A 72089-nucleotide genomic window follows, 5' to 3' on the forward strand; every position below is an offset into this window, starting at 1 on the left:
AGATTTTCAAAATATGTAGCAATATTAATTTTTTTTAAAGAAAGTTTTAGCCTCATGCTACAATTAATTTTATAGCCAAATTTTGTTATTTTTTTTTATTTGTTAAAAATATATGTTTATAATTATCTTAAACATAAGGATGATTACATATATTAAATCTCAATTTTAGTAATAGACATCAAAAAAATAAATTGACAACTAGTACAAAAAAGTAAATTATATCTTTACAAAAAAGTAAATTATATTAATATCTTTTTGGGAATTTATTTTATCTTCAACTTTTTTGTGTTTTGCCCAAAATCTTAACAGCGAGCTAAAGTAGTGTCGGCCTTGCCTTGCTTGAGAAAGTCCAGTCACTTTGGTGGGCCTATTGGGTGTTGACCCAGTGACACATATCCAGCCCACCTGCTATGATCTGAGGAAAATGTTAGAAACTTCAGAATTGATTTACATGGGTTTGACGTTTTGTGGTTATGTGTGACAGATCACGATGACTTGTCTCTCTATTCTGAATAAATGTAAAGAGTGCAATATGAAATTATGAATACAACTTTTATGTCTGTCAAAAAGCAATATAAACGCAACTTTATAGCTGGCCACCACTAAGATGTAATCTTTCTCTCTCTTTTCCTGATGAACGCAGAACGTGTAGAGTGTTATTTGATTTCCATCTAATTTCCATCAAAGTACTTCTCCTCAAAAAAAAAAAAAAAAAAAAAAAAGTTTTCTGAAAAGCAAAATAAAGTGTACACAAAAAAAAACTTTATACCTGTTACCAGGAACTTTATCCTTTCTCTTTTTCTTTTATGTTTTAGTAAATTACTTGGCTATTGCGCTAATTAAGTTAGATAATACTTTATACGTATATAAGTGCATAGAGTGTGAGGGTGAGAGTTAGGATTTAAGTCTTTAAAATGGAATTTTACACACATATACACAGATCAGACTAAAGTAGAATTTCTATTCTATAAAAAAAAAAATTACCTAACAAACTTATTTATATTCTAAAACTACAACTTTACACAATATATTTTTATTAGATGTAAATTTTGAAAAATTTACGGTTGGATTACATTTTTTTCTCAATCTTTTATGTTTGCAAAATTCCCGAAAAGATAAAATAAATAGGTATGCTATCAATTAAATGTTTAAATTTTAAATTTTTATAGTTTAAAATTATACAGAATAAAAATTTATATACCAAATAGTAAATAAAATCCAATTGACTGTTAAAAACATAAAGAACATCAATGATACAATAGTTAAATTTTCAAAAAATATAGTCATTAATTGTTTAAGTAAGAGTTGTAACCTAAATTATAATTAAGTTTCTAGTGAAATTTTGTCCAATTAAATTATCTCATGGGCCACGCTTTAAAGGACCTAAAAAAGCAAAGTCAAGACTCAAGAGTAATAAAGGCGTTCAAGAATAGTCAGGACTAGTAACCAAAAAAAAAAAAAACAGTTGGGGTAGTGAGGATAAAAGAAAAGGTTTGTAATCATTTTTTGAGAGCATTGCCTAAGAACAAAAACAAATACTAGTATAAAATAGAAAGTTGTTCTTTAAATTAGAACTGTATCCAGAAGCGTTATTTCAGGTTATAGAGCTTCAACAACAACAGAAGTTCTGCAATTCTCCAAATTTGTAAGTTATTACTTTTCTTGCACATATCTATGTCTTCTACTTCCCTCCTTGAAATTTTACATCCACAACAAAGTTTTTTTTGCTCCTCTAATTTATTTTACTTCAATTTGAAATTGTAATGGAACTTCTTAATGGTTCAAGATTTATCAAGATATGGTACGATTTATTCCTTTGAAACAGATGGTGGCCACTAGGGTCATTAGGATATTGAACTTGCCTGCATTCTTGTCCCAAGAGTAAGGGAGTAGCGACACTAATTTAGAGTCTATTTGCTGGACACACTTAAGTTGTTGACATTTTAAAGTTCAAAAAACAAAAAGGGGGTTTGGAGACTGATCCTCATGCTTGATCTAGTTCCTCTAGTTAAAGAGACATGGTAGTTAATTTGAATTGGTAAAAACATTGTATAAATGATGTTAAAGCTTCTTTCTATGAATGTTTTTTTCTCTCAGCTCTCATTTTCAAGGAAGCAAATGCTTTAGCTAAATTTGTTGCTCCTCTCAAATCCTGTGTTGTTTGTTGTAATAACAAGAATTCCTTGCATACCTTACTTTTGCCAAAAGACTTGAAAAGTTTTCAGTTTTTAAACAACATTACACGTATTTTTATACATTTTTTTACATACACGTATTTTCACACATATTTTTAAACAACAAAACATATAATTTTAAGTACATGTACCAAACACCCCCTATAAGTCTTTGTAGGTCTCTTTTATTTAGTATTATTATTATGGGCAAAACTTAGATACAGTACCTTAGGTACAGTATCTTAGTACTCCTTTTAAAATTAAAACACCTGTACGCTTACTTAACAGTAACACTGCCGTTTTCTTCCGTTTATTTTTCCCCTTTTATTATTATTATTATTTTAATCAATTTGATAACTTTCGGTCTTGCTTTTGACTTGGGAGATGCCTAGAAGGAGAGGGCAACGTGGATGAAAAATGATTTCTTTTTCTTTTTTTTCATAAATCAATAATTAGCGGAGGAAGGATTAAAATCTTTAAAATTTTAATCGAAAATATCAAGAAATGTTAATTAGTTGAGTTAAAAGGGTTAGCATGCAAAGGAGTTTTATTTGTTTGGAACTACTAAATGACTTCCTTGTTTTTTCATTGGCTACAAGTTATTTCTTTTACGTTTAGCGTTTTTGTGTATCTACCAGAGTTCTTCCATGATTAAGAACCAAATACATAAAAATCTAGAAACTTGGCTCTAAAGATTGGGAAATCAACAAACGATGACAGGTGATGATTCTTGAGAAGGCAAGGCTACAAGTCTACAACTAAGAAAAAGAAAAGAAGTATACCCTGTTTTGCCAAAAGAAAAGAAGTATTCATAGTTTTTTTAATTATTTTTTTAATTTTTTTTAATATCAATTTGAGAACTTTCAGTGGTCCTTTTCACTAGAAGATGCCGAGAAGAAAGAGAAGGCATCTTGACAAAAGAAAAAGAAAAAGAAAAATAAAGATTTGTTGACTAGACTTACAACAGTTAAAGCCTAGAGGGTGTGATTCTTGAATGCTCACCCCTTTAATCAACCAATTAGATGGGGAAGGCTTTATCTTTTCAGTTATAATAATTGTATATATTTATAAAAAAAATTATATATATTATAAAAAAAATCGTTACATTTAAACAAAATTGTTGTGGTGGTTTTGCTAGGACGATTCCTGGAAAAGAAGGGTCACTTGCACACCTACTTCTGTTTAAAGGAAAATAAAAAGAGGTTCTTTTGTCAGTAGGAAATAAATTCCTGTGTTCAAGAATGATCAACCAGTTTAGTAAGAGAGAAAAAAAAGTTGGAAGGCCGTATTGTTTCAAGCTGCTTTTGAGCATTACAAGTTGACAACCACTGCTACAATTCCTTGAATCTGTAAGTTTTCACTTTTCAAACACATCTATCTCTTTTATTTTCTTCTTCCCTAGTTATTTACTTTCCGCATACATCCTTCAAATTGTTTTTTTACTTATTTATTTTTATTTATTTTTTATCCTTATTGTGGTTCAAGATTTACCAACAAATTTCCATTGGCTTCAATGAGTACTCAAGAAGCCTCACGGTTGACATCATCTTCTTCTTCTTCTTCAAGATCGTGGATATATGATGTTTTCCTTAGTTTCAGAGGCATGGACACACGCAATACTTTCACGGACCATCTATATGCTACTTTGCAACGCTCAGGTATTTACACTTTTAGAGACAATGATAGGCTTGAGAGAGGAAAATCCATTTCACCAGAACTCTTGGAAGCAATAGAAAAATCTAGAATTTCTGTTGTAATTCTCTCAAGAAACTATGCATCTTCAACATGGTGTTTGGATGAACTTACAAAGATCATTCAGTGCATGAAAGTGATGGGAATGACAGTTCTACCTATATTTTATCATGTGAACCCATCTGATGTACGCAATCAAAGAGAAACTTTTGCGCAAGCCTTTGCTGAGCATGAAGAACGTTTGAAGGATAACATGGAAAAGGTGCAAACTTGGAGGGCTACTTTGAGTGAAGTGGCTAATCTCTCTGGATGGCATTCACAAGATAGGTAATGGAATTTGAAAATTTTGTAATGTTTCAAACAACTCTTCCTATATATACCATGAATTACGTCATCTACAATAAAATATTTTGACTATAATATATGTTGTGTTAAATCCACCCACACAATATATGATAGGTAATTTATATTACTATAAAGTATAAACAGAGTAAGAGTAAGATTCGATGGTTTCATCCTTTACTTTATCAAGAAATACCTCATTAAATAGTTTAAAATAAAACGATAGAATATGAAGTATAGAATATGATAAGGTGAAAATTGTTAAATAAGAAGATTCAGAATAAATCTCAAGTTTTGGAAAGTGGGAGAAAAAGTAAGAATAACATAGAGGGTTTTGTAAAAAAAAAATTAGAATATACCAAACGTAATTACTAAAAAAATATAATTTAGAACCCAATAGCGTAGACTATGGATTAACATGTTGACCGTAATCAAATTTCATAAAAGTCGAGAGTTAAAAATTTGATATATCGTACAACCACTACAAGTATCTCCAAATCTAAAAGCATGAAAACGTAAAGAGTACACAGAGATTTGGCTAAAAAGTTATAAAAAATAAAATTAAAAATTAAAAAAACAAACAAACAAACCAGCCAATTCACCTCCCACTATAGTTGCTGCAAAACTCTAGAATTCTTCTAAAAAACACTCCTCAAAAAGTGAACTTGTTTCAAATTATCAGAACTTTGATGCTCTAAAGTCTAAAAAACTTTGGGATGGAAAAACTAATTGCGCTTTTAATTATTAGAACTTTGATGCTCTTAATCTTAAAGAACTCTTTGGATGGAAAAACTAATGAACACACTAGTATGGTTAACAACTTTTGTGGTTTTGCAATAAATCAAATTAGGCTCAAGATTGAAAAGGTATAGGGAAGATTTTTTTTTTTTTTTTATTTATTTATTTTTATTTAGGCTCAATGAAAGAAGGCTCTCTTTAAATAGTTTGCCCAGTATCAAGTCAAGGAGTAACATTGAAAAATTAGGTTAAGTTCTTAGACTAGAAAAGAAAGTTAACTTTTTACTGAAATCACAATTGAGCGAACTTATTTAAGTTTGAGTCAATAAAATGTCAAGCGAGACTTCGTAAACTTTTTGTATGAAGTTCACTCTAATGAGTCTTCTCAGAATCTCAAACTTGATTTCTTCAATGTTGCTCCTTGACTTGATACTAAGAAAACTATTTAAATACAACCCACTATAACACTTATTAAACTCAACACAGGAATTAGCCAACACAAATGTAAAACCTAACAATTACAAATAAAGTAGCAATAGAATTAAAGACAGTTATTATAACTAGCTTGTAATCCCGTGCATATGTATGGATACACTTAAAAGTATACAATAAGATGCATATTATAATTCTTATATATATAATTTAAATACTATTGATAGTCATTTTTATATTTTGTTAATTCTTTTAAAAAATTTGTAAGGATATTATTAGGTATAAAATGTAAATTGTCCTTTTTTTTTTTAATTATTGTGAAGCACTTTTTTTTTTTAACGATTCATTTATTCTAGACTCATCGGTTTTTGTACTTAATAACTCATTTGGATAAATATTTATGATGTGGTCCCATTTTTTATTCTAAAATTCAGAAATAAAAATCTTTGATAATAAATAATTTAGGACACATGGCGCAACATTAGAACTCTAATTTGAAATTTTAATTTGAAATTCTAATTTGAGTTTCTCTTAGTTTTACCTATTATTATATATAGAGATTAGGAAAAATAAAATTCTATTAAAAAGAGCTTTAAAATTGAATTGTGTAAAATTATAAACATAGTGGTGACTAGTGAGGGCCTTAATTTAGCCAAATATTTTTTTTTTTTAAAGAAAAAGAAAATAGTCACTGAGATTTAATATTAAAAAAGAAAGTTGTTTTATACACGTTGTATGTGTATCTTTTTTCTTTTTAAAGAAACAAACACATACATAAGAGAGAGGGAAATGTATGTGTATCTTGTAGTTCACTACATAAGAGCTTTATATGTAACACAAAGTGCTTATGTTTATGACTTACTATTTCATAAAATTTGGTTTAAACTAAACTTTATTGTCAAATCTTCAAGACGTTTAAATACAATTTCAAAATTCAAACTATACAATTTCAATAAAGTCTACTATCGATTCCTCTCAAAAAGAAAAGACTATACAATTAAAAGTTAGTAAAAGATTTTCAAGTTACTTTATTCATCTATCATAGTTTTTATGTAGTTAACTTTTTTTCTTTGTCTTTTTTTTTTTTTTGAGAAATTTTATGTAGTTAACTTAGTCTTGAATAATCAAAATTTTCACAACGTAACTTAGGTTATTATTTTATTTTCATTACCTATTTTATTATTCAATTTAATGATAAAGGTGAGATATTTATGTTTTGAAAGTTCAAAAGTTACAATGGTGGAGGGAAGATTTGAACTCCAAACATCTCTATTAGAAATATAAAAAGATGTTAATTGAAATACAAAGCTCTTTAACATATAAGTGAAAAATTTTCCTTAATAACATTCAGGGACAGACCTAGGTGGGGGCCCAAGGGGCCCGGGCCCCCTCGGGTCCAAATATTTTTTTGTTTTTTATAGTTATTCTATATTTTATTTTTGTAGCTGGACCCCCTTTCTTTCAAATCAATCTAGCTAATCTAACTCAAATAGCAACTATCAAATCCAAAAACTTAACAAAAAAAAAAAAAAAAAATATTCACAATAGTGATTGTATTTTAGCAAAAAAACTATTTTACCACCAAAAAACAAAAAAAAATTATGTGTTATTAGAGAAGCTAAAGCTAAGCTTTTTTGCAATTGTAATAAACTGGAATAAATACTAGTTAACTGTAGCATGTTATTAAAAATAAAATATAATATTTTATTAAGATTATATCTCTTCCTTCAATTAAAAAACTAAAATTCTCTCTCTTCCTTATTATTTTAATGAGTTTTTTTTTTTATATTATTTTGAATGAAGTGATAAAAAAAAAAATAGAACATTTGATATTTGATGTATTGTAAAGTGAGGTGGTAAAATAGATAAAGTAGTTTTTTGAGATAATAAAAGCTAAAATTTTTAGCACCACCACTGTGAATGCTCTACTTCAAAAAAAAAAAAAATCATAGCCAGCCTAGTATTAAAAAAAAATTATTTTGTTTTTGTTTTTTATCTTTTTTGGTAGATGATTGCATCTTAATGTATTTAGAAGCAATAATTTTGTGTATTTATAATTTTTTAATACTATATGAATGTCTATTTGGAGTTTATTTATTTATTTTTTATTTATATATACTCCAGCCCCTACCAGCTTATAATCCTGGGTTCGTCTCTGATAACATATATTAACTTTTAATGAAATTCTGTTTGCACTGTGCACTAGTAGTATATAAAATAGAAAATTATTTTATGCATCAATAGTTTGAGATGCACTTGGACTTTGTTGAGCCCCGAAAAGATTAACCAGGAAAAGATGAACAAATATACTTGCTTCATGTACAATTTTTGATTGCATGATTTATTTGAAATGTACAGTAGCTCAAGCAATTATAAATTCTTGTGGCAACTCTATTTAAAGTGTATTTGGATACCGCTTATTTTACTAAAACTGAAAAATTATTACTGAAAGTACTGTAAATAAATGTAAAAGTTAGTTGAAATAGTACAGTGTGGCTCATAAATAGTGCCAAAAAGTGCAGTGGGACTCATAAATAGTTGCAAAAATAAGCTAAATAGTGAAATAATTTTAATTTTTAATCCTAACCCAAACACACACTTAATATCATATTCTCTTTTTTCTTCCGAAGAAAGGAATTTTATTAGTTGTTGACTAACTCATTTGCTTATGAAAAAGAAGAGAGAGAGAGATTGAAAGAATTGTCAAACTTATATGTGGAAACAGAACCGTCCAAAAAAAAAAAAAAGGAAATTTGGTAAACTCATTATAAATCACTTGTTGTAATAGTAGAAGTTCTAACACTAATTTGTTGTGAAAAACATGTTAACGTAATTTGACAAACTCTAGTTACTCTATGCCTACATTCAAGAGCAACATTAACAAAAAAAAAAAATGATACATTCACAACATATTCATAATAAATTTTATGTGACAAGTTGCTACTGATTGTCTTATTTTAATATGGGTTCAAATTAAAACTGGTAACAACCTGTCATCTAGAATTTGTTGTGAAAATTTTGTAAACGTAGTATAGCTCGCAAAAAATCTCACTAACAGTTATGAGAAAATATAACTGCACTCCCAACTCTCATAAAGATAAACTAAAGCAAGTTATCATATCACCCAAAGGTGTTCTTTCAAATTACAATAACAGACTAGACACATTAAAATTAGAAAAAAATTTGTCACTAAAGTCTCACATGCACCAAAATTATATGTTCAAACTCCTTCCGCTTATATATTAAACTTTTAATACCTATTCTTCGGTGAAAGAAAAACATAAAATTATTCTTGTTGACAAATAATAAACTTTTATTCTATCCCAATAAAATTCAAATAAGTAATCAAGTTAAACTAGGAACCTTTAAAATATGCCAAAGGTCTTATAGCTAAATTGGCACCTTCCCATGTACAAAGTGCTTGGGGGTCTAAGGGGGAAATGGTTCGAACTGCGGGGTTAACAGCATGTTATAATTATGTCTAAAAAAAAAGAACCTTTAAAATATTAGTGGGTTAGACTTAACCCCGAGTATTAAATGGTAAAAGTTATATTCAATTCAAGTAATTTGGCTGCACGTTAACACTTCACCTTTTCATTTTATAATTTTTTATTTCCATATGGGCAATATTTAACTCAATTAAACACAACAGAACACAAAGTGTCATTTTTTTATTTATTGTTTATTTACTTTTATATAGTTTTCACTTATAACCTATGATGTCGGCTCTTAATAATTGTTTTGCATCATCAGACTAAGACTCTAATTGGTTTTTTTGTGTAGATGTCGAATCCCAAATCATAGGTTATTTGACGATAAAAGATTTTACCAATTAAGTAAGTAGAACCCCAAGTGGCCTTTGTTTCAAGAGAACACATCTATATACATATATATATAGCCAAAACTGAGAGAAAATCAAATTAGATTTTGAATTGGAATTCAATTAGAGTCTAATTTTGAGTCATGTTTCTCATCTAATCTAATCTAAGCTTTTAAATTTTTGATCCAAGTAAGTTAATTTAGTGTAAAAATTGGATTTTAAATAAAGTTTAATTTTACGCCACGTGTTCCATCTAATCTAAATTGGGCAGATTAGAACTTATCCACTTGTGGTTTGGTTGAAATTTAAGTTGCCTACTTATGGTTTGAAATTTAACACTTTACCCACCTGAGATTAGCTCAGTTAGAGTTCTGTAACTCACTTCTGTTAAAAACATGGCTAAATATGTAATTTTGCTCAACTTTTATGTCTCTTTCCTTCAAAAACATAAAAAACATAAAAATACGAGATCAAATAAGATCAAAAAGAATCCAACGAAACACTTGCATCATGGATTTTAAACCAGAGGTAGACAACTTAAATTTCGGTAGAAACCATAGGTGGGTAAAATATAATTTACCTATATGAATTTTTTCTAATTTTTGTGTCAAATGAGTTAATTCAATGTAGAAAATGAGGAGTCCAATATAAATAAACCTAGTGTGTGTATACATACATATATATATATATATATATATATAAAATTAAAACCAAATCTTAGTGAAACTTTCATTAGAATCAAAATTAGATTTTGCCTTTGTCATCTTTTCATACAAATTAAATTGTTTAGATTTTTGCTGTTATTTCTTTTTTCTAAACTAATGAGTATATATATATATATATATATATATTTATATATATATATATATATTTTATTGTTTCTATTTAGATACTTTGTATGTAAAGATCTTGAATGTAACAAATTATAATTGAGCTGAACGAATTCATGCACCTATCCCAATTCAATTTAGGAGATACTATTGAATCATTTATTCTTTTATTTTGTGTTTTATTCAGTAGAATTTCACGAACAATGATAGTGAATTGATATTGTATATGTAGTGTTCAATAGTAATTTTCAAAATTATATACATAACAGTAGTGTAAGGAGAAACTTGATGCAACCAATATCATTATAATTGTAGGGAAAAATCATTTTAGTACTTCCAAATATTTTGGTTGAACTAATGTCCTATATATTTAATAACCTAAACTAGCATCAATAGCACCACTACAATTCATCATTTTTGTGCGTAAGCACGAATTACATACTAGTTTAGTTATAAAAGCAAATCTTACATTCAAAATATCTTTATTCTTTTGTGAACAAATGGGGAAAAAATCTTGATGTTGCTTATACCATCCTAGGTCGAAAACTTATCAGATTCGAAACCCACCTGAACATAGAAACATAGGTAGCAATGAAATTAGATTAAATCCAGCTAATGTGCAGATTTATAATATAGGGTATATATTGCATATGTCTCAAATTAAACCTGCGTTTCTTAAAGAATGAAACTAAACTAAATGCTACATTCAAATTTTATATTATAGTTTGTATGTAAATTTATTTGCTGGGATTCAGCTTTAATCAACCAAACTAAATGCAATATATCTACAAAATTTTCTACCTTGGGTCCTGTCATGGGAGGTTCAGACTCACTGCTTATTGTTTTCTCTTCATTGCAGGCCAGAGACAGAAGTTATTGAAGACATTGTGAAAGTGATATTAAATAAACTAATTAATACATGCTTAGTAGATACCAAGGGACTAGTAGGAATAGCTTCCAAAGTTGAGAAATTGATGTCACATTTAGCTATGGAGTCAAATAGTGATTGGATTATAGGAATTTGGGGGACTGGAGGAATGGGTAAAACAACTCTAGCAAGGGTTGTTTACAGTATGATTTCCAATCAATTTGAAGCATGTTGTTTTATTGCAAATGTCAGGGAAGTTTATGAAAAATATGGCATACTTCAGTTACAACAAAAACTTTTGGAAGATCTTTTGATTTTTAGAGATATTAATGTAAAAGATGTTGATAATAGAGTTCTCATGATCAAGAATAGGTTACGTCACAAAAAGATTCTTCTTGTTCTTGATGATGTAAATGAATTAGATCAATTAAACAAATTATTTGTGGAGCACAATTGTTTTGGTCCAGGTAGTAGAGTTATCATAACAACAAGAGATCTGCATTTGCTAAAAACATGTAAAGTAAATAAAATATATGAGATTGAAGGATTGAGTTATGATGAAGCTTTTCATCTTTTTAATTCAAAAGCTTTTGGCCAAGAGCATCCTCCTGAAGAATATCTAGGGTTGTCCCAAGCCTTTGTAGATTATGCTAATGGCCTTCCTTTAGCCATTGAGGTTTTGGGTTCCTTTCTGCATAATAGAAGTACATATGAATGGAAAAGTGAATTAAATAGGCTTAAAGAATTTCCTCAAAGAAAAATTATCAATGTACTTCAAATAAGTTTTGATGGACTAGAAGAAATAGAGAAGGAAATTTTCTTACATATAGCATGTTTCTTTAATCATAAAAATCAAGATACTATTAAAGCAATATTATATTGTCTTGAACTTTACCCTGAAATTGGATTAAGGGTTCTTACTGATAAATCACTCATTAAGTTTCAAGACAATCGATTGTGGATGCATGATTTAATCGAAGAAATGGGTCGAGATATAGTTCGTAGAGAGTGCCCGAGAGACCAACCTGGGAAGCGTAGTAGATTGTGGTTGTATAAAGATATTGACAATGTATTGACAAATAATACGGTAAGAGCTTATTGAAAGAACCCAAGGATATGCCTAATTAGTTCAACATAGTTTAGCATAAATTAGTTTTGATAATTATAAATTTTACAATTTACTAATCCATTTCGTTCATGATTATTAGGGAACAGAAGCAATTCAAGGCATCTTCTTACCATTTCTAGGAACAAAAGGGGCACATTGGAATCCTGAATCATTTTCAAAGATGAATCGTCTAAAACTCCTCATAATTGAAGATTCTTACCTCATGTATGATCCCAAAAATCTTCCTAATGGCTTAAGATATCTTAATTGGCGTGGATACCCTTCAAAATATTTGCCAACAAGTTTCCAACCAGTTGAGTTAATTGAACTTCACATGTGTTTTAGCAACATTGAACAACTTTGGATAGGATCAAAGGTAATAAATACCCTTCTACAACTTTTCTTTCAATAGTTTCATTAAACTATAAGGTTTTTGAAGCTAAAAATTATTTTGTCTTTTGGCTTTTTACAGGCTTGGGAGATGTTGAAAAAGCTTACTGTTCTTGATTTAAAAGGTTGTAAAAATCTCAAAAGTCTTCCAAGAAAATTTGAGATGGAGTCTCTAAAGATCCTTATTCTTTCCAACTGCTCAAAAATTAAAACAATTCCAGAATTTGGGGAGAATATGGGATGTGTAATAAAACTTTACTTGAAGGGCACTGCTATTACAAAACTACCCACATCAATTGGGAATTTGAGTGGCCTTGTTTCATTGGATGTAAGTGATTGTAAAAATCTTACGTCTCTTCCCAGCACCTTTTTTAGTTTGACGGGGGTTAAACATCTCAATCTTTCCGGCTGCTCAAAACTAATAGAGAACTTGGGGCGTGGTGAAAGTTTTGATGGGATCGGACAGATGCCTTTTTCTAATGCCATGTTCAAAACTTTAAAAAAAATAGCTTTCGGTGGATTTGAGCTTCTCCCTCTTTATCCATTGTCGAGAAGTTCCAAATCCATGGGCTTGCTATTGTCTTCTCTATTTGGTTTGTCTTCTTTGACCCTTTTGGATTTAAGTAATTGCAATCTCAAGGAAATCCCCTATGATATTGCTTGCTTATTCTCTTTAGAAGATTTAATTCTATGTGGAAATAATTTTAGTTGCCTTCCGGAAAGCATCGCTCAACTATCTAATCTGATTTGTTTGAGGGTGGATAATTGCACGAGTCTTCAATCCTTTCCAAAGCTTCCTTTAAATATGGGTTATGTTCAAGGATTTGGTTGTTCCTCATTGGAAACGGTACCGGATCTGTTGAGACCAAATTCTTCGTTTAAGCCAAAACTCGCTCTTTCAAATTGCAGCAAACTGACTGGCAATCAAGGATTCATTGACTTGTTTTTTGCAGTTATAAAAAAGTCTCCTCAGGTCTCTCTCTCTCTCTCTCTCTCTCTCTCTCTCTCTCTCTCATAGTTTTAAGCATCATCTTTGTATGTTTCAGGGACTCTCTCCTAACTGTGATGGGGAATGTTATGATGTTTTTTTCCCTGGAAGTGAAATGCCAGAGTGGTTTAGCCATCAATGTATGGGGAATGAAGTGAATATAATGGAACCTTTTTCTCATTTGTGTAATGACTGGATTGGGATTGCTGTTTGCGTTGCATTTTGTTCTCTTTCATGTCACCAAATTAATAACGGTCCAGTTCACATGTGGTTGAGAGTCAATGGAAAAGATATGTCTTTTGTAGATATAGATGGAAGACTTTCGGGTAATATGGTTGCTTTATCAGATCATATTTGGCTGTTGTATTTGCTTCCTGAAGCCATCTTGGAGGAGGACAGAAAATCATTGTGGGAATGTGATGCAAATGGATTCCGTGAGATTGGAATTAAAATTGATAACACAGATTCAGGCTTTGTGAAGAAATGCGGGTTGCGTGTGGTATACAAGAAAGACATTGAAGATCTCAATGGTAATGCGGTTCAGTGTAGCAACAACAGCATCATTCCTTATGAGGGCTTGAAAGAGTCCCTGAATTTATGGCCCATGGTAAATATTATGAGGAGTCAAGTCGGTACAAGGAATGTGGTGAAGAGCTAAGCAATTGGCAGGAATTACATGTAAGTCACTGTCATTGTCTTTCTTCTTAATTCAAGCTCTGTTGGTTGCTGCATTATCTTTTTATCTTCAGTATACATTTATAAATGGATTGCCCACCATATGTTTGATTACAGTTGTCAGTGAGTCTTCTAGCAGTTTGACTAGAATGAACAAAGAATGGCAAGAAATAGCTTTTTGTTGGAAAGTTTTAAATGCAGAAGAACTCATCAAACTTGGAAAGTTTTGGCTGCCAAGCGTACTAGTTTATTGTTCTATCTTATGTTGTTTTCTTCCAAACAACAAATACTGAATAATAGATAGTATTGAATAGTAATATTTCTAAATGGCCTTAGAAAAAACATCTTACCCCTAATCATCCCATGTGATGCTTCTGCAAAGGCATGGGTAAGACCTTAATATTATTTGAATCTCAATTAAAAGTGACAAATCTTTTTCCTCTGCATTTTGTTGGTTGCATACTTACATTTCATATTAAATTGATGACATGCCTTTATAACCATCCAAGTATATGCATATGGTTCTAGTTTTATCGAATTTCTCCAAAGGAATGTCCAATAAAATTGCTTAGGTTCTATGAAAGTTGTGGCAGATGTCCTAGTTAAAGATACATTCAGAGGGAATTCTGAATTAGTTTGGAAACTCAATAGCCAAAATGATGCTAAGAGAATTTTCTTAATTCCTGTTTGTATTGCTCACAAGCTCATAAAGCCTCATTCTAAATATGGGTCTTATTTTGGCTAAAAAGGAAAATGGTTGTTGCATACCAAGAATTGTAGAAACCAAGCTGGTAGGCCTTTTATTGGTCTTAATGGCATTGCAACCAGTTATGTAGGATACAATTACCTTCTAAAATGATTATCGTTTTCTGAATTTTTTTTCTTTTTTTAATTTTCTTCTTGTGAGGGTAGAATTGAGAAGACATCTGATGACTAATGTCCTTTGTGTCCAAGATACTGAAAACTTAGACCATATTTTCCCCCCTTGTCATGTAGAGAAATCTGGCTTGTTTGATCTGTTCATTAGAACGGATTTCATTCAGCCTTACTTGATTCAGGCATGGATGAAGATTTGGATGAAGGGTAACAAGGGCCATTGAGAAATCATAAAGTACTTTTTGCTGTCTTTTGTCTCTGATTTATGGTCTATTTGGATTTATGGGAACAAGGCAACAATGAATAAAGAATCTTTATCTGCCACTAATGTAGTGAAAGTATTGTCAAAGTTTGATTTCAATGTGCAGGGTAACTAACAGTTCAAAAACAAAGAAAAGCCTCAACAGCAGCAAGATAAGCAAGTCCACACCTTTAGAGAGTGTTCCAACTGGCAACCAACCACGTTGGATGAGAGCTGCAAGGGTAAGAGAAGGAAAGGGGATCCAGTTTCTTTCTGTAAAAATAGAGGTCCATGTCTGTGGCTGGTTTTTTCAGCTGGACTGTTAAAGATTCTATTGTGACAGCAACTTCATTGGCTTTTTTATGAAGCATTATTGAAGACTCTAGCTTTGGGATTTCTCTCTGTTAGTATTCTTAGAAGCAACAAAGATGGCAGAGTTACCTAATAGAGAGGCTGTGGTAAAGGACATTCAGCAGTTTACAAATGTTTGGGATTGACATGTGGATAGATGTTTTGGCAAAGCCTTGATCTCTAGCAACCATTGCCCCTAAGTCTTTATGAACAGTAGCTTGGATAATAGACAGAGAGCTCCTAATCTTCTAATCTTTTCTTCATGTGCTGTTTTGGTTCCTTTGTTTCAATGTACCCAAAAAAGAATGGCAAGAAAAGGTTTTTGTTGGTGTTTTAAAGGTAGTAGAAATCATGGGCTGGAAAGCTTTTACTGCCAAAGGTATTATTAATTTATTGTTTTACCCATGTTTCCATTCAAAATTATGCTTATGGGTTGTCCTCAGTTTAGAATTCCATTAGCACAAGCTGATTGGTTAGAAAAGGTATGACAAATTGACAGGTAATTCAAAATGAATAAACTAGAATTCTAATTCTTATATTTTTCCTTGTTGTCCTTTGCATATAATTTGGTTTTCTTTAATTTAAAGTATGAAAAAGGGGTTTTATTTGTTTGGAACTATTAAAATGCTTTCTTATTTCTTCTTGTCATCTAGAAATCTAGTTTGGTTAGATCTGTCCATTACTAATTTGGTCATGTATAGTAATAGTTTGATTTCTGTTAATGTCACATATAAATGCTTGTTGATTTTGATGGTCCTCTTCCTTCATTGGTGGAGCTCCTCTGTCAACGAGTGGTCTCATATTCCATTGCCTTGTGGAGCAGCGTTGTTGCCTTTATTTATCAAAAAAAAAAAAAAAAAAGTAATAGTTTGATTTCTATGTGCAGGTTAGCTAACAGTTCAGATTAAAGGAAATCCATGACAGTGGAAAAATAAGTCCAGACGTTTATAGTCTTCCAAATGGCAACCAATCTTGAAATGGGGAGGGGATTCAATTTTTTTTTTGTAAACATAGAGATAGGTGTATGGTCATGGCTGTTGTTTCAGCTAGGCCATTAAGGATTCTATATTTCTATGAAAGCAGCTGTTTTGTCTTTGTGTGAAGGAGCAAGGATTGTTGAAGCTGCAAGACAAGCCTGCAAGCCTTGGGATTTCTCTCTGTTAGTATTCTTAGAAGTAATGTCTTCTCATAAACTATATTACACTACAAAAATTAGTTGTCATGTTCAAATTGATATAAAAAGAAAAAAAAAAGCGAAGTTTTTTGGAGAGAATTAGTTCCATGTATCTTTTAGAACTTTGCTTGCAAATGTCATATTAGTCAATCAAGATTATCTACCTTTCTAAAAAAAAAATTTAAAAATTCTTATCTAGTTGAATAAATTTCGGTCAAAATTTGAACACTTGAACCCCTACTTTATTTATATAATAATTGAGTTGTTAACTTTACTGAAAACACTTTGTTATAATGAACAACTGAATGCTTGTCTCTAACATGATCATGATTATAGAAAACAATGGAAGAATACATGAAAATCATGTAGAAATACTGGATTGTCTTGGCCCTTACCATTAGGGGTTCTTATTGATAAATCTCCTGTAATGGTTAATGACAATGGTTAGTGGATGCATGATTTACAGCATGAAATGGGCAACAACATAGTTTATCAAGAGTTCCCTAAAGAGTTTGGAAAGCGTAGTAGAGTGTGGTTATATTTGTAGACATTAATAATGTTCTTACAAAAAATATAGTTAGAGGTTATCTTCAAAACTTGAGCAACGTACTATTTTATTTAGTTCAATAAACTTGGAGCGGTTTTGGTAATCTTAAATTTTGCAATTCATTAATCCTTTTATTCACTATAATGAACAAAAGCAATTAAAGACATAGCCTTAAAGTTGCTTGAACTAAAATAGGCATATTAGAATCCTGAGAGTCCTTTTAAAAAAGTACCATCTTAAATTGCTCGTAATGGATAATGTTCACCTGTTGTATAATCTTAAAACATCTTCCTAATGGCTTAAGCTTTCTCAATTAGTGTGGATACCCTTCAAAAAAAAATTTAAACAAGTTTCCATCCGATTAAGCAATTTTAAAAAACTTACTGAAATTCCAAACTTCATTGGAATCCTAGTCCTAAGAAATTGGTCCCTGAAGATTGTATTAATATTAATTTACCTAGGTGCACACATTAATTGAAGCTCATAAAAAAAATATTAAAAAAACTTAAATTTCTTAGTTGTAAACTCTCGATATTATCACCATAAAATTTCTAAACTCTGCACAAAAAAAAAAAAATTCTAATAACAAAAATTATTGAGTAGTCTCTCACGCCTCCCAGTCACGTGCCATTTTGGCGCCCAAATTTCCCCACAAATTCCAATCACTTGCCTCCTTGCTCTCATTCACTCTTTCATAAACACCCAGTACAACCAAAAATCATCAATTCCTCAAAGAAAATCCCCAAACCCATCTATATATATAATGTTAGGGTTTTTTTTTTTTTTTTCATTTTCGTATCTGAAACACAATGAAGCGACAAATTTCCAAAACTACTCGTAAAGATCCATCACCGATCATCGGAGCAACTTTACCACAACAATCACGTCGTCTCCGTGTAGTTCGGAGCTCCGATTTCCGCATTCCAAATCCAACTTCCCAATCAAACAAAGGTTCTCCTAGATCATTCATTTTTCTTTTCTTTTTTTCTTTGTGTAATTGGTTCAAATTTGATTAATTAACAAGTTTTAAGTTTCAATTAGGAAAGTTTTTTAGCACGGAAAATGGATTTATATATAAATAGGGTTTAGAAATTTCATAGAGAAAAATTAGGAAAGTAGAGTAGAATGTAGGTGCACTAAGAAACAAAGACAAAAGTGCGCATCACTAACTGGCCCATTTCATGTTCTTGCTTGCATTGATATTGATGCATGGCTTAAATGACTCACCAAAATGAAGATTGTTTTTGTTCAGGTCCTAGAATACTAATTTAAATAACTAAATAAATAAGGGTGTATCCCGAGGTAGATTCCTAAACTTGAAACTGTCACCTGTCGATTTTGGTGGAAAGCATGTATGCACCAAGGCTTGACTTTTATGCCTGAAAAAATCTAGTACCACATCCTTTTGCGCTAGAACTTTGCCATAATTCTAATGTGATAGATTGTGAGTAGTGAAAAAGTGGTGGGTCAATATAAAAGTAATAAGCAATTAATCATAGTTTACCACATAAGATAGTTGTGAAAAATTGTGCAGTCCTAGAATTACTCTTTATGCCTTGAATACTTATGCATAGTATTATTTTCATATTAGTTATTGAAACGCATTCTCTTGCGCTAAACAACAGATTTGACATGGGCTCTTTGGCATTTATATCGTGATTCTTTTTTTGGATTTTATTGCTTATATGAATTTTTATGGATGTGTTATTGTCATCCCTTGTATAATTTATTTGTTTGAATGTTACCAGGCAAATGCTTGGGCCTATATCTCTAATTTTTTTTCCACTGCACTTACCATTACGCACTATGGCATACTGCTTCACGACAAAATCATTTAAATTGAATTGTTGTTTCCTACTAATTTGTTTCATTTTTCATTTCCATGTAGATATCAGCTGCAGGAAAAGAGTAAAGCTTACAAATCTTGATGTTAATATTCCCTTAAGTTGCAGAAGAAATGCCTCTCCCACAGCTTTAGAAGGAAGACAGAGTCCGAGATGTAAGTTTCTACTGCTGACCATACATTGCTTTTCTTTTCTGGTGCTGCATATTCCTTGGGTTCTTGGTATTACTTGTTGTTTTCCTTTTCTTGAAGTAAAAATGTTTTTTCTCTTTGTGCTAAATGTTTAAATATATACAGGCTCTATTGTCATAATTATGTTGTATTTCTAGTGGTACCAATCAAAAGTAATTGGAACTCATGTTTGATAATATTAATCATTCCATTTGAATGTAACATGCAGCCGATGACCCCAAAACTTCCGAATTTGCATTTTTTAAGAAATTGAAGGAAAATGCAGGCCGCAAATACAAATCCCATACATTGCATAAAGAAGAAAACCAGTCAAAGAAGTTCAGAATTAGTGACTGTTCTGGAGGTAAATGTTCAGAAATGCATCTCAACCGCAATTTGGGTTTTTTTTTTTTTTTTTTTTTTTTTTCTCTGCCAGTCATAAAGGCTGGTATGAATTTATGTCTTCTTCTAGAAAATTTTATGTATATGAATCAGCCATACTTAAAATATTTAAAGGCAATGCACTTGTCTGAACATGATTATTTACTTGCTTTCTCTGTACTATGCAGGAAACCCAAACAGTGTCAAATTTAGCTGTAAGGACTTCAGTTCCTCATTACTTGCTGAAAATGTCACACCTAGTAACTTTAGCTCACACCTGTCACCTCTTGGTGGGGCATCAAAGAAATCAGGTATGTGTTGTAAAGTGGCTATTCTTTTTTTTCTTCTTTTAATGGTATGCTTCTGATTAGTATTTCTTTCTTGTTTATTCTATCAATAAAAAGGGAAGAAAATGATGACAACAAATTATTACTCCTAATTTTGGAATAATTTTACAGTAATCTTCCTTGTAAATAAATAGAGATTGTTCTCTGTAATTTGAACGTGAAATCTAATTTTTACTCCCTTTTTGTGATTTTATTATAACCTTTTAATATTGTGTGAAATAGCTCCTCTTCTAATGTCAAGAATGCACTGGCTTATCATTTCTAACATCTTTAAAAATGGCAGATATAAATGCAGTTACACTGACTTATAAACTGAAAAGAAAAAGGAAAAAAAAAAGGTTATATTGTACTGTCCTGAGACGACTTTTAGGGATATCACTTGGTACTCTGAATCCCTAGAAAAAATAATGCTAATTCTTTGTAGGAGGTGAATGCTGCTTCCTTCATTGTTGACCACTTGCTTCTCGGCAGTTGATTCCTGGTGATTCATATCTGTTGGTGCCCGTGCACTATGATACTTATGGGGGGCTATTTGACATGGATAGAATTAGAAAGCCATCTAGGAATGCTATTTTAGTAGGCTTGGGTGAGACGAATTTGTGATTTTAGTATTCCAAAAGGTGAGAGAGCACTATTAGGCTTCAACATTCTTAAGTAAAATATTCACCACCACTTTATTTAACCTCATCATCAGTATGGTGTTCTGCTTCATAATCTAATGTTACATGATTCATAGTATCTTTAATCATGATTTTTTGTACATTGTCATAATATCCTCGTTAATGTTCTCATTTTGTAAATGACGATGCCAAATTAGAACCACTAATGAACTTGCTCAGTTTGCAATATATCCCGTGGATTTGGAATCCAGAACTTTGAAATGATATTTTGACTTTTTTAATGGTTGGCAGAGGGAAATTCACCAGAAGCTTATTCAACCTCAGCAGGTATATGCTGCCTGCATACATGAAAATATTGAGAAATATAGCAATATGTTGAATCCTGGGGTTATGTATGCTTTGTTTGTTAGCTAATATCATGGAAGGAAAGGATGAGAAAAATATAGATTTTTTCAACTTATTAAGCATTTTGTTTCTAAATTCCAAAATTTATTTTATTCTTGGCAATCCCATGGAGTTCTATTGCTTGTTTAAGGTAGATTATAACAATCTGTCTCCACTTCCAAATCTCACAACTAGAGATGCTCGTGGAATGCTTTGCTGAATAGTCTTAAATGCTTGCAAGTCTTTATTTTTAGGGGGCCAGCACGGGCATGGAGAAATCTTTTCTAAAAAGAGGCATAAATTACGCAAATGGGTTGTAGAGACATCATATCCTCATATTGAAGAACTCTGTTCAAAGGGGTTAGACACATGACCATTTAATAAGTTTTCTCATTTTATTTTAGCCTCATTTCATGGACTTGTAGAAATTTTCTCAGGTATGATTTTGTGTCTTTGCTTCTCAGTCGCTTGTTCCCCGAGAGCAACAAAAACAGCGTATGTTCTTATTGCTTTCCATATGGATGTCACTTATTCTGTTGGTGTTGGTGATTAAGCTGAATAATTATTTCTCTGGCAGGGTTTTAAGAAATCAAAATCAAGGGAAGTTGAGATTGATACCAAATCTCAATTTCTCACTTCTTTGGAATTGCATAGTCAGCTCAAAAAATTAAGTCATATGCCTGCAAGGAACTATATGGAACTTGACCATGTTTCACACTTGGATGATGGTCCTTCATCTTGTTGGTTGAATAGATCACCAGAGGGGGTTCTCTCAAATGCAAGGAACTATATGGAACTTGACCATGTTTCACACTTGGATGATGGTCCTTCATCTTGTTGGTTGAATAGATCACCAGAGGGGGTTCTCTCAAATTTTTACACTCCCCCAATCGATGCCAGTATAGCATGTCTCGAGTATGAAATGAGAGAAACCGATTATGAAGTAGGAGGAAGAAGTCCAGTTCTATGCACTCAGTGTGATTCCACTTATGGCTTTCAATCTAAAAGATATGGATCTCTTGCATATAATCATCTCAAAGAACTGGATGACTTGCATTATCCAAAAAAATGTTTGATTAAAAGTGGGTCAAATCCTCTTCTTCTGGGTTGGGACTTTGGCAGGAATACAGAGGAAAGAAACTCGTCTAATACTCGTCAAAATACAGAGCTGAATCTGTATTCACCTTCATCAAGTTCCTTGGGTGGTTATCATCAGCACATTCTGGATGAAAGGGTAGGTGCAAAAGAGTTAAGTGAATCATCCTTCCTGTCAACAAATTCTCCAAATGTTATTTCATTCCCATGGTCCTATTCAGCCAACTATAATGAACTTGATTTTGGAAAACAAGTTGAAGACAAGGAAGATATAAATGCTGACTTTAACCATTTTCCTCTAGCTCTAACACTTGCACCAGACTATCTTACTCTGGCTGAAGATCACAAGAATGACACTAAATGCAAAGATAGCAGCATCTTCTTTTCTCCTCATAATCTTGATATAATGAGCAAGGTTTTTGGTGAGAGATATCATCATCCTGGTTTTGAAGGTGTCCTCGTCTCCTCTGGACTTGATTTTGATTTAGAATGGGATTGCCCATCATTAAGTGGTTCCTCAAGGAAGCATCATCCACCTGTCAATTGTACTTTTCAGTCTCCCAGAAATGAAGGAACATATTCATGCTTTTTACTCAAAGACAAGAGTGAAAGTTTCCTAGATGGTTCAAGTCATAGAGGAACCCTGAGTCATGTCAGTGATATTGTTAACATCCAAGACTTGTCATCATTTTATTTCCAAATGCCGCTAGAAAAAGACAGGCCATGCCCTTTGCTGCTCGATAAATCAAGCTGGGATGGAACTTGAGGACAAATTTATTATGATGATAGTAAAGATGCTTCCAAGCATTTTGGACATGCTCTTCATGCTTTCATTATGCTTAGTTGTAGCTGCACATTATTGTTAATGTAGCTACTTTGTTTACTGGAATTTTCCAATGTTTTAAAGATTTTAAGTATACGGGTCTATCAAGAGATTACTTGTGAATTTGACACTGCCTTGTCTATTGTCATATGTTGGGGGCAAGTTCAATCTCTCTTGTCATCTCTCAAAAGTTGTTTCTTGAGCCACACCCTGGCACAAGAAGCTACACTTGCCACATAATCTCAAAGAAGCCCACCCCTTAAATTGCAGTGACGTGGCAGTTTGTACACTGTTAAATAAAATCTGAACTGTGAGATGGACAAGACTAGGTATCAAAGAGGGTGGTGAAGCTTTGGAAGTAACCTTTAGAATCTTAACTTAGGGAGCAGGTGGACTCTAGCTCACATTTTTTTTTCTTTCAACTACCAAGAAAAGATAAAAAGTTATAGAACATGCTCACAATGGTTTACAAAAGTTCCGATGCATGTTTAGTCATATGCTTGCAAAAAATGAACCCCTCTCCTCTCCTGTAGTCCAGGTCTGCTATTATTAGTGCTAAGCAAGTCCATGGGGTTGTTTAGTAATCTAGTCTATTATTGCTTTGGCATGCTTCTTGTTTGCTAGGATTACTACTCTATCAAATCCCCGGCTTCTCTGACAGCAGCCAGTTTGGCATTTATTTGTAGGAGATCTGAGAGTATACCGATAGTACACGTGGTTTTTGTTATGTGAAGTTTAAGCTACCAACTCATGTCAGAATAAAATTGTTTAAAACTTCAATTTTATACTCCTACCAAATGTTTGCAGTTTAGAAGGGTTAACTAATCTTCACAATAGCAACACAGGGTTTGAGTTGATTTAGTGCACAAGGATGATATTGCTCTCTCTAGACCTCTACCTTGAAAAATTATATTGTGTTAAGATGTATGCAACAAGCTTCTCACAGTCTATGGTTTGTTCTTGTTTGGGATCTTGTGTTGATTCACCATGTGTCCAAATTCGATTAGAAATGGGCTCACCTAGCCTCACTGGCAGCTCTATAACAAAAATGAAATGACACCTTGGTTTTTCTAGTTTGCCCTTTGTAGTACCACTAAAACCGAGCCCGCTAAAAACGAAGTCAATACCACAAAATAAATAAATTCAGAAGACAATTGCATGGTTTATATAGACTGCGACCCTAATAATAATAATAATATACCAGAATTTTAAAAGTAACATTATAATGAATCCCTAACTATAAAAGGTCATTATCAACAAACCCTAATACTTGGAGTGTGGAAGCTGGGAAATCTAATGGTGAATCCGGTAGCCTCTACAACCAAGAAAGCTAGCGTTAAGGCTTGTGAGAATTGTATGAAGGGAGTTTGCAAAGCAAGAAAGCGAGGTAAGTAGAGCATTTGCGGCCGGTTTCTTCAAAAAAATTATATTTTACCATCTCAGAACCTACTTTATCAATTATATCATACCATTTTACAACATACTCAACATCCCAACTTTTATTTTCCTATACAATACATTAAAATAATATATCTACATAATAAAATATATAACCCAAAAAGTAGGAGAGAGAAATTTTGTTAGAATCATTAATAAAAAGTAGGAGAGAGACAATTAAAAAATGCTTTTTAGGAATACCATTGTGCTACAGTAGCATCATATAAATAAGATGCCGAATAATGCACACTTTTATGGTTTTGAAGCTAAAATCTTTTAACATATACCATTTACAAGCTCCTATTCTAATGCTAGTCACTACGAGGTAATTAGCTCATAAACCCATTTACAACACGTTTAAAAACTCGTGAGTACCTACTCAAGTTTTGGCTAGACAATGGTCAAGATGAGGAAATCCCTACTCCAAGTTGACCTAGCCCAAAGAAAGAGGGTGGCAAGTACAAAGAGTCCACTGACCGGAAAATTATTGAATATTTCAAGAGTACAATAAATGTGTACTCCCCCCACTCACATGAATTATAGGTCCCACCATGAATTTAATTAGTGGGACCCACAATTATGTGAGAGGGGAGAGTATATATTTAGAGCAACCACATCAACTCATTTATAGTCTTCTAAAATAGAAAAAAGTATAAGTTTTACACATTTTGAGCAAAAAAACACCCACATTTGTGGGTGTAAAAATGTGCAAAGATATGTAAATAATTCCATGAGCTACAGTAACCGTATATATTTACACGGTTACTGTAGCTCATTTATCCATTAAAATAATATTATCTTTGTATAGTATAAAAACTTCTTTTTTGCTCTTTTTTTTTCTCTCTCCTCTCACTAAGCACACCAACGCCTCTCAAGTCCCAGCTTCTCTCTCCCTGTTTCATTCCTGAGCTCTTCCTCTCATCTTCTTTCTTCGTCTGCTTCGTATCAGCTTTTGCTCATTCTCATCACCACGGGAAATAATAATGTGATCGGTTTGGTGGTTTTGTAGCCTCGTGAGGAGGGTGGATCAATTGACAGACTCATCTTCTCTATTGACAGACTTTGGGGCTAATTTCTCTAAAAAGGCATGGGTTTTTCTCGCTGCGATTTTAGGGTTTTTTTGCTTTTTGGTTTCAAGCAAGATTCTTGGGAGTTTCTCTAAACTAATTTTTTTTAGGGTTTCTTGTTTCAATTTTTTTCTGGTTTGGGGTTTTTTTTTAGGGATTCTTCGGAGCACACCCGAAGTTATATTTGGAATTTATTAGTATTTTAGATTTTGTGTGTATTTATATTTGATTATTTTAGAGTTTAGGTAAGGATTAAATATTATGTCTTTTGATAGGGATTAGTTTCTCCGTGTGTAGGGAGTGTTTGAAGAAATTGGAGTTTTTTAAACTTGTACTAAATTTCTATTTCTCCCCTGCTTTCGGACTGATTGAACAGGGTATATACATAGTTATAAACTACTTAGTTATATACTTAGTTTTCGAACTATTCTCCCCTGTTTTGGTTTATTTTTTAATTCTGTCGAATACTTATTATTTCTGAGGTTGAATTCTATGTGGGTTTTATCTTAAAGCTAAAGGATTGTGCTTGTAGTTGTCTTTTTGGTTTTCTTTTTTGTGTTTTGTTGGTGGGGTTGAAAGTGAGGGTTTTGATTTTGATTTTTATTTCTGTTGCTTTGAGGTTTGATTTTCTTTTGTTTGTACATGAATTGGTCAATGAATTAGCCCATAAGGGTGCTTGGTTGTGATTGTGGAATTTGATTAACTCTATGCAGTTAAATGAATTTTGGTTATTGTATTGCCTGTGACATCGATTCGGCGGCGGTCGTCAGAGCCACTATAACAACAATCAGCCCACTGGTGATGGCAATACAATGTTCAGAGACACTAATCCAGTGGGTGGTCACCAAAGCCACTATTTTGGTAGTTTGGGCATCGGCGGCGTTCGTCGAAGCCACTATTTTAACAATCCACCCACCGATGGGCCACTATTCGGAAATATGGTGGGCGGCAAGACCAATCCGGCAACATTTGCCAAAGCCACTATTTTGGCGGTTCGGCCATCGGACCTCCACCACAAGCATCTCCATTGACTGAGCCACCGGTGTTGGTAGTTTACTTAAAATATAAGTTTAAATTAAAAAAGTATAACCATTAGGGAAAATAATAAAAAATTGATGAAGAATGAATATTTTATTGAAAAGTCTTGTGAAATAGATAAACTGATGTGGGTGTTTTGTAAAAGTGATAGTGTAAAATAGAAAAAGTAGGTTTTTTGTGTAGAATAGTCGGAATCTTTTCCATGAGCTAATGTGGTTGCTCTTATGGTTCTCCGAGAGTATCCAATAATTACTCCCACTAACATGATAGAAGGTGGCAAATACGATGGGTTTGTGAATGGAAATGAAAATGCGGTGTTCTTTTCTTGGGGCACTTTTGCATAAAAAATAAATTAAAAAAGTGGGAGAGGCCTCTGAAATTTGGTAAGGGGATTGGTCCTAAAAGCACTTCAAATGGCTTGCCTAAAAAATTCAATTGCCCAATTCCATATGCTTAAATAGCTAGTAATTGCGTCAATTACATTTGCGATTCGAACAACATAATAGATCAAATAAAACAGTATCCCAATTAGACATCCTACAACACACTTGCAGTTCGAACAATATAATGGGCGGTGCACTGGTGCCCATGCTGAGGCTTGTTATAAGAATTTTCAGTGTACTTATACTAAACTCATTGCCAGCCTCTATTATTTATTTTTGAAATTCACAATTTTTCATTCATCCCAATTTAATGTTTATACATTTGTCTGATGAATTTTCTGCTTTTGTCAATTATGAAAATAGTCAGAAGTGAGATGAGTCCTAACACAAGAGAATGAACACCGAAATAATATTGAAGTCATTATCAAGTATGGGTATGTTTTTTTTTCTTTCTTTCTTCTTTTTTTTGGGCACGGAGTCTCACCACATTCCCAGTTCTTTTGATGATTGGTGAACGTATAACCTCATAGTTGTGATAAATGAAAATTCATGAAATTTAAATTAAAATACCAAAAAAAAAAAAAAAAAAACCCTTAAGAATGCATGTAACGTGTGTGATGAGGTTAGTATTAAGTATATTTTATATTATTCCAATTGAAATAGATTGGAAAATTATTTCTTAAAGAATGAAATCATTATGAAAAACTATACTAATAGTAAACCCTCTGTCAATATCCGAATGGTGAGTTAATTATTTTGAAATAGCGTAAAATGACTTGAAGGCTATAGATTCAATTCATTATACTATTTTTACATAGGGTTTTAGGGATATATCATGAGAAGGAAGTGAAATAGTCCGATAAAAGAAAATAGGACACCAATTCCTTAATAAAAATTAAAAATAAAAATAAAAACAATAATTATAATATAAAGGATAGTGTAGGGGCGGTTTTGGGGCCCAGGCCCAACACGTAAGTGGTTCTGACCCAAAATTCCCCAGACAATAAATTTGTAGAGAGCGGGTTACAGAACTAGGGCTGGACGAAGTGAACGTTAGTTAGTTGTATGCCATGCATCAATCTAAACGTGAGAATATCCCATTTAAGTTTACAGGATACCGGTCCGAGGAGACGTATAAGTGCACCTCTTGTTCTAGTTAAAGACTACAGAATTCTTTAACCTCTCTCTCTCTTTCTCCTCTCAATTCTTCCGATCCCTTCTTCATGGGGATTTCCTTCTCTTATATAGCCTCCTTAAATTGATAAGGACCTTACACTTGTTAACCATCTGGACCTTCACTTGAGTGCATGTCCCATCGGACATCCACCTTATCTTTCTGTGAGTTGCACTGGCCAATGTAACACTGTTCGCCTGTCTTCTCCACATTAATGCGGCTGATAAAGTAGCTTCCTTGCATTTAATGCGGCAGTGATGGCTTCTCCCTGGACGTCTTACATTTTCCGCTTTCCTGCTGTGTAAGGCTCATCCTACTACCCACGTTTTTCTGGGATGGTTCTTCACTGTGGAGGGGGCGCACATTGGGCCCATATTTGTGTGTCCGAGGAGACATTCCTCCTCAGACGTCTTTTAAAATAAACTGGGCTCAACAGGATTGGGCCAGAAGTCTTTTGGTCCCCCCTTTCCTTTTGGGTCATGGTTGGACTCCGTGCAGGGCCCAAGGCCCACTGTTGACTTTGGGAATTTTACCCCTACAATAGCCCCTCAAAATTCCGGCTCCTTCTTTCTTGTCCAAGGAGGAAAGGTGGGATTTTGACATTCATAGGATTATTTACTGTGGATTCCTGCTTCACCCATGCGGAGGTACGCTTCTCACGTGCCTCATTAATGACAGAGGTGTTTTAATGACCCATGAGGCGCTAATTATTGCTTTTAGCGGTTTTATATCTTTTCAATCCGACGGTTGGATGCTAGATCAACGGTTGGGATCATTTCCATTTCTCTAGGCGGGAGTATGTCTGTCCAGCTTCTCCCGGATATATAAGATTTTTCAAAGGCATTTCCTTCTCATTTTTGGACAAGCACTCAAGCACTTAGAGCACTCCAGTACTTTCCCTTTCAAAGTGTTCAAGCCTTCGCAGTCGTCCCCTTGAAGATTTCCTACAAGTTCCTCACCCGTAAGTGCACATTCCTTTTCCGTTGCCTTTTCCGGCGTTATTCCTTAAGTAAATCGTCTTCGCGTCACCTAGGATTAGGGGGATGGGTAAGCTTGAGAAAATGGTAGATTCCCTGGCCGGTATGGAAGGCTTCAGGGCTAAATACTGTATTCCGCCGGAGGTAGGTCTAGAGTATTGTTCTCTGGAGGAAGTCTTAATCAAGAGAAGAACAGGGCAGGTTGCCATTCCAGTGATAGCCTTTGTGGAAGGAGGAATGACCATCCCCATGGGGAGGATAACTAGGGATTATTTGCGTGGTCATAGGTTGGCCCCTCACCAATGCGTCGCGAATATGTTCCGGATTCTGGGGTGCGTAGACGTTTTGAACAATCAGACGAACCTCGGCCTTTCATGGCATGACGTGGTTCATCTGTATGAATTGCACAGCCTCGGCAACTCATATTACTTGAAGTCCAGGTCCGATGAGGTGAGGTTGATATCCTGCCTTCCCAAGTCCAACAAAGGCTTGAAGGACGACCTTTTGATCGTCTCCGGACAATGGCACGACGGTATTCACTGCCCGGTCAGGGCAGGAAAACCAGGTGGGACACCATAGAGTTAGATCCCTTGGAAGGGATCTTAGTTTTGATCTTTCTTTTTCTTCGTTTCAATTTTGACTTCGCTTGTTTGCCTCCTCGGACTAACATAACCCTTTCTTTGGGCTTTGTAAACAAGGCGCATACGACTCCTCAGCTAAGTTTGGTCAACGTCCAAGCACTCAATTTCCTTCTAAGGTCTAAGATTTACGTGAGTGCAGACAGGCAATTGCGGGCTGCACCTCTGATTTTGGAATACGAGCCCCTTACTCGTGCTCTAGTGGAGGCCGGTCAAGCAATCAGGGCTGGCAGTCCGCGATTAGCACGAATTGACGTCTCCGTACTAGGTTTTCTCGCTTCGAGAGATTTACCTCCCGTCCAGCTGCCTCCTCAGCGTGCCTTTCTCGCAGTAGTTGTCCCAGTGGAAGAAGCCGGTTCCTCGCACTCGTCTTTGGAAGATTAGATAGACCAGTTCCATTTCGCTAAGGAGGGAGAGGTGTTGGCTAGGCCAGTAGAGCTCTCGGATTCTGATTCTGATTTAGACCGCACCTCGGCAGCCCCTGATCTTGGCTTAGTAATCACACAAGTTGATACCAGCTAAGAGCTTAAAGAAGAAGGAATGGATCTGAAACAAAGGTTTGGTCTCAGGGGCCTCCTCTCCAACAGGAACAAAGGGCAGTCCTCCAAGGATGTCCCGAAGGAACAGCCGACCTCCAAGGCTCCTCCTCCTCTTCTTCCCACATCGGATGCGGCACTACAGCCTATGCCCAATTTGAGGCGAAAAAGGCCTGTGGAGGAATTGGAGGAGGGCGAGGTTGGCCAAGAAAAAGCCAAGCCTCATAAGAAAGGCAAAGAGACCAAAGAGCCTAAAGAGAAGAGGACCAGGTCCATTGATAGCCGAGACGAGGCGGCTATTCGGAGGGAACAGCGGATATGGTCGCCACGGCTCGAACTGGACGGCGCCCCAATTTCCTGGGATGCGACCCTGTGGGAATTCCAGTGAGGGCAGGCGTCATTCTTGGCTGAGGTCCTGCAGCAGCCTCTTCTTTTGCCTCGCGATATGAAGGGGCTCCGGGATACTCGGCAACCAGACCTCTTCATGTCGCTGAAGAGGGACATGGCTATGGTAAGTGAAAACTTCTCCTATCTCGTTCTCTTGTTACGTATCTATTTATTCATCATTCTCTTTTAATTAAGCCTTTACTTTTCTGGCGCAGGTCACTCAGCAAATCTTTGTTGCTGAGGAATAGGCCAAAAAGGCACGTGAGGACCTTCACAGTGAGGCTCAGTCCCACTATGCTGCCGAGAGGACTGCTGGCGATCTCAAGCAGGAAAATGATCGCCTGAGCAATGAAGTAAAGGAGGCAAAGAAGGGCCGTGCGAGCGCGGAGGCTGGCCTTAAAAACGCCACTAGGCAGGCTGAGGATCTGCGCCTACAGCTCCGCCAGTCCAAGGAAAATCTCGTGACAGAGAAGCAGGCAGTTTCAGATCTCAAGGCCGAGCTTGCGAAGGTCAAGAGGGAGGCCCGTCTGGCTAGGTAGGCGGCCAAGAAAGCAATGGCAACCTCTTATGATCGCGGAGTCAGGGACACTAAGGTCAGGCTGACCGAGGAGGTGGCCGCTGTATGTAGGGAATACATCACCCTGTCTTAAGGTGTAGCCTTGGATCGGGCAGGAGTCCCAACGGATTCCGATCTCAGGAAAGCTGAGAATATCTTTTTTCCAGAGAACATTCGTGAGATTCCCGACTTGGTTGCCCCTGAAGAGCCTCTTCCAATGAAGGCCTTGGCCTCGGACCCCCCTATGCCTGAAGCTGAGGACGCGCAGCCGACCGTGAAGGACAAGTTGCCCGAGGACAGTCTTTCAATCAGGGAGGTTGTTGCACAGGCTAAGGAGGCTGTTTCGGGACCTCAGGCAGCAGACGATCAGCCCGGGCTTACTCAGGGTTCAGACTTAGGAAAGTAGTGTAGGATTTTATTTGTTTTACCCTTCATATTTTGTTTGGTTAATGCTTGTAAAAGGACCGCTTTTGAATTTTAATAAGAAGAGTTGTTTTCCTTTAAATCTTGTTGTTTTACTTTCTCTTCTGTTTTCATCATGAATGGATGTCTATTCTGTCATTAATTGTTGGAAACCAAGCATAAGTGAATGAATATGTGGAAAAATGATAGTCGATAATTAGACAAAATGGCTGCGAGGTTAATTTCCCCCAAGTCTGTGGTCCGAGGGGCCAGGCAGGACTTGGGTCCTGTTTAACACGTAGTGAAAATAGCTGCGAGGTTAATTTCCCCCAAGTCTGTGGTCCGAGGAGCCAGGCAGGACTTAGGTTCAGTTTAATATTTAGTGAAAATGGCTTCGAGGTTAATTTCCCCCAAGTCTGTGGTCTGAGGGGCCAGGCAGGACTTGGGTTCTGTTTAACACTTAGTGAAAATAGCTGCGAGGTTAATTTCCCCCAAGTCTGTGGTCCGAGGAGCCAGGCAGGACTTGGGTTCTGTTTAACACTTAGTGAAAATAGCTGCGAGGTTGGTTAATTTCCCCCAAGTCTGTAGTCCGAGGTGCCAGGCAGGACTTGGGTTCTGTTTAACACTTAGTGAAAATAGCTGCGAGGTTAATTTCCCCCAAGTCTGTGGTCCGAGGAGCCAGGCAGGACTTGGGTTCTGTTTAACACTTAGTGAAAATGACTTCGAGGTTAATTTCCCCCAAGTCTGTGGTCCGAGGGGTCAAGCAAGACTTGGGTTCTGTTTAACACTTAGTGAAAATGGCTTCGAGGTTAATTTCCCCCAAGTCTGTGGTCCGAGGAGCCAGGCAGGACTTGGGTTCTGTTTAACACTTAGTGAAAATGGCTTCGAGGTTAATTTCCCCCAAGTCTGTGGTCCGAGGGGCCAGGCAGGACTTGGGTTCTATTTAACATGTAGTGAAAATAGCTGCGAGGTTAATTTCCCCCAAGTCTGTGGTCTGAGGAGCCAGGTAGGACTTGGGTTCTATTTAACACTTAGTGAAAATGGCTTCGAGGTTAATTTCCCCCAAGTCTGTGGTCCGAGGGGCCAGGCAGGACTTGGGTTCTGTTTAACACTTAGCCCAAGTAGCTGTACAGTAATACGGCGTCAAGAATGATGTCTTTCATTAATAACGGTACATTTTCAGGTTATTTACATTCCAAGGGCGTGGCACTACATGTTCGTCCAAATCTTCTAAAAAGTAGGCTCCTATGCCGGCTACGGAAGTGATACGGTATGGGCCTTCCCAGTTTGGTCCAAGTTTTCCCCATGCAGGGTTCCTCGCGGTGCCCAGGACCTTCCTCAGCACTAGATCCCCGGGCGCCAATGGCCTTGACTTCACCTTGGCGTCGTAACCCTGTTTGAGCTTTTGCTGATAGTATGTTAGGTGGACCATTGCACTTTCCCTTTTTTCTTCGAGGAGGTCCAAGCTTTTTTCCAGAAGTTTGTTATTAGCAATGGGGCTGAAGGCAGTAGTCCTCTGTGTTGGGAAGTTTATCTCCAGTGGGATGAAAGCCTCGGCTTCGTAGGTCATTGAAAAGGGGGTTTCTCCCGTGGACCTGCGTGGCGTGGTGCAGTATGTCCACAAGATGTGGGCTAACTTTTCAACCCACCTCCCTTTCACATCTTCCAACCTCTTTTTCAGCCCATTCACTATGGTTTTATTGATGGCTTCCGCCTGTCCATTACCCTGTGGGTAGGCCGGTGTGGAGTATCGATTGATAATTCCCAGCTCATTACAGTATTTTCTGAAGGCTTTGCTGTCAAACTGGAGGCCGTTGTCCGAGATCAAGGTGTGCGGGGTTCCGAACCTAGTGATAATATTTTTCCAAACAAACTTCTTGACATCGACGTCCCTAATGTTTGCCAGTGCCTTAGCTTCGACCCATTTTGTGAAGTAATCAGTGCCGATAAGAAGAAATTTCTTGTTCCCTGCCGCTTTGGGAATGGTCCTAGTATGTCTAGGCCCCATTGTGCGAATGGCCAAGGGCTGGACAACGGGTTAAGTTCTCTGCCTGGCTGGTGTATGTTCGGGGCGAACCTTTGGCACTGGTCGCACTTCTTCACATATTCCAGAGCCTCTTTATGCATGCTCAGCCATCAGTAACCTAGCGTTATGGCCCTGTGGGACAGGGACCTACCCCCCGTATGACTTCCGCAAATTCCTTCATGTAACTCCTCTAGGATGAATTCAGTAGCCTCTGGGTGCACACACAACAGGTATGGCCCCGAGAACGGGCATTGGTAAAGTTTGGAGTCCTCGGACAGCCAAAATCGAGAAGCTTTCGTCCTGATTTTGTCGGCCTCAACCTTATCGTCTGGCAAGGTGTCGTGCTTTAAGTACAGCACCAGAGGGTCCATCCAGCTAGGTCCTGGCCTAACGTTGTGTACCCGACTTCCGTTGGCCTTCTCTGTTGTTGGGCGGTAGAGATCTTCAACTAAAATTACCCGCGGAAGGGGTTGAGCCGAGGAGGTGGCCAGCGTTGCGAGAGAATCAGCATGGGTGTTCCCACTCCTGGGTACATGCGTTAAACGGAAGTGATAGAAATGGGTCTGCAGGTGCTTAGCCCGGGCCAAGTACTCTTGCATTCTTTCATCCTTCGCCTCCAACTCCCCGTTTACTTGTCCCACGATGAGTCTCGAATCCGAGAACATGTTTACGAATTTTCCACCCAATTTCCGGATCATTAGCATTCCCTCCAATAGCGCCTCATACTCGGCTTCATTATTCGTGGCTGAGAATTCGAGCCTCAACGACTTTTCTATGGTTATCCCTTCGAGAGAGACTAGAACGAGCCCCACCCCTGAACCCCTTTAGTTCGCTGCACCGTCGATGTGTGCTTTCCACCAATTGTGTTCATGCTGAGAGACTGTGCTGATTAGTTTCTCACCAGCACTTGGTGATCCCGACACTTCCATTCCTTCTAGGGTGGGCTCCGCAAATTCAGCTACTAGATCGGCGAGGACCTGACCTTTTACAGCGGTGCGAGGCACGTATCTAATGTCGAAGGCACCCAGGATCGTTCCCCATTTTGCAATTCTACCTGTGTAGTCGGCGCTGCGGAGGACGGATTTTAACGGAAGTTGAGTTAGCATAACTACTGTATGTGCCTGAAAATAGTGGGGGAGCTTCCGCGTGGCTTGTACGACAGCCAAGATAGATTTTTCGAGGGGGAAATACCGGGTCTCTGCCTCCTGCAGCGATTTGCTCACGTAATAGACGGGTCGCTGCGTGCCGTTGTCTTCTCGGATTAGCACCAAGCTCACTGCATGAGAGGCTACTACGATGTAGGCGAACAACACCTCGTCGGCATCCGGACTGGACATAATCGGTGGTCGGGCGAGGTATTCCTTGAGCTGTTGGAAAGCTAAAGCACACTCCTCAGTCCACTCGAAGCCCTTCCACTTATGCAATAAGAGGAAGAAAGGCCTACATCTGTCCGTTGAGCGGAAGATGAAACGGTTTAAAGCAGCTATCATGTCGGTGAGCTTCTGGACTTCTTTGGGATTCCGAGGAGGCTACAGGCTATGAATGGCTCTTATTTGGTCAGGGTTAACTTCTATTCCTCTGTGGGTCACCATATAGCCTAAGAATTTTCCTGATCCCACCCCAAATGAAAATTTGGATGCGTTCAGTCGTAACTTGTACTTTCTCAGAATTTGAAAGACTTCGTCGAGGTCTCTGATGTGGTCGGCCACCAATTTATTTTTTACCACCATGTCATCTATATACACTTCAACGCTCTTACCCATCTGCTGTTCAAACATCCTAGTCATCATCCTTTGATTGGTCGACCCAGTATTCTTCAAGCCGAAGGGCATCACCTTATAATGATAGTTTCCAACTGGGGTGACAAAAGCAGTTTTTTCTTGGTCTTCGACAGCCAGGGATATCTGATGGTAGCCCTGGAAGGCGTCCAAAAAACTCTTTCGGGGGTGTCCAACAGTCGCATCTACCAATCGGTCTATCCGTGGCATTGGGAAAGGATCCTTCGAGCAGGCCTTCTTTAAGTCCGTGAAGTCTACGCAGACCCGCCATTTCCCGCTCTTCTTTTTTACCACGACTGTGTTGACTAACCATTCAGGGTAGAATACTTCTTTGATAGCCCCAGCTTTCTTCAATTTTGCGACCTCTTCTCTCACAGCGTCTGCATGTTCTTTCGACGGTCGCTGAGGAGGTTGCTTCTTAGGCGTTATAGCCGGGTTAACATTAAGGTGATGGCATATGAGATCTAAGTCAACCCCGGGGGCCTCATAGGGATCCCAGGCGAATACGTCCACATTCCGTCGGAGAAAATCAATTAGTGTTGACTTCTCCTGTGGTGGTAATTCTGAGCCGATCTGAAAAAACCTCTCAGGGTCGGATCCGACGAGTACTTTCTCCAGTTCCTCACAGCTTTCCTCCGTGGCTAGTCCTCCTCCACCCGCAGTTGGGACCGGGGTCATTGATTGCTATAAGCCATTCTCGGCTGAAGTGGAAGGTTCACTATTTTGTCGTCGTGAGATTGCCGACACCATGCATTGCCTAGCCATTCCTTGGTTCCCTATTATTTCTTTGACTTGACCTCCTGACGGATACTTCATTTTTTGGTGCAAGGTTGATGGCACAGCCCCTAGTGCATGAAACCACGGTCGGGCCATGATAGCTGTGTAGGGGGAGTACGCATCTACGACAATGAAGTTCACCTCTACCACGTCTGAGTCTGTTTGCACAGGCAACCTAATCATGCCTTTCGGGGTGACAGTTTTTCCTTCAAAGCTGACCAAAGGGGAATCGTATGGCGACAGGTCTTCTGGCTTCAAGTTCAACCCCCTATACAAATCAGGGTACATTACCTCCACGGCGTTGCCTTGATCAACTAACACCATTTTCACGTCATAATCTCCAATTCTGAGCGTGATGACTAGGGCATCATCGTGGGGTTGAAGGGTTTCTTGCTTGTCTTCCTCCGAGAACCCGATTAAGGGCGTGGCACTCACTCTGTCTCTCTTGGATTCCCTGTCGTCCGGCTCAGTCGGGAACCTGCCCACTGACATTACTCTGAAAAGGCTGGAACCGGTCCTTCCAGGTGCGGTAAGAATGACATTTATTATGCCAATGGGTGGCCTCAATGTGCTTTGTCTGGTTTCGATATTTGACTGTTCCTGCCATCCTTCAGGGCGATGCAACAGATGCCTCAACTTCCCTTCTCGGACAAGCCGATCCAAATGGTTTTTCAGATTCCTGCAATCATCGGTGGTGTGACTTGGCTCCTGGTGGTATGCGCAGTACAGATTCTGATTACGCTTTGAGGGGTCACCTGCCATCCTATTCGGCCACTGAAAGAAAGGTTCGCACTTCACCTTCTCTAGGACCTTGTGTAATGGTTCTCGGAACACAGCATGGACTGCCTGAGCCCCAGTAGATTCGAACTGTTCCGTGTAGTCTCTTCTCGGCCTGTTACTGCTGTTAAAGCGGTCCGACCTGAAGTCCCTCCTCTCCTGAGGGACAACCTTCGCTTTACCCTTCCCCATCTGCTGGTCCTCCTCGACCCTTTTGTACTTGTCAATTCTGTCCATGAGTTGGTGCACGCTGGTGACTAGCTTCCCAGTGAGGGACTTTCTTAAGCCATGCTCTGTCGGCAGGCCCCTTTTGAACGTACTAATGGCGACGTCATCGTAATTTTCTTCTATCTCATTATACATTTCCCAGTACCTGTCTGAGTAGGCCTTCAGCGTCTCTCCTTCCCGCATGGACAAGGATAGGAGGGAATCGAGGGGTCGAGGGACTCTACTGCTGGTGATGAAGCGGGAACCAAAAGCCTGTGTCAGCTGTTTGAAAGAATCTATGGAATTCGGCTGGAGGGCATCAAACCATCTCATCGCCATAGGTCCCAAGCTGGACGGAAACACCTTACACATTAACGCCTCATCCCTGGAGTGGACGGCCATCCTCTGATTAAATTGGCTTACATGCTCTACTCGGTCAGTCCGACCATTGTATATGGCCAACGTTGGTTGATGGAACCGCCGAGGAAGCACTGCCCTCTCTATTCTACGTGTGAAGGGCGACTGGGAGATGCGATCCAGGGCCTTGCTCATGGCATTGTTGGCCAGGCCTTGGTAAGATGGGCTTTTGTGGCCGCATTTGCGAGGCCGCTCTTCCTCATAGGAAAAAGTCTCGCTCGGAGGGGTTCTTGATCTTCGCCTGTATTCATTATCCTCATCACTGCTAGTGTCCGAGCCGGGTGAAGGACGTTTTCGCTGCGCTCGGCGCAGCTTCTTCTTCAAATTATCAATCTCTTGCTGTAGAGCCTTTTGATCGTTTTGCTTATGGGATGCATGATCTTTCCCTTTTGAGCGACTTTTACTCATGTGAGAGGTGTTCACACTGCCTTCTCGTTGATTATCTTGGTCCCTCTCTCGTTCGGGATTCAAAAAACTGTCATGTCGTTGGGAATCTGCACGTCCGGTTTGGCGCGGACCTAATCCTTCCATTTCTTACAGTTTCACTTGTCGAGACACAAATTCTCCCCATGGAAGGCGCCAATTGTAGGGGCAGTTTTGGGGCCTAGGTCCGACAAGTAAGTGGTTCTGGCCCAAAATTCCCCAGACAATGAATTTGTAGAGAGCGGGTTACAGAACTAGGGCTGGACGAAGTGAACGTTAGTTAGTTGTATGTCATGCATCAATCTGAACGTGAGAATATCCCATTTAAGTTTAGCGGATACCGGTCCGAGGAAACGTATAAGTGCACCTCTTGTTCTGGTTAAAGACTACAAAATTCTTTAACCTCTCTCTCTCTTTTTCCTCTCAATTCTTCCGATCCCTTCTTCATGGGGATTTCCTTCTCTTATATAGCCTCCTTAAATTGATAAGGACCTTACACTTGTTAACCATCTGGACCTTCACTTGAGTGCCTGTCCCATCGGACATCCACCTTATCTTTCTGTGAGTTGCACTAGCCAATGTAACACTGTTCGCCTGTCTTCTCCACATTAATGGGGCTGATAAAGTAGCTTCCTTGCATTTAATGCGGCAGTGGTGGCTTCTCCCTGGACGTCTTACATTTTCCGCTTTCCTGCTGTGTAAGGCTCATCCTACTACCCACGTTTGTCTGGGATGGTTCTTCACTGTGCAAGGGGTGCACATTGGGCCCATATTTGTGTGTCCGAGGAGACATTCCTCCTCGGACGTCTTTTAAAATAAACTGGGCTCAACAGGATTGGGCCAGAAGTCTTTTGGTTCTCCCTTTCCCTTTGGGTCATGGTTGGGCTCCGTGCGGGGCCCAAGGCTCACTGTTGACTTTGGGAATTTTACCCCTACAGATAGCTAGCTAGTAGGAGGAACGAGATCTACTCGTGACCCACTCCTCCTTCCAAGAAAGTATTTGGTATCAAATAATAGGGTAAACTACATAAATGGTCCCTATCCTTTACACCATATTTCAATTTAGTCCCTAACCTTTCACTTGTATCAATTTGGTCCCTAACCTTTTAGTGTCGTGTTAACTTAGTCCCTGCCGTTATCTCATGGATGGAAAAATCTGACGTGTCAAACGGCCTAATTTTTATTACCACATCAATAGACACATGTCTTGCCACATTAGTTTTTTTTTTAACCCAAATTAATTTAACCCAAATCAAATTTTTTATTTTTTTTGGTTTGATAAGAAAATTTGCAGATTTTATTAAACAGGGGCAAACCCAAATTAATTCTAAAACACACATCTCCCTAAAATCCAAAATCCCTAACGGTGAGGGTGGCGGCTCCTTCTTCTAGCGGCGCCTTCCTTCTTCCGGCGGCACCTTCTCTACTCCAGCAAGCCCAGGTCTGTCTCTTTATCTCGCGCGTTCTCTCTCTCTCTCTATCACTCATCCTTACTTCATGTTTGGCTCCTTCGATCAATTTGGCTCAACATTTGGCTCAACCTTTGTGTCTTACTTTATATCGTGATTTAGTCTTTTCCTGCTCTTATTTTTATACGTTTGGCTCCCCCGTATTTTTATACTCTTTTCTTACTAATTTTTTATGCTCAATCTCGCATCAGTGGAGATTAGCTGTATGGTTGCTGCAATGTAGAAACTCCAATTTTTTTTTTAACCCTTTAACTCCACTATAGTCCCCTGTGAATCTGTTTGGGACCATTTCTACCTTAAATGGTAGGACCCACTTGTAGTAATATACACATACAGACAAACACATTCAAATGAACCTTTGCATGATAAGTCATTTGATTCAAAAGGTACCAGATTCACGTTGAAAATTCAATAAAAGAGTCAAGACATGGAGATGGTCAAGTTGACACTTCATTCTTTATAAATAAGGTCTATTTTGGTACTATTTATTGCTGAAAACTGAAAACTGAAAACTGAAAACATAGTAACAAAATAATTTTTAAATATGTAAATAGTATTGTAGGACCCAGTTTTAAAGTTGTTTTTGTTGAAAAAAGTAGTTTGTGGGTCCTGTGAACAGTGCACGAGACCCACTAAAAACAAAAAAGCTGAGTTTGGAAAACGCTAAGAATGAGGACCTGTTTCTAAGAATGATAACAAAAGATTAAATTTGTATTTTTCTTTTTCTCCCTTTAATGAAATAAAATAAGTGCATAAAAGCCTAACTGGTACTAGTGAAAAATAATATTGTTTATGTATCTTATTTTGTTTGTTTGTTTTTTTTTTTGCAAGAATGGATGAATTTTCTGTGGAAGTTCATCATGGTGGGAAATTTTTGAGCGATCCAATTAGGTATGAGGGGGTTGCTATAAATTATTTTGATGGTAATGAACGAGATTGTTGGTCTGCCCAAGAATTGAGAAATATGGTTGAGAAGTTGGGGTATATGAGTTATGGTAAGTTGTAGTATAGGATGCCTATGGTGAGCTTGGAGGATGGTGGACTTAGGCCTGTATCTATTGACAATGATGATTTGGCTATGAGTATGGCAGATGCTGTTCAGGGGCATAAGGTGATAGAGTTGTATGTAGAGCACTGTGTGGATGTGCTTAACATAATTGATGATGTGGGGGATGATATAAACTATTCTAACAATTCTAACGACTCAAGTGGTAGTGATGATGCTTTTGATAAGATGGTGATGGGACCAATAGATTTAGGCCAAGCAAGCAAAGAACAAGATAGTAACATGGCGATGGGGTCAAATGCCAAGATTGTAACTGGTCTTAGTGACAATGACCAACCTTATGAATCTGAGGAGCTTTTGAGTATGGATGATGATGATGACAACAATGCTATACCTCCTTATCCTGTGTTTGTACCTCCAACAAACCCAAAACATACCAACTTTGTAAAGGGAATGCTGTTTATTTCACTTGAATAGTTTAAGAATGCTGTAACTAATTATGCAGTTCATGGGGGCTGGGGAATTCGGTTTAAAAAAAATGATAAAGTTCGAGTGAGGGCAATTTGTCAAGATGGGTGTAAGTGGATAGCATATGTTGCAAAGATGAGGGACCAAATTACATTTCAGATGAGAACATACTATGGTCGACATACTTGTACTAGGACTTTTAAGAATATGAGATGCACTAGTAAATGGTTGGGGAAGACACTAGTGAGCGAGTTGAGTGACCACCCAAACACGACAAGTTCCACAATTGTAAAAAGAGCTCAGGAGAAATATGTTGTGCACATTTCAAGGAGCAAAGCACATAGAGCAAAGGTTTGTGCACAAGACATGATTACTGGTGACCAAGCGGCACATTTTACCAACATTCGAGAATATTGTGCTGAGTTGTTGAGGACAAATAGAGGTAGTTCAGTCCTATTGAATGTGGTTACAGCTAACTTACCTATTGAGGAGATTGAAAGGCCTGGGAGGACATTATGTCCATTGTTTTAGAGGTTGTATGTCTGTTTAGATGCATGTAAGAAGGGTTTTGTTGCATGTAGGCCTTTTATTGGTGTGGATGCATGCCATTTGAAAGGACACTATGGTGGACAACTCATGACTGCTGTGGCTACAGACCCTAACGATCAATTGTTCCCTTTAGCATTTGCCGTTGTAGAAGCTGAGACGAAGGACTCGTGGACTTGGTTTATATTAAAGCTTATAAGTGATATTAATGCCGGTTCAAATCGTAGATTGACATTTATCTCTGATCAACAAAAGGTTTGTCCAAATTTTAATTTACTTTTAATGTTGTTTGTTTATTCATAGTTTGTCTATAATTTATTTGTTGTTGATGTGTGTTTATCTTGGTTATGTAGGGTTTAATACCCACATTTGAGGAGTTGATGCCTGGGGTGGACCATAGACTATGTGTTAGGCATTTGTACAACAACTTTAAGAAGAAACATCCTGGCTTGATCTTGAGGGATATTTTTTGGAGGATAGCTACTGCAACTTATTATAAGCAATGGGATAGGGCAATGAAAGAGTTGAGATCAGTTAGCACACAAGCATTTGAATGGGTTAGTGGTTATTCACCTTCACAGTGGTGCAAACATGCATTTAGTGTGTACCCTAAGTGTGACTCATTGACTAATAACATGTGTGAATCATTCAACTCGGTTATTTTAGATTCTAGAGAGAAGCCAGTCATTCATTTGGTAGAAGATTTAAGGTTGTATCTAATGAGAAAATTCCAATCATGTAAGGATCAGATGATGAAATCTGAAGATGAGTTATGTAAAGTAACTAGAAAGAAGTTAGAGAAGAACATAAATGCTAGTGGTAATTGGATGTCAACATGGGCTGGCGATGACAAGTTTGAGGTGCATTGTGGTGCAATGCAATTTATTGTTGACTTGGCAGATAAATCTTGCACTTGTAGGAGGTGGGACTTGACTGGAGTGCCTTGTTGTCATGCAATCAGTTGCATTTTTTACAAAAAAGAGCCTGTGGAGCCCTATGTCAACGAGTGCCTCAAGATGCAAACTTATGCAGCGTGTTATGAGCCAATGGTCATGCCTATGAATGGGCCAGATATGTGGGAAGATACTGGGTTTGAGCCTGTGGGACCTCCACGTAAGCAGAGACCTCCAGGTAAGCCTAAGAAGCGTAGAAAGAGAGATGCTGATGAGCAGAGGCCACAATCTTCAAAATTGAGAAAGAATCTAGTTATGAAGTGTCAATATTGTAAAGAGGTTGGTCATAACAAGAGGACATGCAAAGGAAAAGTTGGTGGCAATCAAAGGCAGCCTACAAGTCAACAACAGAGTAATTTCACACAGCCTACTACGGTATAATTTTAGTTACTACATAAAAGTGATATTTGTCATTCTTACCGTCTTTAAAAAAAAAAAAATTAAACTATGCTATAGTAATTTTCATTTTATGCTTTACTACTGTGATAATTGTCTCTTATTGCTTTGCTAGGGAGAGGGTACAAGTACAAGTGCAAGTGCAAGTGCTGGTGCTGGTGCTGGTGCAAGTGCAAGTGCTGGTGCATATGAAAATCAACCTTTACAGCCAATAATACCACCACGGTCAATTGCAAGTGCATAAGCACATTCTGAAGGTGGTGCAAATACACAATCAGCTGCAAATACAATAGCCACAGGAGTGACCTCCGCAATAGCTAGGACATTTACCAATGCTAAAAATGGTCCATTTGTTCCACTACCACAAGGTAAAAAGCCGAAGAGGCCTAGGAGAAAAGCAATTGATACGCCAAGGGGGAAAATAAAGCCTTGGGTCAGCAATGTACCACTTCTAGAAATATGGGGTCCACATCCTTCATGGAAAGGAAACACTTCTCTAACCAAAGAAACACTGATGGCTGCTAGTCAAACTGCAAGGTATAGGGAGACATTCAACATACTTGGCAGTCAGGAATCAGTTCATGCACCACCATCATTTAGGGGACAAAGTGAAAAAGGAAAGGAAGGAAGTCGTGGCTAATTTTTATTTATATTCATTTTAATGACCAGTTGGAATTTTTATTTGTTTTGACTTATATTCTATTATGGATTCATGTTTTAAGTCAACTACCAGTTCGTTCATGCACTTTGGATGTTCATTTTAAGTTATGTTGTGTATTGACAAGTTTGATATGTCATGTAATTTGACTATTGAGTACTCTAGATGATTACCAACAGGTTTGAATGGATGTTATTGTTAGTGTCATTTTATGATGCCCAGTTTTTTATGTATCGTGTCCATTATTTTCCTTATTGTCTTCGCAGTTTGGTACTTCTTAATGCCAAAAAATATGGATGATTGCCAATGTGCTTGAATGGATATTTTTTTTTAGTGTCATTTTGAGTCTGGATGATTACAAACTCAAATTACATCATAGTATCTATTACAAACTCAAAATTACATCATTTGAAACTATTACATTAGTTAGCCTTTAAGTTAACATCATTGTGCTGCAAGCCTCCATATGAGCCTCCATATGAGGTACTTGAAGACATTTGTAACCTGGTACAAATAAATTACAATTAGTTTCAAATGAATAGCCACAAAAAAACCCACAATAACATAAAAGAAACAGTCAAAGAATATGAGCTCCAAACAAGAGTATCATACGAAATCATCATCTAAAACTTATGATTGATGACAGATTGAGAGTAAGTCACCAATAGCAAAAATATTAAACACCAAAGTATCTAGGCAAGTCCTAATTTTGAAAATTTTAGTGGCTATTCTCATCAAATGTTTGTCAAGTAGCCTTCTAGCATTTCCCTGCAAAATAAAGTGTTTCACACAACTCTTTGAATAATTCAAAAGTAAAGAAAATCTAAAAATCGATGGTCTGCAATAGAAAATAATGTCTTCACATAGAATCTGATATTAACACACACACACACACACACATATATATATATATATATATATAAATCTCTGATGTTCATTTATCAATACAATCATTCACTTACAAATGGAAAGGGCTACCACCTGCAAAATAAAGTGTTTGTTGAAGTGTTAAGAAAAACTTCCCCTAGACACCCAAGTTAAGGAGTGTCTAAAATTACTCTTACACCACCAAAATCTCAAGAAAAACATAATAAAAGCTTAAAATTAACCTTACACCACCAAAATCTCAATATAAACATAATAAAAGCTTAAAATTACTATTACCCTGTATTGAAATTAAGCCTTATAGATAATAAACAAACTCACTTGTTTACTACAAGTGGGTCCAACAATTTAAGGTAGAAATGGTCTCAAACAGTTTCACAGTGGATTACAACGAAGTTTTTTTTTTTTTTTTTTTTTTTTTGACTGCGACTATAACAAAGTTAAAGGGTTAAAAAATGGAGTTTCTGCATTGCAGCATCCATAGGGCCAATCTCCACTGATGAGAGATTGAGCATAAAAATCAGTAAAAAAAGACATAAAAATCTCCACTGCCGTTATCTCATGAAGTAAGGATGAGAGAAAGAGAAATCGTGAGATAGAAAGAGACACACCTGATGTTGCTGGAATAGAGAAAGCACTGCCGGAGTAGAGAAGGCGCTGTCAGAAGAGATAGAAGGTGTTGCCGGAGTAGAGAAGGTGTTGGCGGAAGAGAGAATGCACCGTTGGAAGGAGGGCCTGCCCCTGTTTAATAAAATCTGCAAATTTTCTTATCAAAAAAAAAAAAATGATTTGGGTTAAATTAATTTGGGTTAAGAAAAAAAAAAAACTAACGTGGCAGGACTTGTGTCCATTGATGTGGCAATAAAAAATTAGGCCGTTTGACACGTCAGATTTTTCCATCCATAAGATAACGGCAGGGACTAAGTTAACACGACACTAAAAGGTTAGGGACCAAATTGACACAATTGAAAGGCTAGGGACTAAATTAAAATATGATGTAAATGATAGGGACCATTTATTGTGCCAATGGGTGGCCTCAATGTGCTTTGTCTAGTTTCGATATTTGACTGTTCCTGCCATCCTTCAGGACGATGCAACAGATGCCTCAACTTCCCTTCTCGGACAAGCCGATCCAAATGGTTTTTCAGATTCCTGCAATCATCGGTGGTGTGACTTGGCTCTTGGTGGTATGCGCAGTACAGATTCTGATTACGCTTTGAGGGGTCACCTGCCATCCTATTCGGCCACTGAAAGAAAGGTTCGCACTTCACCTTCTCTAGGACCTTGTGTAATGGTTCTCGGAACACAACATGGACTGCCTGAGCCCCAGTAGATCCGAACTGTTCCGCGTAGTCTCTTCTCGGCCTGTTACTGCTATTAAAGCGGTCCGACCTGAAGTCCCTCCTCTCCTGAGGGACAACCTTCGCTTTACCCTTCCCCATCTGCTGGTCCTCCTCGACCCTTTTGTACTTGTCAATTCTGTCCATGAGTTGGTGCACGCTGGTGACTAGCTTTCCAGTGAGGGACTTTCTTAAGCCATGCTCTGTCGGCAGGCCCCTTTTGAACGTACTAATGGCGACGTCATCGTAATTTTCTTCTATCTCATTATACATTTCCCAGTACCTGTCTGAGTAGGCCTTCAGCGTCTCTCCTTCCCGCATGGACAAGGATAGGAGGGAATCGAGGGGCCGAGGGACTCTACTGCTGGTGATGAAGCGGGAACCAAAAGCCTGTGTCAGCTGTTTGAAAGAATCTATGGAATTCGGCTGGAGGGCATCAAACCATCTCATCGCCATAGGTCCCAAGCTGGACGGAAACACCTTACACATTAACGCCTCATCCCTGGAGTGGACGGCCATCCTCTGATTAAATTGGCTTACATGCTCTACTGGGTCAGTCCGACCATTGTATATGGCCAACGTTGGTTGATGGAACCGCCGAGGAAGCACTGCCCTCTCTATTCTACGTGTGAAGGGCGACTGGGAGATGCGATCCAGGGCCTTGCTCATGGCATTGTTGGCCAGGCCTTGGTAAGATGGGCTTTTGTGGCCGCATTTGCGAGGCCGCTCTTCCTCATAGGAAAAAGTCTCGCTCGGAGGGGTTCTTGATCTTCGCCTGTATTCATTATCCTCATCACTGCTAGTGTCCGAGCCGGGTGAAGGACGTTTTCGCTGTGCTCGGCGCAGCTTCTTCTTCAAATTATCAATCTCTTGCTGTAGAGCCTTTTGATCGTTTTGCTTATGGGATGCATGATCTTTCCCTTTTGAGCGACTTCTACTCATGTGAGAGGTGTTCACACTGCCTTCTCGTTGATTATCTTGGTCCCTCTCTCGTTCGGGATTCAAAAAACTGTCCTGTCGTTGGGAATCTGCACGTCCGGTTTGGCGCGGACCTAATCCTTCCATTTCTTACAGTTTCACTTGTCGAGACACAAATTCTCCCCATGGAAGGCGCCAATTGTAGGGGCGGTTTTGGGGCCCAGGTCCAACAAGTAAGTGGTTCTGGCCCAAAATTCCCCAGACAATGAATTTGTAGAGAGCGGGTTACAGAACTAGGGCTGGACGAAGTGAACGTTAGTTAGTTGTATGTCATGCATCAATCTGAACGTGAGAATATCCCATTTAAGTTTAGCGGATACCGGTCCGAGGAAACGTATAAGTGCACCTCTTGTTCTGGTTAAAGACTACAAAATTCTTTAACCTCTCTCTCTCTTTTTCCTCTCAATTCTTCCGATCCCTTCTTCATGGGGATTTCCTTCTCTTATATAGCCTTCTTAAATTGATAAGGACCTTACACTTGTTAACCATCTGGACCTTCACTTGAGTGCCTGTCCCATCGGACATCCACCTTATCTTTCTGTGAGTTGCACTAGCCAATGTAACACTGTTCGCCTGTCTTCTCCACATTAATGCGGCTGATAAAGTAGCTTCCTTGCATTTAATGCGGCAGTGGTGGCTTCTCCCTGGACGTCTTACATTTTCCGCTTTCCTGCTGTGTAAGGCTCATCCTACTACCCACGTTTGTCTGGGATGGTTCTTCACTGTGAAAGGGGTGCACATTGGGCCCATATTTGTGTGTCCGAGGAGACATTTCTCCTCGGACGTCTTTTAAAATAAACTGGGCTCAACAGGATTGGGCCAGAAGTCTTTTGGTTCCCCCTTTCCCTTTGGGTCATGGTTGGGCTCCGTGCGGGGCCCAAGGCTCACTGTTGACTTTGGGAATTTTACCCCTACAGATAGCTAGCTAGTAGGAGGAACGAGATCTACTCGTGACCCACTCCTCCTTCCAAGAAAGTATTTGGTATCAAATAATATCATTTCAGCGATATCAAAATTCAATAAATAAGAGGCATGTCTGCAAAAAATAATTACCCCACTAACAAATAAAAGACATGTGTTAATAGTTAGTTATTTTTGCACACATGTCTTTTGTTTATTGAATCTTATTATAAATGATGTGGTATCATTTAATACAAAAGATTCCCCCGACTTTATGGTCGAACTTCACCACATCATTTGTTCCCACTTTGTTTGTCTACATCATTTGTGCGCGTGTGTATTCCTCAAAAAAAAAAAAAAAAAAAAGGTGCTGAATAAAAATTAAAAAATAAATAAAATAAAAAACTTTAAGGTCTGTTTCTTTCTTTCTTTTTTTAACCTTTTCATTTATTTTCTTTTAAAGTCGCACTTTTTAAAAGTACAAAATAAAACTGGATTGTTATATTTCATTTTAAAAGATATAATTTCTTATAATATTTAAGTTAAATGTGTGATAAAACGCTACAAGTTAATTTATTTTTAAAAAGTAAGAAAACTGAGACAAAAGCAAAAATTTTTTAGCAATAAGCAAAAAAAAAAAAAAAAAAAAAAAAAGGCTTTAAGAGTGACTAACAATAGATTTTCTAATAGTAATACATAGAAGGATGGCATTAACAAAGATAGCAAACTCAAAGGACTAAATTAGCAAAACCACAATTTAAATAATTGAAATGACAATTAATCCAAGGTTTAAGAATGTAAAATGAGTTTTAGTCCTATTTTTATTATTTTATAAAATACAATTTATTCCTTGCATTTTGGTTAAGCCATTTTACCTTTAGTGCTTTTTTCAATAATATAGTTTATCCCTTGTGCTTTAGGGTAAAGTCAATAAATTTTAATATTTTTGTTGTTATTCATGTAATTACTCACATGAGACATAAGAATGTTCTTACTTTTTCTTTATGAGAGATGTCTGCATCTTATGAAGTGGATTTATAGAACACCTCCTCATAATATGTGGATGGAGTCACCCAATGTGAGAGAAGGGTTGCATAAATCCGTGTTATAAGATATTGACTCTTGTTTGGACTGTATCCCAAGCAAGAACACATTCAACCGATATCATGAAACAATGAATGTTGTTGCTTCAATACTTCCTAACTTTAATTTAGAAACTATAGCCCAACAAAGGGGAATATGGAAACAAAGAGTTGCACATGAACTAAAGAGCCTTAGAAGGATCAGATTCTTGAGTCTGGAAGTAGTGATTAGTGAATTAGTGATGGAAGTATAGCCTATGAAAACACATTAGGGATGAGGCATATATATGGAGTACATGTGTGCTATAAGTGAGATTGAAGGAACTTGGCCTATGAGTATTAGTAGCTTATTTATGAACATTCATAGGATAGATATTGGGATACAAACTAGAATAGGAGAAAATGACAATGTAAGTATAAATTCCTAGCTTTTGATATTGCTCTGCCCCATAGGCTTGTCCGCATAACGTCTCTAAAGCACCAATCATCCCACTCTGATTAGCAATCTCAAAATTTCACTTGTCGATTAGAGCTTATCTATTAGCTTAAGCTTTTATGTTAAGTAGTTTCTCCATATGTTGTATTAACTACTTAATTCGAGGCTACCTAAAGTGTTATCTCACCAACAACATAAAAGGAAAACAAACTAGGGAAGAAGAAACTGAGTTGATGGTGATATTTTTTTTTTTTATTATTATTTTTTTTTTATTTATTTTTTTTTTTAAGGAGTGAGTGAAAAGGAGAAGAAATAAATTTTATAAATAGATTTGACAATATACAAAGTGTCATGTTATATAAAATTTTAAATGATATAACACCAGATATATTTTTTAATATGCAACTCTTTATATGAATCATAAAATTGATTCATTTCAAATTAAATGGACTATAATGCAAACAAGATAAGCAACTAAGATCCTAAGAATGATTAATCTTCAACAACAACAAAAAAAAGTCCTAAGAATGATGAATTTTAAGGCTTTAAGATTATTGTGAAGACAAATGTTTAATCCATTTTCAATCCAACAATAATACTAACATAACAATTTTTTTTTCATAAGATTTGAGGTGAGAGATTATAATTGGTATAACATCATATTCACAAATGAAAACTTTTAGCCTCAATTTTATCATACATGAATTATAACTTGTTAACTCAATAGTTGTGAATAAAATTGTAAAATTTGACTTGTATTTAGACTTAATGTTTAATTTCAGTCAACTCAAAGCCCAAGCAGTCAACAAATAAGCAAGCGAATCAACAACGTGATTATTTTTCTCTCAAAGAAAAAACAGCATGCTTATATAAACACACCCTTTTTTTTTTTTAAATATTCCATAAAAATGCGCACTTTTAGAATACAATTTTTTTTTTATGAGAAAAAGAATACAATGTTTAGAACTTCGAGAGTGTTTGGTAAATGAGTTTGAGTAATAATGTTGTTTGGATGTCTTTGATATACGTGTGGGTGAAAAAATGTGTAAAAGAGTGTGTAAGTATGTTTAAAATGCTCAAAAGTGTGTTTGAAATGCCCTACTAAACAGGCTATGACAATGTCCTGATTCTCAAAAAATAAAAAGAATTGATATGTCCCACACGAATGTAACGTACTTATTACTATTTATATTTAGAGGTGGCAAAATCTGACACGACCTGTGAACCTGACATGACTAACCTGTTTATAAACAAGTCATGGGTTGAAGCTAAACAAGTTCGGGTCATATTTGGGTCGACTTAGCTGACTTGTTTAATAAATGGGTCGTGTTCGTATTCAATATGTCAACTTGTATGATCTATTTAACCCGTTTAAGTTATAAAGGTATTAAATTTTGTTATTATTATCTTGTTATTATTGCTTAATTTTTTGTTGTAATAATATGTTTATTACTATATTTATGGTTGTAATTGTATTTTAATTTTAGATATATAGAAATTGATTATAAGTTATTCAGGTCAAGTATGACCTATTAATCAAATGGGTTATTAAACGGGTCATTTGTATTGACATTTACATGACTTGTTAATTAAATGAGTTAAACGTATCGTGTCAAGTTGACCTTTTTAATAAATGAATCGCGTTAGGGTTAAGGATTTTTGACACATTTACTAAAGAGATCAAGTTCGGGTCAACCCATATAGCTAAGTACTTATAACTTAACACGACACGAACCTAACCTGCAAACACATATTGCCACACCTACTTATATCTTTCTTTATGCACCGTTGGCCTTTTTTCATTTACTTTTTTCCCCCCGAATTAAAGGGTTAGACCTTTTAAACTTTAAATAGAAATCAATAGTTATGTTAATCATTATTGTGGTTGTGGCCACTTTAGACCACGTTGCATTGCATGTAGGTAATGGTGAGTGGTGACAAAGAACAAATGGAAAGTGACTTTTTCTTCGTTTGCCACTCAAATTTGGGATTAATTGTGACCTGCTCTTTATGTCTAACTTTCAAATTTCAACAAAATTACATCATTTTTCTGAGTATTTTATGTTGATAAGAGAGTTAAAAGGTCAAAATGGCCACTGTTTATTGAAAACAAAATTGGGAGTCATTTTCACTTGCATGTGCAATCGTACACTCGACATGGCCCAATTGGTATAGAGAAAGGATTTGTGGCCCCTTGCAGATTTTTTGCCGTGATTTAGTTAGAAAGCTCAACTGTTCATTTGCTATTAGATTCACGGTTTTAACAGGGGATTTGGTCCATCACCATGGCAAATGGATTAACAAGTCAATAAAAACTCAGGAAAAATATAATAATTATAATAATAATAATAATAATTAAGTAAAAGGACTTGATTTTCTCTCCACATGACATCCTTCATTGAGTATAGTTTTGATTTTCCTAAGCCCAAAAAAAGAAAAAGAAAAAAAGGGAAGAAAGAGAGAAGGTTCAAGTGTTCAACCGTTCAAGGTTGTGTGAGATGGGCTATAGACCTATTAAACATAATCCTAATTCTACGTGAGAATTAAAGCATAAAGTTGTAGAGGATTTGTGCCAAAAAGCTCATAGAAAATTTAATTAGGTTCTAAATTATATTTTAATTGTGAGCTAATTTTGTACAATGTGTCTATTTAAATTTTTAAATTTTTGTACCAAGTAAGGTAATAAATACAAAATACTAAGAGTCAATTTCATTAAAAAAAAAAAAAAAAAGTACAAAATACTAAGAGTCCAATGTTAATGAACTATAAAAATAAAAATAAAAAACAGTTATATATCTATCCAACAAAAATCATCACATGTTCTATTTTATTAAAAATAAAAATAAAAATAATCATAAGTAGTAATAAATTTAGATATAAATTTTAATAAGCATTTGCTTACATTTATTTTTTCTAATAATTTGATTAATTATGTATATTTTTATGATAAAAAATGTGTTTATTTTTAAATGCATCTATACATATGCATGAGTTACAAACTAGTTACTTTAATGATTAGGAAAGGAGAGATTTTTTTTTCCCTAAATATTATTTTGCAGCAAAAGTGTACTCCCCTGAGTCAGGACAGGAAAAAAAAATGGTGGATAGTGACAATTAGGCATCCAAGAATTTGTCACAAGAGTCAGATCAATTAACCAAGACTTTTGAGTAGAGTTTGTGGTATATTTTTGCGTTAGAATATCTTTTTCTCTCCCTTGTATGTGTGTTTGTTTCTCCAAAAAAAAAAAATCATAATTGTCTTTCGGCAAACAACTTGTCCTCTCTTGCTTCATTTCTCTATTTATTTATATTATTATTACTATTTTATTAAATAATAACCAAGAAGAACTCAGCTCTCTATAGACTATTACAAGTAGAATTGATGTCCAAGATTATTATTGAAGAAAGATAACAAAATTGATATGCAAGACGTAGTAAAAAATACTAGTCTGTTCATACCCAACATGTACTTGTTTAGAGACATTATTTTTAAATAAAAAATATAATATTTTTATATTCTTATATTATATTTCCAGTAATTATATTTTAATTATAAAATACATGTCATAATTTCAGGAATTTCAAAATTAAAAATTTTGAATTTACCTTTATACCCTTAATTTGTCTCATTTTTAAATCATTTTTACTTAGATAATAAAATTATTTTTGGACGTATAGAAAAAGGTCACTAAAAATTGTATTCCAAAAAATATATATAAATGTATCATGAAATGTGCAGATCAAAAGATCATTTTATAAGTTAAAACTATCTCCACTCTATCTCCTAACTCCTAAGTCTAGTTTTCTTTTTTTCCTCAAAAAAAAAAATATAGTATAGTTTTCATTAATCTTATAAATACTAGTAAAGCTTTTAATCTTATATATAAAACTTGAATTAGTATTTTGTTTGATTTAAATTTGCTTCTGATTAAAAAAAAATATTTAAGTTATTTGCTATTTTTCCTTTTATGAAATGAGTTATTCTTTCTCGGTTGTTTGACTAAGAAATCAAAGTACCAAATATATAGAATAAACAGGGAGCTAGAGACCCGGTTTGGTTTTGAATATCTAGACCCAAAGTACCATATAATAAACTGACTATAAATGAAAATTAAAGTCCCACCCATCTCCCACCTTAATTTTGGGAATAATAAGATCTAGATACGCAAAGTCATACTGGTTGGTGATTAGTCTCATTCACCCATCTCCCAAGTCCCAACTTATTAAACAATGTCATGAGTTTAATGTGATTTCATTGATCAAGCCACAACTTTCATATGCATTTCTATAATTTACGACTACTCAGGGAAAAAATAAATACAAATTTAACTATGATACCTATAATATTGAAGTCTGTTCTTTTTTTTTTTTTTTTTGGTAGTTCTAAACTTCTCAAAAAAAAAAAAAAAATTGACTAATTTTATTTATTTAATTAGCAACTCATTGTGGATTCTAGTAACTCAACTAGTAAAACTTCAATTTCTATCTACACCAATTAGTTTTTGGTGTCTATCTCATGATAAAGAACAATTATCAGGAAATAAATATAATAAAGTTTGAAATATCATCCTATCTAAAAATTAAAAAGTTTCTCTAATTTGTTTTGTCCTACTTTATCCCATGTGAATTTTTCTTGTCTTGAAAAATTGATAAAATAACTAAGGATAAGTTTTGCTTACTTTATCTTGTCATGTCCTGCTTGCCTTAAATTTGTATATTTATTTTATATATTTATACGATATATATAACTTAATCTCTTTTTACACATATTCTATTATTTTAATTTTTTTATACATGATGGGTAACGGTCATTTACCTTTGCTCATTTAAAGTTCTCCAAATGTCTAGTATTTAGTCATCCATCATAAAGTGGGTGAAGTAAAAAAAGGACGAGGTCTCATTATTTAAAAAGATACAATCTCTGAACGAGAGCACAAGATCCTCACCCCATTAACTCATGATCAAAGAATGTTAGCATAAATCCCAAGATTCCCACCCATGATTGAAGTCATTGCTTGTTTCACTCCCCATTATGGAAAATGAAGACAATTGTGAAGATGATGGTCAAATCGGATCTTTATATAACAAATCACACCATTTCAAGGCATGAGAGAAAAACCCTGATTGTTATATACTTTATATTTTGAGTTTGTGAGTTTGAACTTAAGCAACAAAGAAACTTTGACGAACACCACACACAAGTGCTACTCCGATGGAGTCTTCTTGTATATTACATCTCTTCCAAAACTCTTCTTGGGTGAGTGGCCCATTGAAATACTTTGCATCATCAATAAATATTTTATTATCTTCCTCCACAATGCCTCTCTGTCCTTATGCTTTTTTTCCGTTAATTTTTATCTCATCAAAGGACAAAATATTTCTAACTTGTCATACTTCCAACCTGCCCCACTCCTACTCTACATAAGTTTCCTTTGTTCCATTCCATTGCCATCCCTAGAATTTTAATTGCCATTTACAAATTCTCATCTGGTATCCTTAAGAGACAGAGAGAGCGAGAAAAATGAATGTTAAAATTTGTCAATTTTATTATGAGTAAGGTTATAGTTATAACAATTTTCACAATAATTGAGTTGTAACTTTTTTTTTTCTCATTTTGGTGTTCTTGTGGCTCCTATCTTGCAATAGTTTATTTATTCCCTAAGAATTGTAAAATATTTTGTGAAAAATAATATAATTATAGGATTATTGTTTTGTGAAATTAAAAGTCTTGTAAGAGTGCTCTTTGAGTTTGTTTGGGATCCGCTTATTTTGCTAAAATTATTTTATTTTATTTTTTGCTAAAAGTTCTATAGATAAAAGTAAAAGATAACTAAAATAATACAGTGAAACCCATGAATAATAAATAATACCAAAAAATATAATAAAGTTCATAAATAATAACAAAAATAAACTAATTTTTTAAGCTAGCCAGGCATAAACTTTGTGCCCTAAAAAACTAAGGGTGCGTTTGTTTTGGGGGAAAATGATTTCAGGAAATTATTTTCCCCCAAACCCATGTGTTTGGCAGCAACGGTAAATTTCATTTTCGGGAAAATGGCTCCTGTTGACCGCAATTTTCCCCTTTGACTCGGAAATGATTTTACACTCTCATTTTCACTTCAAATCATTTCCGGGTCACGCGAAACACAGAGAGAGCGAGAGAGAAAACGCAAAACACAACACACAGAGAGTGAGAGAAAGAACAAAGAACGCAAAACACAACACAGAGAGAGCGAGAGAAAGAACGTCAGCTCCAATCCAGCCACCGAGAGCTCCGATCCAGCCAATGAGCGAGAGAAAGAACGAGAGCTCCGAGCTCCGATCCAACCACTGAGAGCTCCGATCCAGCCAATGAGTGAGACAAAGAACAAGAGCTCCGAGCTCCGATCCAACCACCGACACCGATCTACCTCACGCCGGTCACACCAAGCTCAGCTAGACGATCACCGCGCCAAACGCCGCAGACCCACGGTGAGTGAATGCTCAAACTCACACCGATCCAGACCAACGCACCTGATCCAGCTCAGCCAGTCGATCACCGGTCCAGCCACTCCGATCACCGAGCCAAACACAGACTCACGGTGAGTTTTCCGGAACCGGTTGACCGCCACACACTCACCTCACCTCCGACCCACACACGTCCGATCCACACACTCACCTTACCTCTGATCCACTCACCTCACCGGTCCAACCCATCCTCCCGACCCACCTCCTGATCCGATTTCTGCATTATATATATATATATATATATATATTTATTTATTTATTTATATAAATATTTATATAATTATTTACTTTTTTTATTTATTAATTTTTTTAATTATCCATTTTTTATTAAACTGTGTATTTATGGGTTATGCATATAAAATTTTGGAGCTTTTCTGATTGCAGGTTATTCAGGATTGGTTTTTGGTTTTTTTTTTTTTTTTTAGAATTTTGGAGCTTGACTGGTTATGCATGATTGGTTTTTGCTGTGATTTTTTTTAGAATTTGGCTAGTTGGGTTATGTGTAGAACTTTTGCTGTGATTTTTTGTTTAATTTGGCTAGTTGGGTTATGTGTAGAAATTTTGGAGCTTCACCCATGCTTGGTGTTATTATGTTCTTGCAGTAGAATATGTGTGTGTTTAAACCTTAATTGAAGGTGCTTTGGGTATATAGGTGATTGTAAAATAGAATGCAATGTGATGGTATTGTGATATATCAATGTGCAGTTATCAATGTGATGGTATTGTGATAGTATAAATATTGATTGTAAATAGAATGCAATGCGATGGTATGGTGATATATCAATGTGCAATTATCAATGTGATGGTATTGTGATAGTGTAAATAGAATGCAATGTGATTTGGTACTCGTTATCAATGTGGTTTGAATGTTTTATGTTTGTGGCTGTTTTTATTTATGGTGTAATCAATAGCATGCTTGTTTACATACCTCTTAGACCATAGTGTTTGTGATTTTGTTAGATGAAGAAAAAAACCAAAGCTGCAATTCTTGCCTCAGTTGCATCTGTCCTCCTTATGGGGGTTGCGTTGTTAAGGAAATTGCGACATAGACGTAAACAACTGCCTAGGGTGCCTTATGTTAACCATGCCACCGAGAGAGAGGAATACATAAATAATGTTCTGCATGGAAGTGAGAGACATTGTGTGAATCAACTTAGGATGAAGCCGATAGCTTTCCACCACTTATGTCACATCCTCACTGAGGGGGAGCACATACGTCCGACTATTCACATGTCTGTTACGGAGCAAGTGTTCATTTTTTTACACATTATTGGTCATAATGTGAGGTTTCGTGTAATGGGTAGTCGGATCTATAGATCAATTGAGACTGTTCATAGATACTTCAAGGTCGTCCTTAGGGGGGTCCTGAAATTATATAGAGCTCTAATAAGACTGCGTAGCGAAGATACACCCCTAGAGATAAGGAATAGCAGAAGGTTTTATCCATATTTTAAGGTAAATATTGTGACCTGTGTATTTTTGTAAATTATGAAGATTTATGTAATTTTAAACCATTACGTCTGTCAAAAATTAGGATTGTGTTGGAGTAATAGATGGTATCATGGTACACATGTTCGTGCATCTGTGCCACCTGAAATACAAGGAAGATTTCGTGGTCGTAAAGATGGAATCACGCAAAATGTGTTAGCTGCCATTAGTTTTGACTTAAAGTTCACTTATGTATTGGCTGGATGGGAAGGCAGTGCACATGATTCACGTGTGTTAAATGATGCATTTGCTAGGCCAAGGGGATTTTCAATTCCCGATGGTATTATAGGATTACTTCACCTTTTTGGTTTATTAGTTTAATAAATATTGTGCGTTTTCCTAAGCATAGTAGTGATTTGGTTTTATTTTTTAATATATGTAGGTAAATATTATCTTGGTGATGCTGGGTATGGTAATAAAAATGGAATATTGTCACCCTATCGAAGTGTGCGATATCACTTGAAAGAGTTTAGTGATCGTCCTCCTGAGAATGCGCAAGAATTGTTCAACCTCCGACACTCTTCATTGAGAACTACCATTGAGCGAGGGTTTGGAGTGTTGAAGAAACGTTTTCGAGTGTTGGATGCAGAACCATTTTGGTCTTTCCCAACCCAAGTGAAAGTAGTGTTAGCGTGTTGTGTGGTTCATAATCACATTATGGGGGTTGAACCAAATGACCATATTATGGAAGATGTAATGAACCAAGTAGAGTCTAGTGACCACCAACAAGAAACACAATCACATCGGGAGTCCGTCGAAGATAGTAGATCGTGGAATGCTAAGAGAGATGAGATATGCCAAGCCATGTGGTCTGATTATACCAGGAGTGGAGAGTAGTACTTTATTTAGATTTCTATGATTGTAATGTGTTTTTTCTTTTTGTTTTTTGTAAAGACAATGTATTTAATATAGACTTTTGGTGGTGTAATGAAAAAGTATTTTCAGCATTACATAGTTATTTGATGGTATTACATTGTCATTTCTAGTGTTAGCATGTTTCATTCTGTTGTGTACATTTATAAGTATGGTTGTATGTGTGTTTGATTTGTTGTTCTAGTTCCGAGCGTAATTACTAAATGCTACTCTCATTTTTAAATGCTACTCTCACTATACTATTTTCATATGTAGTAATGTCAAAGGGCAAAAACAAAGTTAGCAGCAGCAAGCAATTTAGGTGGCTGCCACCCATGCATGAAATGATGCTTAGGATACTTACAGAGGAGGCTGCAAAAGGCAATAAGCCCTCTAATACTTTCAGGGCTAGCTCCTTCGCTCTTGTAGCGAAGGAGATAACGGCCCAATTCGGGGTTGAGTGCCATCCGTCCTATGTTGACTACCGGATGCGAACTCTAAGGACCATGTGGTCCACTATTCAAACTCTTAGAAAGAAGAGTGGATTTGGTTGGGACGATAATCTGAAAATGATAACTTGCGACGCTAAAACATACCAAGAAGAAGTTATGGTATGGCTTCCAACTATATTTTCTTAATATAGATGATAATATATGTTTTTGCCTTTTATATGAAATTTATAGTGCCATTCTTTTTAGGATTCCATTGCTTTTATAAGGTTTTTCAAATATAACTTTCATGTCACCTTAGCTATGTATTATATCTATAAATACCTATGTGTTTTCATCTATCTATATGTGTATATCTGTCTGAGCTACAATTTTCTTTGGTTCTCTGTTTGGTTGCTAATAAAATGTTGGAAAAGTAAAGAAAAGATTGATACTTTCTTTTTAAGGTTATTTTTTTAATGGGTTTTTTTTTCAGCAATGACTTGGGAATAATAGGAAATTAAGGACCCACTGTTTTCTTTGATCTTTCTATTTGGTTACCAGGAAAAAGTAAAGGACAGAAAACAAAGTTTTTGACTAAAGGATTTGTGCTTGCTGTTGTAATTTTTTTTTTTTTTTTTTTAATTGGGCTCTCTCAGCAGTGAAGTGTGCATAATAGTAACACAATGTATTAACTTGTTCAATCCTTATTTGAGAGTTTTCTTGCATTACTTGTTTGATTACTAAGAAAATATAGGAAAAAGTATGGAGTCTTTGCTTTAATTGTTATTCCATAGCCTTTTATATTGAATTTATGAGTGAAGTTATTATTGCTTATATATGTTCCTTTCTCCCTTACAGGCACATCGAAAGCATGCAGAATATCTGAACAAAAAAATTGACTTTTATGATGAATTGGCAATTGTTGTGGGGAAGGACACAGCCACAGGTGGCTTTTCTAAGTCCTATGTGGATATTGAAAATGAGCCAGACAACAGGGATAGTACGGAGTTTGTTGCAGATAATGTGGAGGAATGTGTGGTTGAGAAAGGGAAGAATGCAATTGAATCATCCACCACTGGGTCGGGAATTTCCAAGTCCCGCAAAAGAGGGCGTGCACCTTCTAATGCTGATGATAGTATGCTGACTGATCTGTCTGATCAGCTGAAGGAAATAGTTGTCGCTTTGAAAGAAATCAATCGGGGCCCGATGGATTACACAACTTTATACAATGAGGTAATGGCTATGATGGCGGATGGATATAGCGAAGATATGCTCGCTACTGCCTTCGACCATCTTTGTGAAAATGAGAAGACGGCACGTGGATTTTTAACCAAGAATGCTAGGTTGAGGAAGCTGTGGTTAGATGGTTATTTATTCTCACAAATTTGATTTGTTTATTTCATGTTGACTGTGATGGTAGATTTAGGAATTAACTTTTGTTGTAGTATTAGTATTGACCTACCAATGTATTATATATGTACTCTTTTGTATTATTGGGACGATACAATTGCCCAAATTATGCATTTGTACTGTTCAGATATCACGAATAGGTATCATTTTTGTACACAATGGAGGTGTAATGCCAATGGTGAACGATTGATGTGGCTGTTTTTATATAAATATTATAATTATACTCAAATGATTATGTTTGATGTTGAAGTGGACGATAATTTCTGTATTGTTACAGATATGTCTAGGCAATGCAGGTTCTTGAATTTGAATGATTATTTTTTATGTTGAAGTAGATGATTAGTTTTGTACTGTTACAAGTTTGTCTATATAATGCAGGTGCTTGAATTTGTAACACATTTCATATTTTCCGTAAAATGATCCACAAACCAAACACCGGAATTGATTTTCCGTAAAAAACGAATTTCATTTTTCGTAAAATGTTTGACAGAACCAAACACCAGAATTGATTTTCCGTAAAGTATTTTCCGTAAAATGTTTGGACGAACCAAACACCGAAATTGATTTTCCGTAAAACGATTTCCAAAACAGCCAAACAGCCTGAATACATTTTCCTTTTCCGAAAATTAGCATTTCCAAAAAATATGTATTTTCTGAAAATCATTTTTCAGCAACCAAACACACCATAAGTAAACATTTGCACCGTCCAAGCCGCGTGGTTGAGTTTTCACAGACAATGACGAAACTTCGGGTGCAGTAAGTACACCTAAAAAGCTGATTTTAAGCCGAAAAAGCTAATGCCTAAATTAAATAAGCTAATCATATAATGCAAGTCATACTCATATGACCTCACCAGTATCTGTTTTTTTTTTTTTTTTTTTTGGTGTACGTACTTTAATATATTACAAGTTTTATTATCAAATATATACATATAAATATATATATATATATATATTAGTTTTGCATTGATTATTCGGTGTTGCTCTACGTATCTTAATATATTACAAGTTTTATTATATATAAAAAATATATATTACAAGTTTGTTTATTATCAAAAAATATGACAAGTTCCTTTTAACTTGCAATATTAATAATATAAATGGGGTGCTTCCGTTTTGTCTTAGCCAATAGCCATCGCTTAAAATAAGAACATGGAGAATCTTCCCGACCTGACGCACAGATTTATTAGCTAAAAAATGTCCTGAGTTTCTAACTTATTATTACGAAAAAGAAAGTTAGCAACTTGAAAATGTGTGGCAATAAAAAATTCTATCCATGAGGGGTTGGTGGGTGCAGTAAAAATAAAATAAATAAATCCTCCATAATGGGTAGGTGCGACTGTCTGATTGGCTTACACAAATATTTATTTAAGAATCTCCTGCGAATCCTTATGGGTTGGGTCAGGACTCAGGATGGTGTACTAATTTAAAGAAAGAAAGAAAACATAAAAATTTATGAAATAAGTATCGTGCATAAATGTGATATTACAAAAATATTGAAGTGATAGATATAGAGAGGGGACATTTTTCCACTTCTCCGGTGAGTGTTGACGTACGTTGCTACCTGTTCGGTTTTACTGTTTGGCATTCTATTTTCTATAATTTTATTATGTCATGAAGAATAAGGGAATTGCAATCAATAACTATAATAACAGTAGTTTTCATAGAAAAAAAAAAAAAAAAGGCATGTATAGTTTAAACAGTAATTATAATTTAATTGCAAGTTGACTTGTTGCCTTTACTTTGGCCACAACTTTGATGTCATACATTGTGACTAGTTGTTTATCACTTTTATATAAATTTACTAGTTTTTATACATTACTCAATGGTCACAATCAACTATATAGAATAGTGTTTCTATTAAAAAAAAAAGCTATATAGGATAATAATGAAAACTGGTGTGGCAAAAGTTGTAGTTGTAAGATTATTGTGACAATAATAATTTAAGGTTATGAATTTAATGAGCATGGTGCAACCAAGATATCACATTGTTACTTAGTTAAGCAAAACTATACACTTCTAAATAAAATAAAAAAGCATAACTATTGCCCAGTAGTACGACTATGAGAAAAGTTAACTCCCATAAAAATAAAATTTAAAACATAGAGAGAAGTTAACTAAGAAATATTTTTAAAATTTTTTTATGAAAAAAAAGTAATCAATTATATATATATATATATATATATTTTATATTTTCCATGAAAATAAATTCAAAATATATATTTTATATTTTCCATGAAAATAAATTCAAAATTTTCCTAAAATATTTCAAAAACAAATGCCGTATGTAATTTAAATAAATAAATAAACTTAGGAGGTGTAGTGGACATATATGATATATCTCTCCCTCTTTTCTCTTCCTCTTAGACTCTTACCGGTATCATTGCAACATAATTCTAAACATCATTACGATGTTTTCGTACTCGAAACTCCAAGGAGTATTAATTGCTTAATTGGCATATATGATATATGGTCCCAATTCCCAAACGACATTATACTATAGTTGGACAAATCATAATGTTAAACCCACCTTTAAGGAATATATATATATATTATATCTTTAACTTGGTTTAAAATTCTCCATAAAAGAGTAGATAATTTTTTACGTTATTTAAGAGAGTGTGTTGTGTATAGTATAACTTACTCTAAATTCTCTTAAAATATTACTTAAGAGAGTATGATGTGTATTATAACTTGTTCCACATTCCCTTAAAGAGTACCATAACTTATGAGTGGAGTTTGTGATGTGCATTTATATTAAAGCCCATTTCACTTTCCTCTGTATGTCTATTTGCTTCTCACCAAAAAAAAAAAAAAAAAAAAAAAAAAAAAAAAAAAACTTAGTGTAAATTAAAATCCAAAAATATTCCAATTTTTTTAAGAGATTCTATTTGCCAAAATTTAATTATGGTTAGTGATGATGCAAAAAATCAGCAGTTAAGCTCCTCGTCATAGTGGATGGACGAAGTTATGATCAAGATTGTCTCTATTGGAGGAAAACCTGCAAAATGAACTGGGTGGAAGAATAACACACCGATGTGGCGTTAGCCAAACCACCTCTGATGCTTAAGTTAATAAGGGAGAAAGATTTTATAGAGAATTGACTGGAGAGTGATTTTCGTAGAGTATTTTTATGTGTACTTTTAACTTTTGTTGCCTTCTCTTTTTATAGTTGTGTGCTTCATTAATGGGCAATGAATTGTTGTATTTATGCTCAACGGCTAGTGCATTACAAAATATTTGTCTGAAGTTCACAGCTCACTCTGTGACCGTTACTCCTTCTGTTACACTTTGTCATCAATGAGCGTAATAAATGCGTAACGTCTTCTCTTGGTTAATGACGATCTCAGCATAACGACGATCATAAATTTCTGACTCATTAATTGCCCCCTTATTTGAATTTTTGTCTGTTAGACAAGATGAAAACATAATCTTCTGACACTTCGTATTCCGTGTATAGCATATTTATGATGAGTTGATGTTTGATCTGCTGAGTGCCACGTGTACATTTGTCTGACGTGCAGACTTTCCTCGGTTTTCCCGCGCACGTTTTGGCATTTATTTCGCCATTTTCCGTCCTTTTTCCTTTTCTTCGTTTTCTTTCCTTGTTCAATTGGCGTTCTAGGGTTTTTCTCTTCTTCAAGCTTTCTTTTTCAGTTCTGCGTTCCTTCGTAAGTTCTTCATGCTCCTCTCTTTTTTTTGCTCTTCCATGGTAGATTACTCTTTTGTTAGGGTTGATTGTCCTTCAATATCTTTTCTTTTTGCTCGCTTAGGTTGTTTGCTTGAGATTATAGAGGGAGAGTGTCTCAAGGGGGTTAGTCTTTTCATGGGGGAGGACTATCTATATAGGTTTGTCCTTTCCTCTTTATTTCCTTTGGCTTCCTGTTCTGCTAAAGTTGCTAGGTCTTTAAAAATGTCTGGGGAAGTTAGGTCTAGTGAGCCGGAAAGGGGTTATCTTCATCTGATAATCGCGAGATTCCTGAGGTTACTTCCCCTTCTACTCCCTATAAAGCTTGGGACATCCAATGTGCCCTCTTAGAGAAAGATAAGAAGCGAATTAGGGATAGGTTTCAATTTCTTGATTCGGTTAGAATTAGTATTCCAAGTGACAAGGATAGGGCCTGTCACTCATATGCTGAGGAAGTATGCTTCTACAAAGCAGATTTCGCTAGTGGTCTTCGTCTTCCCGTTCATCCCTTTGTTAGGGAACTTTTTGCATATTTGCACCTTGCCCCAACACAATTAGTGCATAATTCTTGGCGAATTGTCATTTGTTGTATGGTGGTGTGGATGTCTGCCAATGAAGGAGATGTCATCAAGAGAGACAAATTTCTCCATTTTTATCGTTTGAGAAAGTCCAAAGACCCTGGCTACTGGGAATTTAAGCCATGGGACAGGGCTTCTAGGTTAACACTTGACTCTCCATTGTCCCTCCACAATTGGAAACCAAACTTCTTCTTTATTTCGGGCAATGGTTGGGAGTTCATCCCTGGTGAGGACCTAGACGAAGCCTCTAAGTTTTTCCGTAGTTGAGGAACTCCTATGTCTGGTGCATCCTTCTTGTCTGATCTTTCTGTTCTTTATTTATTCTTTGTGAGTGACAATAATATATGATATACTTGCTTTTTGCAGTTCCATAACGCCCTTATCTAAAGAAGAGATATCACGATCATGTTAAGAAGGTCAGAGAATATCTTGGGACTGTTAGAGATTTCGACGACCTTATCTCTCCTCAATTGTTGCTCCTCCATTTTTTGGGCCCAGAGCCCTCAAGCAAGGTTTTGAAGAATTTAGAGGTTGTGAAGAAAAGTAAGTGTGTTCTTCGTCTCTCTATGTTTTTTTTTTAAAAAAAAAAAATATATATATATATATATCTCTCCTTCTCTTCTCCAGGAATGACGACCAGGTTTAGCAAATAGAAACTGGCCGAGGCCCAAGAGAAGAAGGTAGGAGTGGCATTGTTGGTGGCCTTCTGTCTAGGAAGCGTCAAAAAGTGGGCGATGCTCCTTCCGGAGTGCCTGTGATGACTCCTCCCTCTGCTCACTCTGCTGCCAAGCATCCTCCCTCTCCCACATCGTCTTTGGAGGTGATTGTCTCTTCAAAGGGGGGCGCCAGAAGAAAATCCGTTAGCAAATTTTTTTGGGATGATGCTGACGCCGTTGCATTGAAGGCACATGAGGCGCTTTCAATAGACGACCTGAATCCTCTAATGGTGAAGTCTTCTAGTGATGTGATGTCGTCTCACATTCAGAAATTGGTGCAGGTTTGTTCTGACGACGAAGGTTGCTTTTTCTCTTTTGTTTTGCTTTTGCTAAGAGAGATTTTTTTCAAATGTAGGCTTTGGGGGAGTCATTGTTCGCCTCTGGGAAGCTTCTGGATTTGGAGAAGAAGGTGGCTAAAGCTGAGCCTATGATCAAATCCCTCTCTGCTGAGAATGAGACGCTCAAGAACAAGGTTGCCATCCGTACTGTTGAAGCTGAGAATGATAAAGAATGTGTGCCAGCTTTGGAGACAAGGAGGACTTTTCTAAGCTGAAGGACAAGCAAATAAGCGATCTTCAGTTTAAATTGGAAAAAGCTAGTCCTAATGTTATACAGGAGTTCAAAGAATCTGACTTGTACTCAGACAACCTGTATGAGTACTATGTGGAGGGCTTTGAACTCTTCAGAAGATGGATGGCTAAGCAGCACCTAGAACTAAATCTCTCTGGTCTGGTAATGGGTGAAGTGGAGAAGGAGTTTGTAGCAGATCGTCCTTCCAAGGTCACGGAGGAGAATGTAGTAGAAGAAACTACGACTGCTGCTCTTGTAGATTCGTCCCCCTCTGATCCAGCTAGACAGTAATTTACTTCATATCTACTTTTATTTTCTCTCTTTTATGTAAGAGGAAAACAATGTCTTGTTATGGGGCTTATTGTTTTGAGCATATATTTTGTGAACAATTTATTTGGACTTGTGTGTTTTGGGTATACAATTCTCTTTTAACAACTGATTTACTAACGAAGTGTGTTTGTAACCATTTATTTCATTGGGTCTTTGCCGTGTTAAGCGACTTTATATGTTGGTTGTTTTTGTTTAATCATAGTTCTTTTTCATAACAGTTAAGCAGATCTCATTAAGTTATGATGGTGATGGGAGCTGTGGTTGAACAACTTCTTATGTAGTTGTATTTGAACAACTTTCATTAAGTCATGTTTGAATGATGATGATAGAAGTTGTGTTTGAACAACTTTCATTAAGTCATGTTTGAATGACAATAATAGGAGTTGTGTTTGAACAACTTCTCATTTAGTTGTGTTTGAACAACTTTCATTAAGTCATGTTTGAATGACGATGATAAGAGCTGTGTTTGAACAACTTTTCTTTTAGTTGTGTTTGAACAACTTTTTGTTTGAATAACGATGATAGGAATTGTGTCTGAACAACTTCTCTTTTAGTTGTGTTTGAACAATTTTTATTGAGTCATGTTTGAATGACGATATTAGAAGTTGTGTTTGAACAACTCCTTTTTTAGTTGTGTTTGAACAATTTTATTAAGTCATGTTTGAATGGCGATATTAGAAGTTGTGTTTGAACAACTTCCTTTTTTTTTCATATGCCATGACGTTATTAGTAATGACAATGTTGCGTTGTACGCATGACTTGGAGTCACGCTATTAGAGCATCTTTAGGTTAACCATTTTTTTTTTTTTTTTTGGTTATGTCTGAATGACGATGATAATAGTTGTGTTTGAACAACTCTTGATTTAGTTGACTTTGATGGTTGTGTATTAACAACCTTGATGGTTATGACGATGTCAACTGTGATGAACAGCTTTTGATTTTAAATTTTAATGACGGAGATTCTTGGGACGTCTCTGAAGAATAACTCCTGAGTGTTGCATATATTTTTGTTGATAAATAGCTCATGGATAATTATTGATAAATACGCATGGATAATGCTCTCGTGTATTATTGATCTATGAATGACGAAAGTAATAACTAATGTAAATACTGAGATGAAGATTGGGCAACTTGAAATATAAAAAATTCCTTACTGATAGTACTTCTTCAAATGTTCTATGTTCCATGGTCGAGGCAGTTCCTGATCGTCTAAAGACTTTAGGTAGTAAGAGCCTTCTCTGAAGTGACAGATTACTTCATAGGGGCCTTCCCAAGCTAGTTCCAATTTTCCATGGGATGGGTCCTTCATTGCCTGTGATATCTTCCTGATGACAATGTCTCCTGTATTGAACCTTCTTACCTTGACTTTTATGTTGTAGTATCTGGCCATTGCTTCCTTGTGTTTGGTCATTTGCTTCGCGGCCTCCTCTTTGACTTCATCAATTAGATCTAAGTTGATGTTAAGCTCCTGCTAGTTCTTCTGACCTTCATAAGTTTTAACTTGGAGGCTCGTTAGTCCCACTTCCACTAGTATAACGGCTTCAGTGCCAAATGTCAGTCTGAATGGCATTTCTCCTATTGGAACTCTTGTGGTTGTCCTATATGCCCAAAGGACATTTGGTAGTTCTTCAGACCATGCGCCTTTTGCCCCCTCAAGCCGAGTTTTGATAATTTTGAGTTGGCTTCTATTTGTCACTTTTGTTTGACCATTAACTTAAGGGTATCTTGGAGAAGAGTAGTGGTTCTTGATTCCTAAGTCTTGGCAAAATTTTTGAAACTTGGGATTGTCAAACTGCTTTCCATTGTCTGCTATTATGACACGTAGGACTCCAAACCTATAGATACCGTTGCTACTTGTTCTGCTTCTACCCATTTTGTGAAGTAATTAATTGCGACGATCAGAAATTTGAGTTGCTTCTTCCTTAAAGGGAATGGGCTCATAATGTCAATCCCCTATCGGGCGAAAGGCCATGGTGAGGATATGGGTGTCATCGTCTCTCCTGGTCATGTCTGGACATTTGCAAAGCATTGACACTTATCGCATGCTCTGACGAGGTCGTGTGCATCCTTCTGTAAAGTCGGCCAATAGTATCCTGCTCTAAGTGCTTTTCCTGCTAAAGACCTTGCTCCAGCATGATTTCCACAAATTCCTTTGTGTATCTCACGGAGCACATAATCTGCTTCTTTTGAGTTAGCACATCTTAAGTATAGGAGTGAATAACCTCGTCTATACAGCACATCGTCAATAATGACGAAGCGGGCTGCTCTGATCTGTATCTTCCTTACTTTCGTTTTATCTTCTAGGAGCCATCCTTCTTTCAAATAACGGACGATGGGAGTCATCCACTCGTCTTGTTCTTTTATCTTCAGAACTTACTCACCTTCTGTACTTGGTTGCCCCCTCATATCTATACATAGTTTGAAGGTCGCATTGTAGTCGTTTGATAAGGCCAATCTTGCTAGGAAGTTAGCTTCTGCATTTTTGGCCCGAGGGATTTGCACAAAGTCTAGGTTGTCAAAGTGCTGTGAGAGTTGTTAGACAATCTTTAGGTACTTCTGCATCCTCTCTTCTTTGGCTGCATAATCTCCCTTCGCTTGTCCAATTATGAGCTGAGAATCAATTAGACGATAAGATTCTTTGCTCCGAGAGCTTTTGCTAGACTTAATCCTGTTAGTAATGCTTCATACACAGCCTTATTATTCGTTGCTGAGAATTGCAGTCTAACTGCATACATCAATATTTCTCTTTCTGGAGATATGAGCACTACTCTTGCCCCTTCTACTTTTTTTGTGGTAGACCCATCTGTTTGGACTGTCCATGTTTCCAGGGAGAGTTCTTCTTACTTGTAAGGGTAGGTGAATTCTACGATGAAGTCTGCTAGTACTTGGGCTTTGATTGCTACTCGAGGCCGATATTTGATGTCGAATTGGCCCAGCTCAACTGCCCATTGGATGAGTCGTCCAACTGCATCTATCTTGTTCATTGTCTTTCTTATTGGTTGGTCTATCATAACTATGATGGAGTATGATTGGAAGTAAGGACGAAGTTTCCTAGAAGCGACCACCAATGCGAAAGCTATCTTTTTCATCCTTGGGTAATTTGCCTCTGCTCCCTGGAATGCCTAGCTGGTATAGTAGACTGGCTTCTAGACATTTTCTTCTTCTCTGATCAGTGCTGAACTTACTGCCATGTTAGACACTGCTAAGTAGAGGTATAGCTTTTCTTCCATCACCTAGGGACTTAGCAATGGTGGCTTCGTCAAGTACTCTTTTAACTTTGCAAGGGCTTCTTCACATTCATCAGTCCACTGAAAGGTCTTTTTCAAGACCTTGAAGAATGGCATGCACTTGTCCGTTGCCCTAGAGAGAGTTGCGAACCTTTCCTGTCAAGCTCTGAACCTCCTTCACTTTTTTTGGTGATTTGAGCTCGATTATTTCCTTTACTCTGTTTAGATTTGACTCTATGCCTCGTTGGGACATCATGAATCCCAAGAATTTCCCTGAAGCAACAGCAAAAACACACTTTGCAGGGTTTAATTTCATATTGTACTTATATAGTGTGCTGAAGGTTTCTTTCAGATCGTCCAAGTGGTTGGCTTCATCCTTGCTTTTCACCAGCATATCGTCAAAGTATACTTCAAAATTCCTTCCAATTTGGTGAGAGAACATGCGGTTCACCAATTTTTGGTATATGGCTCCTGTGTTCTTCAATCCAAAGGGCATAACTTTGTAGCAATACAACCCTTCGCTTGTGACAAACGAGGTCTTCACTTGATCTTCTTCATCCATAAGGATCTGGTTGTATCTAGAAAATGCATCCATGAAACTTAAGAGCTTGTGTCCAGCAATTGAGTCTACCAGTTAATCAATCCTTGGCAAGGGAAGCTATCCTTTGGGCAGGCTTTGTTCAAGTCTGTGAAATCAACGCACATCCTCCATTTGTCATTGCTCTTTTTACCATTACCACGTTTGCTAGCCAATCTAGATAGGAGAGTTCCCTGATGAAACCAGCTTCTAGTAGCTTCTCTACTTCTTTAGTTACTGCTTTATTGCACTTTAGTGCAAATATTCTCCACTTTTGCTGTACAGGTTTGCACTCTGGGTTGATGTTGAGACGATCCTTTATAATCTTCCTATCAATTTCAGGCATATCCTCATGTTTCCAAGCGAAAACATCTTGGTTTACCCTCAAGAGGGAAATCATCTGGTTTACCCTCAAGAGGGAAATCATCTTCTCTTTCTCCAGAGTCGAGAGTGTTGATCCTATCTTCACTACCTTTGACAAATCTCCTAGGACGACCTCAACTTCTTGTGGTATTTCTGACGGTTCGGAGATGGGCTCTAGTTCTTTGATCACCCATGTGTGGTTCTTCCCAGATGCTAAGGCAGCTTGGTAGCACTCTCTTGCCAGAACTTGATTTCTTTTGATTTCTCCTACCCCATGGGCCGTTGGAAATTTCACCTTCAAGTAATATGTTGACATCACTGCTCTTAGCCTGTTGAGTGCAGGTCTTCCCAAGACGATGTTGTATGTTGAAGGGTAGTTAACTATAAGGAAATCAATTTTCTTGGTGATCTGTGTTGGGTAAATGCCTGCAATTACGGTTAGAGTGACGATGGCCCTAGGGACGATTCTATGCCCAGTAAAGCTCACTAGAGGAGAGGTGAAACACCCGGTCCTTCTCTTGTCCAGTTTCATCTGCTGAAACACAGGTAAGTAGATGATATGTGCTGAGCTTCCGTTGTTAATAAGTACCTGGTGGATGTAGAATTCTACTCTGAGTATGATTACCAATGGATCGTCATGGGGTTGTCTAATGTCGCGATAGTCTCTCTCTGAGAAGATGATATTAGGTTCGTCATTCCTTGGCATTTTCACTGGAGGGAGTTGTGAATGGACACTATTTATTTCTTTCTCATGGGCCTTTTTCAGGGACTTCAGCATTTCGCGTACCGTCAATCCTCCTGAGATCATCTTTATCTCTCCTGTAGGAGGTTTACTATCTCCTACTTCTCAATCTCTATCTTTATCGTCTTTCCGTTGATATTTGTAGGGCTCCATTTTCCAGACATACTTTTGTAACTTCCCTTGCCAGATTAAAGTCTCCACCTGGTCTTTCAAATGTCTACACTCGTCGATGCGATGCTCGTGGTCCTAGTGGAATTTATAGTACTTGTTCTTGTCCTTTCTTTTTGCTAGAGCACTGATTGGCTTCGGCCATTGTAGGGAGGGATTGTCCCTTATCTGCATCAAGACTTGCTCAATTGTCATTATTAAAGGAGTAAAGTTAGTGAACTTTGGCCTTCTATCCGAAAGTTCCTTCTTTTTTCCTACCGTTTGCCCAACACTTCATGTCTCCTTCTTTTTATTGCGATTGCTGCTTGTTCCTTCGTCTCTCTTCCTTTTTCCTTTCATTTCTTTTGCAAGTACCGCGTCTTCTGCATTCATGTACATCTGAGTTTTTCGAAGCAATTCCACAACCATTTTTGGTGGGCTTTTGGTGATTGAGAAGAAAAAATCCCCTGGTAGCAACCCTGCTTGGGAAGTTATAAGGATGACTTGATCTTCAACTTCGTCTACCTGCAGTAGCTCCTTATTGAATCGGGTCACGTACTGTCTTAGTGATTCTCCTTCTGCCTGTTGAATGTTGAGAAGATGACCGATTGGCTTCTTATGTCTTTGCCCCCCAATGAAATGACGAACAAAACCCTTGCTAAGTTATTCCAAAATTTGCAATAGTTCCTACGGGTATCTTGCTGAACCATACTCTAGTTGCTCCTTTCAATGTCGTTGGGAATGCCCTGCACATCACCTCGTTTAGGGTCATCTGCAACAGCATCAGTGTCTTGAATGATTCAATGTGATCCAAGGGATCCTTGGAACCATCATATGATTCTAGCTATGGGAGAGGGAATTTCGGTGGGAAGGGACGGTTCAATACTCCAATGGTAAATGGTGAGTTTGCCCTTTGAATCATCCCATCCAAATTCTTCTCGCCTTTGTCCTTCATGGCACTTCTTAATTTGTCCATCTCTTTCCTCATGTTGCAAAGCTCATTCTCCATCCTAGAGGAATCTTCTCCTGAGGTCCTATCTCGCTTGTTGGCTTGGGAGTTTGGTTCTTCTTTATTGTTGTGCCCTTTAAGTCTTCTAAGCTGCTCTTCCTCATTTTGGTTTTCAATTGTTCGCTGACGTTTTGGGTTTTGGGATTCTATTGTCTTTTGCAGCTTTTCATTATGGTGAGTCAGTTCTTCCACATTAGCTAGGAGGGCCTGGATTTGTTGCTGTTGCACAGCTTCTGGATGTTGTACAACTTCTGGCTCCATCTCGTAATTCGAGGAACTCTTTTTTTCTCTAGGAAAGATGGCTTGAATGATTAGTGATTCCCACAGATGGCGCCAAACTGATGATGCAAAAAATTAGCAGTTGAGCTCCTCGTCGTAGTAGATGGATGAAGCTGTGATTGGGGTTGTCTCTGTTGGAGGAAAACCTG

General features: G+C 36.6%; 3 protein-coding genes across 13 annotated transcripts; 2 read left to right on the top strand and 1 right to left on the bottom strand.

Moving 5' to 3' along the window:
* The first annotated feature begins 1461 nt into the window (after positions 1–1461).
* On the top strand, positions 1462–16063 carry LOC126698685 (disease resistance protein RUN1-like). 3 transcript variants are annotated; one of them, XR_007646561.1, is made up of 9 exons: positions 1464–1645; positions 3313–3523; positions 3660–4193; positions 10888–11983; positions 12105–12380; positions 12477–13367; positions 13441–14060; positions 15302–15416; positions 15543–16063. XR_007646561.1 is itself a non-coding variant. In XM_050396065.1 (8 exons), the coding sequence occupies exons 3-7, from the start codon at positions 3688–3690 to the stop codon at positions 14038–14040; spliced, it is 3369 nt and encodes a 1122-aa protein (XP_050252022.1). In that variant the 5' UTR covers positions 1462–1645; positions 3313–3523; positions 3660–3687; the 3' UTR covers positions 14041–14060; positions 15054–15101. The 3 variants fall into 3 exon arrangements, 2 of the variants coding, with proteins under 2 accessions (XP_050252022.1, XP_050252021.1); XM_050396065.1 differs by lacking the exons at positions 15302–15416; positions 15543–16063 and adding an exon at positions 15054–15101 and having other exon boundaries at positions 1462–1645; XM_050396064.1 differs by having other exon boundaries at positions 15302–16063.
* On the top strand, positions 15761–23040 carry LOC126698686 (uncharacterized). 9 transcript variants are annotated; one of them, XM_050396070.1, is made up of 8 exons: positions 15761–15904; positions 19135–19245; positions 19490–19624; positions 19830–19952; positions 20900–20935; positions 21247–21352; positions 21430–21487; positions 21570–23040. In XM_050396070.1, the coding sequence occupies exons 1-8, from the start codon at positions 15877–15879 to the stop codon at positions 22851–22853; spliced, it is 1881 nt and encodes a 626-aa protein (XP_050252027.1). In that variant the 5' UTR covers positions 15761–15876; the 3' UTR covers positions 22854–23040. The 9 variants fall into 9 exon arrangements, with proteins under 9 accessions (XP_050252027.1, XP_050252025.1, XP_050252026.1 ...); XM_050396066.1 differs by lacking the exon at positions 15761–15904 and adding an exon at positions 18012–18197; XM_050396067.1 differs by lacking the exon at positions 15761–15904 and adding an exon at positions 18012–18197 and having other exon boundaries at positions 21457–21487.
* Positions 23041–35993: 12953 nt separating this feature from the next.
* Positions 35994–36848, bottom strand: LOC126701103 (uncharacterized). Its single transcript, XM_050399239.1, has one exon. It carries the CDS (start codon positions 36846–36848, stop codon positions 35994–35996), a length of 855 nt encoding a protein of 284 aa, XP_050255196.1.
* Positions 36849–72089: the final 35241 nt, after the last annotated feature.

The sequence above is a fragment of the Quercus robur genome, chromosome 9, assembly GCF_932294415.1.
Source record: "Quercus robur chromosome 9, dhQueRobu3.1, whole genome shotgun sequence".
In the NCBI taxonomy this organism is placed as follows: Eukaryota; Viridiplantae; Streptophyta; class Magnoliopsida; order Fagales; family Fagaceae; genus Quercus; species Quercus robur.

Excerpts from the sequence above, each read along its gene's own strand:
- LOC126698686 (XM_050396066.1), top strand. The coding sequence starts at position 18,056 with ATGAAGCGACAAATTTCCAAAACTACTCGTAAAGATCCATCACCGATC. Across the intron at positions 19,625-19,829 it reads AATTAGTGACTGTTCTGGAG|GAAACCCAAACAGTGTCAAA; the intron begins GTAAATGTTCAG and ends TGTACTATGCAG. Across the intron at positions 20,936-21,246 it reads AGCTTATTCAACCTCAGCAG|GGGGCCAGCACGGGCATGGA; the intron begins GTATATGCTGCC and ends CTTTATTTTTAG.
- LOC126701103 (XM_050399239.1), bottom strand. The coding sequence starts at position 36,848 with ATGGCAGGTGACCCCTCAAAGCGTAATCAGAATCTGTACTGCGCATAC.
- LOC126698685 (XM_050396065.1), top strand. The coding sequence starts at position 3,688 with ATGAGTACTCAAGAAGCCTCACGGTTGACATCATCTTCTTCTTCTTCT. Across the intron at positions 4,194-10,887 it reads GGATGGCATTCACAAGATAG|GCCAGAGACAGAAGTTATTG; the intron begins GTAATGGAATTT and ends TCTTCATTGCAG. Across the intron at positions 13,368-13,440 it reads TTATAAAAAAGTCTCCTCAG|GGACTCTCTCCTAACTGTGA; the intron begins GTCTCTCTCTCT and ends TGTATGTTTCAG.